The following is a 72,089-nucleotide window of genomic DNA, read 5'->3' as shown; positions in this document are numbered from 1 at the left end:
GAGGTCAGGGAGCGCCAAGGCCGGGGCCTCTAACATAGCTTTTTTTAGGGCCCGGAAGGCGTCTTTTATTTGCATAGTCCATTTTTATTTTTGGCCCATTTTATAGCCTTTATATAAGGGCCGAGCTTTTTCTGCAAAACCTGGGATCCAGAGACGGCAGTACCCTACTGACCCCAGGAATTTTTGCACTTTTTGACATGAAGTTGGGGTGGGAATCCCTAACACAGTCTGTTTTATTGCCTCAGTCAGCCATCGCTGACCTCTTTTTATTTTATATCCTAGATAAGTGACTTTTTTTTTGCAGATCTGGGCCTTTTTAGCATTGGCCCGATATCTCCGTTCACTTAGCACCCTAAGCAGGTCCTTAGTGCCTTTTAAGCAGGTCTGTGGGGTTGGGGCAGCTAGTAGCAGATCATCTATATACTGCAGCAAAGTCATTTTTGGGTGGTTGGCACAGTATTCACCCAAATCATCGTGAAGGGCCTCATTGAACAAGGTGGGTGAGTTCTTAAACCCTTGAGGCAGCCTTGTCCAGGTCAGTTGCCCCTGAATTCCCCTTTTTTTATCTTGCCATTCAAAGGCAAATATTTTTTGGCTGCGCGGGGCTATTGTCAAACTGAAGAAAGCGTCCTTTAAATCCAGGACAGTGTACCAGGTTTGTGTCGGGGGAAGGGTGCTTAGCAGGGTATAAGGGTTGGGAACCATAGGGTGGATGTCTAGGACCCGTGCGTTGACCTCCCTGAGGTCCTGCACAGGCCGATAATCTTTCCCACCCGGTTTCCTCACTGGCAACAACGGAGTGTTTTAAGCTGACTGGCACTTTCGGAGGATTTTAGCATCTAGAAGCCTTCGAATGTGGGGCATTATGCCCATCTTGGCCTCCTGGGGCATAGGATATTGCCTGACCCGGGCTGGTTTAGCTTTTGGTTTTAGTTCAATATAGAGAGGCGGCCGATGCTTTGTCTATCTTGCTCCCCCTATCTCAGCCCAGGCTTTAGGAAACTCATGAAGCCAGTAGCTCATTTTTCCTTCCTGATTGATCTTTATGGGCTGATACAGTCGGTACTCGTCTGCCTGAGCCAAGGTCAGGATTTGAGTAACCCGGGGGCTATTGATAAGATTGCCTTTATTATCAGTTATTATTATTCCTTCTTCTTCAAAGTAGATACGGGCCTTTAATTTTGTGAGTATGTCCCTTTCTAATAATGGGGTGGGGCATTCTGGAATGACCATAAAAGCATGACTTACTTGCCCCGAGCTCAAATCTAACTTTTGTTGAGTGGTCCATTGGTAGGGCTTAGTTCCAGTCGCCCCCTGTACCCAGCTAGTCTTATTGGATAGTTTTCCAGTAGTTTTGGTAATCACCGAGTATTCTGCCCCTGTGTCCACCAGGAAGCTAACTGGGTTCCCCTCTACTTGCAAAGTTACCCTGGGCTCGGGGAGGGGCACCGAACCCCGTCTTCCCTATTCACTATTTTTTTCTTGCCCTGCTAGTAAGACTCTTTTAGGTGATGCTCTCCTCCCTGGGGCCCCCTTTTTCTTGGGACATTTTCTAGCCCAATGTCCATGCTCCTTGCAGTGGGCGCACTGATCCTTGCCTAGTCTTTTCCTCCAGGGTGGTTTTTTGCCATCTGCCCCTGACTGTCCCCTTTCCATGGCTGCAAGTAGGATCTTAGCCATCTCCTTATTTGCCTTACGTGTCTCACCCGCCTTGAACTTTCTATCTTTTTGTCTCATTTTTTCTAACTTTTTTTCCGGTGTCTCCCTATAGTTATAGACTTTTTTCGCCACTTCCAGCAGGTCTTTCAAAGTTTTTTTACTTAGCCTTTTTATTTTTTGCACTTTACGCCTAATGTCCGGGGCTGCCTGGTTAACAAAAGCCATCATTACTGCTGCCTTGCTCTCTTCTGCAGTGGGATCTATGGGAGTATACTGTCTGAAAGCCTCCATAATCCTCTCTAGATAAGCCGCTGGACTCTCCTCGGGCCCCTGCCGAATATCCCCTGCCTTAGCCAAATTGGTCGGCTTCCGTGCCGCCGCCCGGAGACCGGCCATCAGAGTCTGGCGGTAGACCCGGAGACGCTCCCTACCTTCAGCCTCATTGTAGTCCCATGGCAGCCGTTCCAGGGGAAAAGTCTGGTTGATGACCCGAGGGTTGACAGTAGGCCTGCCGTCCTCTCCAGGAACTAACTTTCGAGCCTCCCCCTGGATTCGCTCCCTCTCCTCCGTGGTAAAGAGAACCTTAAGTAACTGTTGGCAGTCGTCCCATGTGGGCTGATGAGTGAAAAGGACAGAATCTAAAAGGTTAATTAGATCTCTCGGATTATCAGAGAAATTTGCATTTTGAGATTTCCAATTATAAAGATCACTGGTGGAGAAGGGCCAGTACTGATGTGCCTGCTCCCCATCCACTCCCGGGGGTCTCACAGCCCTCAAGGGAAGCGCCCTCACTGGTTCAGGATCTGGAGTTTGTCCAGTCCGTTGTCTAGTGCCGTACGCTGGCCCCCCCCGTCAGAGGCCCCATTTTCCCCTGGGCTGCGGGAGCCGCAGGAGCCGCCTGGGCCCCCCGGGCCACCCTGGGATCATAAGGTGGGGGTGTATGCCACTCTAGGTCTATTAAATCTGGATATAGATTAGAGTCTGGCAGCACAGGTGACCCTGTGGGCTGAGGATCCTGCACCCCACTCTTCTTTATCTCTTTGGTAACTAGGGCTTGTGTCTTTTTTTTTGATGCTGGCAGGAGGGCCCTTAGCCAAGGTGGCGGATCCTGGACCAAGTCTTGTCAGATTATAATATAGGGGGCTTGGTCCAGATGACCGTGATGACCAAAGACTATCCCTTTTATTTTTTTAATAAGCTCAGCATCAAATGTTCCTTCCTGTGGCCATCCTACCCTGAAGGCTGGCCACTCTGCCTCACACAAAGTGATAAATTTATTTTTCTTTATATCCAAGGAAAGACTGTGTGCCCTTTTTTTAACATTTTTGAAATGATCAATGAGGATAGATAGAGGCGTTGTCTGAGTCTGACCCATGCTCACAAGGGTATCAGGGGAGGGAGTTCTTTCAGGTGTCCACCTGGCTGCGTCCCTCGCGGGAACTTAGGCGCGTCTTGGCTAAGGTGTACCCGTATAGAGCCCGGGCCCGGTCACTCCTTTTTAGGGGAGTGAATCACCGTTATGCCGTACGACGTCGCCACAGAAACGCAGGTTAGGACCCACTCAGATTCCGTAGCCGTAGCCGTGGAACCTCATACAGTCACACTTCATTCACTCAGTCAGACAGACAGACTTTACCTCTTAGAAGGGAGGGTCGATCCGGAGCCACGCTGGGACTCCCACTACGACCCAGTAGAAGAATGTAAATGCACACTTCTGTGGAGTACTCCAAGCCTGGGGTGCTACAGTGTATAGACCGACACCAAACACCAGGGCTAGTGAACAGAGGAGGAAGAGCTGCACCCAGAACACTGCACCTTCCAAGACCAGGCGCATCATAGAAGCGAAAAACACAGACCAGACGACAAAGTAACGACAACGGGGGAACAAACAAAGACAGAATGACAAACAGCGGCCCCGGACTTATCCCCGCTTGGGGGGGCCTCCCGCAACACACAACTTAGCCGGCTACCGTTTGGATTCCTCGTCAAACGGATCCACCTGGTTTCGCCTTTCTAAACACCGTTTCCATCAAGTGGCCCCGGACTTATCTCCCCTCTCGGGAGCGCCTCCCACTGACTGGAAACCAAAAAAAAAAAGCAAAACCAACCGTGGGGGTGACAGACGTCTCCTGTCACTCCCGACTGGCGACCCACCAGCGCGTCCGCCTAAGTCTTCTGCCGGTCTCTGTCCAGGGCCCAATCACCTACACCGTACGGATTTCAAGAGTTCCAACTCCTCCTCGGATCCGGATTCTGTTCCGGGGGATTTGGGATCCCAGATGAGCCCCCAAAATGTTAGAGCCAGATTCTCTCGGCCCCGGGAACAGAATGACAGAGTCACTGAGGCTGTAAAAGGCAAAGGAGTTTATTGACTGAGTTCGAACTAGGGTCCAAGCCCCGAGCACCAACGCAGTGGTCTCTTTCCATGGGCAGGGACCCCGTGCAGCAGGAGTACATGTCTTTTATATTCTTTGCTGGAATTTGTTACAGCCAGTTACCTCTGATAAGGGTACATATGCCCCTCATAAGGTCATTCACGTATTGATCAGGCCTTGGCCCCCTTATCAGTGAGCTATTCGTGGTTGTTTTTCTCTAACTACATTGGAGCATTTTTTTTTTTTTTTTTTTAGCTCTCTATCGCAAGCAAGCGTTAAGCAAGCAAGCCTTGTATACAAAAGCAGACTTTGGCTGTTAGCTATAAGTTAAGCAAGCAAGCCTTGTATATAAAAGCAGACTTTGGCTGTTAGCTATAAGTTAAGCAAGCAAGCCTTGTATACAAAAGCGGACTTTGGCTATTAGCTATAAGCAAAACAAGTCATCACAGAATTAACTAAAATATTGTTTCAGTCCTGTTCTACATTTTCCCCCCTTTTCTTTGTCCCTACGAGCACTCTTGCTCGTGCGTGGGGTCTTGTATTTTATGAGCCTTTTATGTCTTTTATCTCTAAGCTCTTGTACTGCTGTCGCAAAACCATTAATTGTACAGTGTTAACCCGTTTTTTTTTTTACAAAGGCAACCAGCGTATTTAGGATACATGGTCCGAAAGTGAGAATGAGCAGGATTATAATTAGGGGTCTTAGTATAGTGGAAAGCAAAGTAGTCAGCCAAGGGGAGCTATTGAACCATGACTCAAACCATCCTTTGTTTTTGTTTATGCTCCCGTTTTTGCTTTGCCAGTCCTTCCCTGACTTTAGCCATGGTATCTCTAACTATCCCAGTATGGTCAGCGTAAAAACAGCACTCTTTTCCAGGGCCGCACATAACCTTCCCTGTTGGAGGAATATGAGGTCCAGTCCCCTCCAGTTCTGTAGCACCACCTCAGACAGTGAGCTTAGGGATTTTTTTTAAAAGGGAGATGGATTTTTTAATCCTGGCTATGTCTTTATCCATGGCGGCCCTCAGATGATTGAATCTTTTATGTTGCATGGCTAAGGATGAGATGCCTGTCCCTGTTCCTATTATACCCAGGCCAAAAAGGGTAGCCAGGGTTATTGTTGTAAAGGGCTCTCTCTTTTTTCTAGCTAACCTGGCTCTGTCTGTGTCCTTTGTCCATGCATCGTATATTATATCTTCTTGATGGTAAATAACCTTAGGGAATATTAGCACCTGAATACAGAATTTTTTTAGACTCATTAAACACAGACAGGCTGAGATATGGAGTCAGGCCTATCTTAGAACAAATCCATCACCCATTGAACGCCACTTTGTTCTTTTAGTCTGGTTTATAGATGGGTGGATTTTGGCACAGAATTGTGCATGACTAGGGGGCACTTTTTAATGCAGGTTTTGCTCTTGGCAATTAACTGAAGTGTTAGCCCTGTGCCCTTGCGGTCCCACATGTAGGACCCAGGGGTCTCTTTTCCCGAGTAATGGAAGGGAGCAGCCACTCCTATTGCTTTATAAAAAAGGGGGTCTAATATCATAGCATAACCAGCAGGCTTCCGTAGCACTGGGATCGGAGCGGTTTAATGCCTCATATGCTGCTGTCAGCATTTTTCATAAGTGATCTCTTGACTCTTTTGTTCCAGGGGTTACTTGTGCTCCCATCTCTGTCACTGGGGTCCCTAAAAGTGTGAGTGGGGTGACAGTCGGGCGTGGGCTATTTTGTTTTTCCCCTAGCACCCCCAGAATGTTAGAACCGGTTCCCCCCAGCACTGGACTGGGCCCTACAGCGCCCAAGATGGGAGAAACCCTCAGTTTAAATTGTATTACAGTGCCCTGCCCCCCCCCCCCCCGCGGCGGTCTGGTTGTCACGCGAGTCAGTCTGGTCTTTAGTGGATTTTCTGGATCTGCCAAGGCTCTCCACTGAACTTGCTGCTGCTCTCGCTAATCCTCGTTGGCAGGTCTCACGTGAGAGTGGGGTATCCAGGTCGCCACTCCATCAACCTTTAGGGTAGTGGGGGTGACAAGAATCATCTGAAAAGGTCCCTTCCACCTGGGCTCTAGGGTTTTGTTATTATGCCTTTTCACCCATACCCAATCTCCTGGCTGGTAGGGGTGCCCGGCAACCTCTTTTCCCTCCTGTCGGGCTGCCTGATAAAAGGCTCGGAGCGCAGGCCACATGTGGCCCTGAACTCGTTGCAGGGCCTGTACAGCCTGCAGCACTCCTTTAGGGTTTTCAGGCAGAGCCCCAGAGATCATTTTTGGTATTACAGGTGGGGGAGCATCGTATATAATCTTAAAGGGGGTTAGGCCTAAATGATAGGGGGTGTTCCAGGCTCGGAACAGGGCGAAGGGAAGGAGGGTCACCCAGTCTCCGCCAGTCTCCAGGACCAATTTAGTCAAAGTCTCCTTTAGGGTTTTGTTTATTCTTTTTATCTGCCCCAAGCTCTGGGGATTATATACACAATGTAATTTCCAATCTGTCCCCAGAGCCTGGGCTAGCTCCTGACTAACTTGACTTGTGAAGGCTGGCCTATTGTCAGACCCTATGCTCTCCAGCAGCCTGTATCTGGGAACTATTTCTTTTAATATTTTCTTTGCCACTATTAAAGCAGTTTCTCCTTTAGTAGGAAAAGCCTCTACCCACCCTGAGAAGGTGTCTATCATGACCAGTAAATATTTCTACCCATATTTCCCTGGTCTTATCTCTGTAAAATCTATTTTCCAAAATAATCCTGGTTGCCTCCCCCTTTCCCTGGTACCTGCATGGGTCCCTCTGATCCTCCCCGGCTGCATAACCTGGCAGACACGGCAGTTTTTGACAATGTCTTTTGCTGTCTTCTCTTGTGATTTGAATCTGAGTCGTGCCGTGGCCAGCAGCTGTAACATCTTCTTTTTGCCAAGATGCGTTGTCTGGTGCAAGTGCCCTAGTAGGTGGTTCCCAAAGGTCTCAGGGACTATCAGGCGATGTTCTCCATCTTGGAACCGGCCGTCCTTGTTCAGCGCCGTCTGCAGTTTTTCTGTAGCCCACTTTATGTCTGTGCTGGAATAGTCCAGTTGTGGGGGCATCTTCCCCATCCCAGGGGGCGCGGCAAGCTCAGATGCAGAACATCGGTTAGTAGAACATCGGTCCCTCCGCAGCCCTTCTTGCCTCAGTGTCCATGGCGTGGTTGCCCCTGGCCTCAAGGGAGTCCCCCCTCTGGTGCCCCGGGGTATGGACTACAGCCACTGCCTTGGGTAGCAGGATGGCTTCTAGTAGTTGGAGTATCTCTGGCTTGTGCTTAATCTCTTTGTCTTCAGCTGTAACGAAGCCCCTTTCTCTGTAGAGGGCTCCGTGTATATGTACTGTCCCGAAGGCATAGCGGCTGTCAGTATACACCGTCAGCCTCTTCCCCTGGCCCGGTGAAGGGCTTCTGTCAATGCGACCAGTTCAGCCTTCTGGGCTGAAGTCCCCTGTGGAAGGCGCGTGGCCCAGATAAGCCTGCCTTGCTCATCTACTATAGCCGCCCCTGCGTACCTGTGTCCGTCCCGGGCGAAGCTGCTCCCATCCGTGAACCAGGTCAGGTCGCTGTTCGCGAGGGGGCGGTCTCGCAGATCACTCCGGGCCATCTGGGTCTCGGCCAGGATCTCAAGGCAGCTATGTTCAGGCGTTGCCGGCTCAGGATCTGGCAGAAGCATGGCTGGGTTCAGGATGGCAGGAGTCCAGAACTCGATACGAGGAGCGTCCAACAGGAGTCCCTGGTAGTGAGTCAACCTTGCATTTGTAATCCATCGCCCTGGTGGCTGTCTCAGGATCCCCTCTATGGCGTGAGGGGTGGTAATTTGCAGATGCTGTCCCAGGGTGAGCTTGTTGGCGTCTTTGACCAGCAAAGCAGTAGCTGCGATGATCCGCAGGCATGCCGGCCATCCTGCCACCACTGGATCCAGCTTTTTTTTGGACAGGTACGCCATCGGCTGCCTCCAAGATCTCAGTGTCTGCCTGAGCACCCCCTGTGTCTATCAGGAAACTGACTGGGCTCCCCTCTATATTTAAGGTTACCCTGGGCTCGGGGAGGGGGTCCAAACCCCGTCTTCCCTATTTACTATCTTCTTCTTGCCCCACTAGTAAGACTCTCTTAGGCGATGTTCTCCTTGGGCCCCCCTTTTTCTTGGGACATTCTCTAGCCCAATGTCCATGCTCCTTGCAGTGGGCGCACTGATCCTTGTCCAGTCTTTCCCTCTGGGGTCATTTTCAGCCATTTGCCCTTAACTGATGCCCCCCCATGGCTGCAGGTAGGATCTTTGCCATCTCCTTATTTGTCTTACGTGCCTTGCCCGCCTGGAATTTTTTATCTTTTTGTTTTATTTTTTTTTCTAACTTCTCCTCCTGCGTCTCCCTATTGTTGTAAACTTTTTCTGCCACTTTCAACATGTCTCGCAGAGTTTTCTCACTTAACCTCTCTATTTTCTGCACCTTACGCCTAATGTCAGGGGCTGCCTGGTTAACAAAAGCCATCATTACTGCTGCTTTGCTCTCTTCTGCAGTGGGATCTATGGGAGTGTACTGTCTGAAAGTCTCCATAATCCTCTCTAGATATGCTGCCGGACTCTCCTCGGGCCCCTGCCAAACATCCCCTACCTTAGCCAAATTGGTCGGCTTCCATGCCGCCGCCCGGAGACCGGCCATTAGAGTCTGGCGGTAGACCCGGAGACGCTCCCTACCTTCAGCCTCATTGTAGTCCCAGGGGGGTCGTTCGAGTGGAAATGCTTGGTCTCTGATCCCTGGGTTAGCGGTGGGTCTGCCATCACCTCCTAGAACCAGTTTTTGTGCTTCCCCCTCTATTCTTTCCCTCTCTTCAGTGGTGAAGAGAGGTTTTAGTAGTTGCTGACAATCGTCCCAGGTGGGCTCTTTGGTAACTAGGGCTTGTGTCTTTTTCCTCGATGCTGGCAGGAGGGTCTTTAGCCAAGGTGGCGGATCCTGGACCAAGCCCTGCCAGATTATAATATAGGGGGCTTGGTCTGGATGGCTGTGATGACCAAAGACTATCCCTTTTATTTTTTCAATAAGCTCAGTATCAAATGTTCCTTCCTGTGGCCATCCTACTCCGAAGGTCGGCCACTCCGCCTCGCACAGGGTGATGAATTTCTTTTTCTTTACTTTTAGGGAAAGACTGTGCGCCCTTTCCTTAACATCCTTAAAATGGCCCACAATAATGGACAGGGGAGTCGATGGTGTCTGTCCCATATCTGCGCAGCACTCCTGCAAGGAAACAGACACCGTTAGTTGGTCTGCTTTGGTGCCACCAGCTGCTCTGGCATCACCGGCGAGTTCCTGCTGCCCGCTCTTGTTGCCCGCTGGTTTTTCTGGTTTCTTGCACAAAATGGGCAGCAGGTCTTGAGGTTGATCAGAACCTGTTTTAGTTTTATTTCTTTCCGTGGTGGGGCCTCAGGGAACGCCCCGTCCTCTTGAGTCATGTGAGGAGAAAAAGGGTTATTAGTTACAAAGAGGGAATGAAAACATTTAAAAGACGTCGAACGACACAAAGCCACTAGAAAGGGGGGACAGTTTGCAGCCACACAAGGAGTCCCACCAAGAGTCAGTAGAGAAGTGTGAAGGCAGCCTTCTTGAGAGGTCCCCAAGATTGAGGGGTCACAGCATACAAGCCAATACCAAGCAGTAGCGCCAACAGGGAAGGGAGCCCCCAAAGAACAACCTGTAACAAGGAGATTGTAAATCCAGAGATTGAGAGGGCCATAGACAAAGGAGAAGCTGTTGGGCTGCTCCACTCAGCAGCACCTCGGCTCAGCAGACTCACCCACAAATCTCATTCACCATTAGTTGCACTTGCAGACACTCACACAGTAAGCATTAATTCCAATCACACGCCTGACCTAAGAGTCCGGACTCGTTTCTTGGTCTTTCTCTCACAAATTGGCCAATATCACTCAAAAGAAATCCACAAAGGCACAAACAGACAATACTAGACCAGTCCTGTGCTAACCATCTAAAACTCAGACAAATAGAAGCAGAATTTCCCCTGAGCGGCCCCGGACTTATCCCCTTGGGGTGCCTCCGGCCCGTTGGAAAACAAAAGACAAACAAAGAAGCAACAAACAACAGAGATTTTAGCTGGCAACCGTTTGGATTCCTCGTCAAACGGCTCCACTTGGTTTCGTTTCCGCCCAGTGGCCAATGACTTACCCCCCACTGGGGAGTGCCTCCCACCATTTGGAAAAACAAAAGAGAAGCGGAACCAACCGCGGGGGTGACGGACGTCTCCTGTCACTCCTGACCGGCGACCCACCAGCGCGTCCGCCTAAGTCTTCTGCCGGTCACTTCCCAGGGCCCAGTTACCTACACTGTACGGATTTTCAGCACTCCAGCTCCTCCTCGGATCCGGATTCTGTTCCGAGTGTTTTGGAATCCCAGTCGAGCCCCCAAAAATGTTAGAGCCAGTTCCCCTCGGCCCCAGGAACAGAAAGACAGAGTCACTGAGGCTGCAAAAAGGCAAAGGAGTTTTATTGACTAGCTCGAGCTAGGGTCCAAGCCCCAAGCACCAACGCAGTGGTCTCTTTCCATGGGCAGGGACCCCGCGCAGTGGGGGCGCATGTCTTTTATACCTTTTTTTTAGCAGAGTACATGCAGGGGGCGATGGATCCCCCCTCCCTCCCTTAATTCATTTGCTCTTTTAAAAGTGGCTGATTGTCTTGGCTCCTGATTGGTTGGTTTTTTTTTTAAGTTGCGGGACAGGCTTCTGATTATGCCTTGCCCTTCTTATCTGGTTAATTGGCTGGAGGGCCCCTGGACTCTCCAGCCCTTTATCAGCAAGGCCTGTTACCACCATCGGGGCCTGTTACGGCCGTCTCAGCTCCACTTAAGCTAGGTCAGCAAACCATATTTACAGAAGCAATTAGCATCCGTTAGAATCAAAGAGAGCACACTTTTTTTTTTTTTTAAACAATTCCCGTTCTTCAGACAAAGCATGAGGCAGGATGTCACCTTGTACCACCTCAGCTGGGAGTGTGAGCAGCAGGTGAATCCGATTTTTCACAGCTCTGTGTATTTCCATCCATGAATGGCCGTGAAAGCACCATGAGTACAGACTTCAGGGTCACAAGTAAATTTTAGTGAGCAAATGAATTTGCAAATACAAAATCCACAAACAATTGACCCCATTCCCAATCACCAGCCCTATTAATTTTACGTCCTTTTTTTTTTTTTTCAAGATGAGGTCTCACTCTGTCATCCAGGCTGGAGTGCAGTGGTGTGATCAGAGTTCACTGTATCCTGGAGCTGCTGGGCTCAAGCGATCCTCTGGCCTCAGTCTCCCGAGTAGCTGGGACTGTAGTCCTGCGCCACCATGCCCGGCTACATCCTTTAAGTCTTTGGGATCTGTCCACTTCTTTTTATCCGCACCTTCCCTGCCTCGGGCCATCCCAGCAAACCATCCCTGCTGGATCAACAGGTTGCGGTTGCTCTGGAACCAGCCAGCCAACATCAGCTCCTGTACTTCCTTAGTCTGTTTTTCACTGCTGGGAAAAGGGGAGGTTGGAGAAGAGGGCTGTGGAAACAGATGTAGCCATTGTCAGGAAGAGAGAAATTTAGATTAAAGAGGATTTTAAGAAAGTAGCCTCCTCTTGTCTTAACATGTGTGTGTTTTCTTTGTCTGTGACAACCTGTTGAGACTGGTCAGAAGGAGAAGATGAGAATAGACCCACGTGTCTCGGCCAGCTCAGGCTGCTGCTGCTCATGACCATGAACTGATGGCTCCAACAGCAAACATTTATGGCTCACAGCTCTGGAGGCTGCAAGTCCAAGATCAAGGCCCGGCAGAGTCAGTGTCTGGTGAAGGCCTGCTTCCTGGTTCACAGGCAGCTGTCTAGAGCTCCGTTTGAGATTGTGTCCAACCCAGAGAAAAGCAGTCGAGCAGAACCCCGCGTCACAAGAGTTGCGCTGGGTGGAGTGAGCCAACGCCCTCGGACAGTAAGGGAGTCAGGGATTCCCTGTCTCTCCTGTACAATAAAAGAAAACTTCAGATTTGATTCAACAAAGGACATCAGTTTCCTTATACCCAACTTGCGAATCATTCTCAAAATGTAACATTTTGTTTACTTATAGGAATAAATATTCTATCTGCTGATGAAACATGAACCTTATTTCAGGAGGGGAAACGGCTGTCGCACACTCTCACGTCCACCTACCAGCCTCTGGGCCTCAGGCTGAGGTGGGAGCAGCTGCCCTTAAGGGACAATCGTGAGCCGCTTGACCAGTTTATCCCCCGATAGGGTTTTGTGCCTCTGGCTTTGAAGTGTAATAAACACCTCCCATCAGACATGGAACCAGAAAGCCAAGGGGCAGGCCTCGCCTCCTCAGAGGATCAGTGGATGGAGAAGCACAGCTCTGCTTCTTGCCGGGAGAATCCCGTCCAGAAACTGCTCTGAAGCCTTTTTCCTCTGTCAGAGCTCGAGACTTTGGCACACGGGGTTATCACCCCAGCAGCAGCCAAGACAGCTCCCTTCATCCCTGGCCCTCACGTCCACACAGCAAAGAATACTTTGAACTGTGTTTTCTGCACGTCCGTGAGTGCCCAGATCCTCTGGGGTCCCCTGATTTCGGAGCTGGGCCACGCCCTGGTAAGGACAGAGGCCTTGGCTCCCCACTCCCACCAAACGCGGCTTTCCTTTGCCGAGTTAGAGTAAACACAAGGCGCTTAAAACTACATCTTGATTTATACTCTCTTGGGAGGAATGAAAGAGATGAAGTGATTACTTTCTGGAGAGGAGAAGCGATGTGTATTTTGATCCTGCACCTCCTTCCATCCTCCAGCTCTGCTCTCGTGCTCTCCACAAAGCTGGGCCCCAAGGGCCAGGCCCCGGCTGGGGGGGACCCTGCATGGCAGAGGGTACCCCCCTCCTGGCGGTCTGGCTGCGGCTGCTGGAGCTGGCGTTACAAGACGGTGACTGAACACACCACACCTGACCCATCCACGGCACGTCTTTTCTTTCACAGCTTGTCCTTAGACACAGCGATCTTCAGAACTTGGGTCCTTTCCAAAAACAGAACCGTGTGTGTTGACACAGGAAAACTGCAAAGTCCTTAATGAACCGGAAGAAGGCGGCTTTCTCACGCCACTTCCTTGGTCCGATTCGGTGTCTCTTCCCCGGAAACGCCCGCCCTGTGGATGAGCGTAGTGAGACTCGTCTGCCTCAGCGCCTCCTCTGATATTTCACACATGCATTTTGGGTGGAGGGTTAAAAACTTAGCATGTGAGAGTTGTACATATTTTGGGGATTCATGGGATATTTTGATACATGTATACAGTGCATAATAATCAAATCAGGGTAATTGGGATAGCCATCACTTCACACATTTATTTTTATTTGTGTTGGGAACATTATAATTCTCTCTTCCAGCTATTTTGAAACACACAATACATCATTTTAAACTGTAATTCCCCTCCGGTGCTGTCGAATCCCGCTAGAACTCGCTCCTTCTACCCAGCTGCGTTTCGCAGCCCCTGGCCGCCCTCCCTCCCCGCCCCTCCCCTGCCGGGTCTGCACCGCCCCCTCCTCGCCGTCTCCACGGCCGTGCTTCCCGCTCCCAGGACAGGTGGGAACCTGCCCTTTGTCGTTCTGCGCCTGGCTCATTCCACCTGACCTGACGCCCTCCCGACCCGCCCACGCTGCTGCAAATGACAGGATTTCACTCCCTTTTATGGCTGAATAGCATTCCATTGTGTGTGTGTACACACACTATTTATAACAATACTGGCGTAAATGCGAAGTAAGCTACTGTGCAGCTAATCGCCCCATTCTGGGGCTGAAGCGCGGCAGGGCAGGGAGGGTGAGGAGAGACGGGGCGGTGGACAGCGCGGAGGCGGAGGCGCTTCCCCCGCAGCTGGGGCTGCCTCGCTCCTCGTCCCCTCGCTCCTAGGCTCCTGCACGGTCCTACCCAGAGGGTGCAAGGCCACGGTGGCCTCTTCTCCTCCTCGTCCCCCTTACCGTCCTTCACCTCAGTGCCCACTGTGGGTGCTCACGTCCCACCGGGTCCCCCTGAGCCCCGCTGTCTTGACCTCAGATGGGCCAGACCCACTGCAGAGGTCAGTTTTCCCGGTCTTGGTGGAGGGAGGAAAGAGGGAGGAAGGCACCGAGCCAGGAGCTGGATGCCGGGCTGCCGCCTCATCTTCCTCTTCCTCCGCCTGTCCCGGTGAGCCAGGGGCCTTGTCACTGAGAAGACGGCGACCCTCCGAGTCTCTCGCACCGCGGGCTGGCTCGGCGCGGAGGCCCTAGGGAGCTGACTGCCCCCAACCAGCAGCTCCGCTGGTGACGAGGTGACGAGGTAACAAGGCTGCTTCCTGCAAGGCGCAGAGTGGGCAGGTCAGGACTCAGGACCTCTCGGGTCCCCTCTGTGCACTTTCCTGGAACACTCGGGCCCGGAGCGTTCCCGAAACAATCAAGAGACACTTTGTCTCCCTCTGTCTTCACTGGCCCTGTCATCCCCTCCCAGGGCGCCCAGAGCCCTTCCTCTGCCAGCTCGCCTGTGCTCAGGCCGCCTCTCCCTCGCCGCTTCCCTTTCCTTTCGGTGACACTTTCAGCGTCATTTCAGTGCCTATAACTAAACTGGGCCCCGCACTGTAATTCTGAATTTCACTGTTAATACACATCGGTCGTGTCCGCCAATGGGACAAAGCGATCTTAAAGCCCAATTAAGCCTGAGATTTTGCTTTCAAGCCGGTTTTAAAGAAGGCATTCGTGCACGGATGTCTGCGTGTGCCGGGCACCATGCGGACAGGGGAGGCACAGACGTGGCTGCGAAGTGGGGTTCACCCTTCAGGCATTCACAGGCTTTCTGGGGAGACGGATTTCACGACAGCAATCCAACCATGATCAACGACTATCAGTGATGAGCAAATGACTTAACGATGACAATCCATGTGACAAACCCCATAGCAATGTATAACAACACGCCAGGCCAGCAAAGAGGAGGGAGGAACATGGGCTAGAACTGCACAGATGAGGCAATGTTTGCACCCGGCCTTAGAGGATGAGGAATTTCAGCAGGGCAAGAAGGCAGAGAAGGACTTCCAGGAAGAAGAAAGAGCATCCCTTCATTCACTGCACAAATTGTCGCGCCCGCCTCGCCAGCAAGGATGACGCGGCAACAGGAGTTCTTCTAACAGTGCTTTATTGGGGATCCCTCTAAGCTTCAAGATGCGGAAGACCCTGAGCACAAGCTCTCACACAGTAATATACCCTCAGGGAAACAGGAAGTAACAGAGATAGGTCAAAGTCAATCACAAGCGGTCACCAATAGGCCAAGCCAGAAAACCTCATATGCATACTTATATAACAGATCTACAGACGTACTACGCATGCGCCACACTTGTTTACCTCAGCCAGGCCACCGGAAATCGGCGCCATCTTGCAATGGCGTCCGCGCTCCCCACATCTCCCCCTGCTTTATTAATTAAGAAGGCCTGCCAGACTTGAAACCACCTCGCCTCGTGCAATGAGCGAACTCGGAGGCGTGCAGAGGCTGGTTATAAAGGCGGCCGTGGGTAAGGCCTCTGTCTTAGGCTACGTGGGCTGCTCCCCGGCCTGGCACCAACCGGTGTGCCTCCAGGCTCGGGACCCACGCATTCCCGTCATGGAGGTACCTTACAGCCGAGAAAGGGGGAGAGTGTGCAAGTCGCGGAGCGCCTACAACCTGGCCATCCACACGTGGGGGTCCTGGCCGAGTTGCAGTGCAGCAAAGGCTTGTTGCAGCAACATTTGGTTGCGCCGATTGCGGCGCGCCATACGGGTAAGGGCTACAAATCCTATCAGGGCCATAGTCGCGAGCAAGGCTAACAAACAGCCCATTCCCGCCCACTCTTTCACATGGTTGGCCACTTGCCACACCCAATCCGACAGCCCCTGGGCAAAGTTCACGTCGACTCGCGTAGAGTTGATGTGAACTATACTAGCCTGCAGCTGTTCCAGCAGAGTCTCAAACTCATTGGACCATGCACCCAACAACTGCTGTGACAGGGTTCGTGATAGGTTAGCTGCCCGGGAAGCGTTCTGAAAAGGGATAGAGGTGACACACATGCCAGGCAGGCGCCACTCGCATCCGAGCTGCATGACCTGCATCAACAAGTCCACTTGTTCTTGAACCAAGTCCACTCTTTGATTGAGGATCATGATGCCCCCTTTCAGCTGAGCGTTGACGTTGGATTGGGTCGCCAGGGCGGTCGCCACCCCCGACGATAAGTTGTTCAAGGTGGTGGCCGTATGCACCGAAGTGGTGAGCGCAACTGCAGCCGTCGCCGCGGCAGCCACCGCGGCCGCTATGGCGGCAACTATGGCTGCGGTGACGCCAAAGTCGCGTCGCTGCCGATACAGCGCCGCGGCCGAGGGCGCCTCCACGGGGACTGGAACAAAGCGGGGTAAGCGGGTTACAATAGCAGTGGTATGCCGGCTAGCGTTCCAGCAGGTGGTGTACAGGCAAGAACTGGCCATTAGCACCACACAGAAGCCATAAGGCAAAGGGGTTGGCGGTGCCCTCTATGTAGGGGCTCTGCCCGGTGAAATTGACTGCTGGGTCAGTCTCATTACAAAAGACACTCATACGGGGAGAAAATGTAAAGAGGCCCTGCACTGCGTAACTGGCGTATCTGCTCTGGCAACCCGTCCAAGGGAGCAAGCCGTCACGCTTCCCTCGGCACCGAGGTGCCCACTTAGGTTGCGTGACAATACTCCCGTCCGCTGCAGCGGGCCAGAAGGCCACCACGCCAGTGCCATTGGAGGAGTTAGTAGATCCCTGGGGCTTATCTAGCCAAACCCCGGCATGCTTGCGCAGGCGGATGCATTCGGGCACCTGCGTCATGTTACAAGTCCGGTTAACCTCAGATACATGCAGAAGGGTGAAACACAAGGTACCCAAGACAGTGATATTGGCCACATGTGAAAAATTGGCCTCCTCACTATCAAACGGGAGGAAAGGTAAGTCTAGAGACGCATTGGTGGTGAAGAAGCGAGGGAAAACTGTAGCGTCATGCCGGACGGGCATCGGCAGAGGGAAGACATCCATCAGGGCCCAGCGTGCTTCCGGTACCACCGTCGCCGTCGTCAGGGCTCCCGCCAGCATCAGCATTTGCAGTAGCGCCATCTTGGTCCGCAGGACGTTCGTCCTCCTCAGCCGTGGGGTGCACCGAGCGGGTCAATCGCGCCGGAACCCAAATAGGGTCCTCACGATCCTGCGGGAAAACACAAACAGCTCCCCTGGATCTGGCTATAACCGGATCCGGGCCTCTCCACTGGCTCGTCAAGACGTCCTTCCATTTTACCACCTCGCGGCGAGCCACCGGGGGGGACGTGTGTCTCTCTGCCGCAGAGCGGCCGGTCACGTCCAAAGTCAAAAAGTTTAAAGTAAAAAGGACAAGGGAAATGGTGCCTTTAGGGGACCTCTGTATGGCCTCCAGGGCATCTCCCCCTTTCTGTTTTTGTAAATAAACCTTGAGTGTGCCATGAGCACGCTCCACAATGCCTTGTGCCTGAGGATTGTAGGGGAGGCCAGTGAGATGCTTGACTCCGAGGCGAGCACAAAATTGTTGGAAAACTCTGGAGGTATAAGCGGGGCCATTGTCTGTTTTAATAGTACGTGGCTTGCCCCAGGCAGCCCAAGCCTCCAAGCAATGGATGATGACATGACTGGCCTTTTCCCCCGCCAGTGGCGTGGCATGGAGGATACCAGAACAGGTGTCTATGGACACATGAACAAAGGAAGTTTTTCCTAGAGAGGGAATATGAGTGACATCCATTTGCCACAATTGCAATGGTCGCAGACCCCTGGGATTTACTCCCGTATGTGCGACATTGCGAAACGGAGCACAAGTGTGGCACTGCAACACAACCTCACGCGCCTCGGCGCGCGAGATGTGAAATCAGAGACGCAAGGTCTCAGCTGGGACATGGTAGAGTGTATGAAAATCTCTGGCGGCAGCAAGATTATCGGCCACCCAAAGAGCGCGGGTGGCCCGGTCTGCCATTGCATTTCCTGCCGCCATGGGTCCAGGCAAGAGAGAGTGTGCTCTGATGTGTTGAATAGAGAATGGGCTGGTCCTACTCAGGATGATGTTCCTGAGGTCCGTGAATAAGGAGAAAACTGTACTTCTAGGGAGGATACAAGGGGAAGTTTCCAAAACCTTCACCGCGTTAACCACATAATGAGAGTCTGAGATGATATTAATGGGACCGGTGATGGTGCTAAGGACCAGACCAACTATAGCACACTCCACCAGCTGAGGGGAAGTGTAAGGAAATTGCTTAGCAAACACCTGGTCCTGGATAACATAACTCCCAATGCCTGTTTTAGAGCCATCAGTATAGACATCCAGGGCATTTGGCAGCGGGTGTGCCGAAGTCATCTTCGGGAAAATGAGGTCATTCCTCATAGCAAATTGCAATAGGGGATGTTTGGGGTAGTGATTATCAATGCCTCCTGGGAAAGCGCACCGCAGCACCGCCCATGCATCAAGAGTGGCACATAAAGTATCTACCTGGTTGGCAGTGTATGGACAGATGAGGCTCTCTGGGTAGCGCCCGAAGTGGGAGAGAGCCAAGTGAAGGCCCTTTCAATGCGAGGTCAGCTACACAAGTCGGGTAGTGACCAATCACCTTTCCCGGAGAGGCTTGAGGATGTACCCAGAGAAGGGGACCATCCTGCCAGAGCACTGCTGTAGGAAGGGTAGGAGAGGGGAGCAGACATAGAAGAAAAGGGTCCTGGTGACGAATGCGTACTAGGTGCGCATTCTTAATGGCTTCTTCAACCCTATGTAAGACCTCTAGGGCTTCCGGAGTCAAGGTTCTAGGGGATGTGATATGAGGGTCTCCCTCAAGAATCTGAAATAAAGGTTTTAGTTCAGAAGTGGTAAGGCCCAAAAAAGGCCGAAGCCAATTGATGTCTCCTAATAACCGCTGGAAATCATTTAAAGTTTTCAAAGCATCCCTTCGAATGGATAGCCTCTGAGGCACAATTTTATCAGGAAGGATGCTACTGCCAAGAAATGAGCCCACTTCCCCTTCCTGCACTTTATCGGGAGCTATAGACAGCCCCCTTTCCTTTAACTGAACATGAAGGAAGGCGAAGACCTGAAGCAACAATTGGGCGTCCCGATGGCAGAGCAGAATGTCATCCATGTAATGGATGATTCTTACCTTAGGATACTTCTGTCGAACAGGCTGGACAGCCGCGCTCACGTAAAGTTGACATAGAGTGGGGCTGTTAGCCATGCCCTGAGGTAGGACCCGCCAGTGATACCTTTCATCAGGCTGCTCGTGGTTCGTGGAAGGGAGTGTAAATGCAAATCTAACTTTGTCAGACGAATGAAGGGGAATAGAAAAGAAACAGTCTTTGATATCCAAAATGATCAGGTTCCAATGCTTGGGCAAGGCAGAAAGAAGAGGCAACCCTCGCTGGACAGGCCCCATAAGGCGCATCTGGGCGTTGACCGCCCTTAAGTCCTGCAGTAAGCGCCATTTTCCTGACCTTTTCTTAATCACAAAAATAGGGGTATTCCAAGGCGAATGAGAGGGTTCAAGGTGCCCAAGAGTGAGCTGCTCCTGCACCAACTCACGGGCTGCAAGCAATTTGTCGGAGGGCAATGGCCACTGAGACACCCACACCGGGTCCTCCGAAACCCAGGGAATGGGCAAGGCAGCCTCAGCGGCCCCTAGGAAAAACCCAGTCCCTGTCTACCGGGATTGTGACTAGGCCTAAGTGGTGTTGTCCTGCCTTGCAAATTCTTTCCTAATCCTTTACCTGGGACCCATCCCATGTTACTCATCATGCCTTGGCTCTGAGCAGAATACTCATTTGTCAGCTTAAGGTCTAACTGTCTCAGGACGTCTCTGCCCCAGAGATTCACTGGCAAGGGGAGAGCAAAAGGCTTAAAACTACCCCTACTGCCTTCGGGATCACTCCAAGATAGAGTTCGGGCACTCACGGCTGGGGCCGAAGCGTAGCCCAGGCCTTGTAAAGTAGTCTCTGAGCGGGTGAGCGGCCAGCCTTTAGGCCACCATCGCTCAGATATGATGCTAGTGTCCGCTCCCGTATCCAGCAAACCCTCAAATTTTATTCCCTGAACAGTCAATACAAGGGTCGGACGGGTGTTTAAATCCAAAGACAAAAATGTACAAGTGCCTCCGGACGACCCGAACGCCTTACTACCACGTGGCTCCTGCTTGCTGGGGAACCAAGCGTGAAGGCTAGGGAGAAGCAGGAGCTGAGCAAATCGGTCCCCGGGGTGAATGGAGATAACTCCCCGAGGTGATGAGCACATGACCTTTATTGGCCCCTGGAAGTCTGAGTCTATAACCCCCGGGTGGACAATCAGCCCTTTTAAGGTAGCTGATGACCTCCCAAGCACTAATCCCACAGTATGACTGGGCAGGGGTCCTGTAAAGTCCGAAGGGACAGGTTGACATCCTAATCCGGGTGTCAAAACTGTGATGGTGGTGGCACGGAGGTCCAATCCTGCGGAACCGGGGGTGGCCCTCCTAGGTTCCCCCCCGGTAGCGCCGGGATCAAGGAGGGACGAGTCCCCGGGGTCAGCAGAGATGTGCCCGGGGGCCCCTGGGGGGTGTCCTGTGCCAGCATTGCCCCATATGTTTGCGGGCCCTGGGGTCGTGGGCCCCGCCTCCCGTTTTTTGGTGGTGCAGCCGCGCTGCCGCTAGGCCCACGGGAGATGGGCCGGCCGTCCTTATCTTTAACGGATCGGCACTCTGCGGCCCAGTGCCGGCCTTTCTGGCACACGGGGCAAATCCCCGGCTGTGAAGATGATTGCTTCACCTTACTTGGCGCTCGGCACTGTCTTTTTAAGTGACCGGGCTTGCCGCAGTTGTAGCAATTGCGTTGTTGTTGGGCTTGTGCTGCTATGACCGCGGCCGCCAGGCCTTGGTTAGTCAGAGGACCCCCAATCTCCCTGCAAGCCCTCAGCCATGCATTTAAGCCTTTACTTTTCCATGGCGTAATGGCATTCCGACATTCTGAAGTGGCCTGCTCATAAACTAGTTGCTCAACCAACGGCAAGGCCGAGTCTAGGTCCTCAAAAATCTTTCCCGCGGCATCCATCATGCGAGCCACAAAATCCGAAAACGGCTCTGCCGGAGCCTGGACAATTTTTGTCAGATTGCCACGCACCTCCCCCCGTTTGGGCAAACACTTCCAAGCCTTAATGGCTATCTGATTTACCTGGCGATACACCTCCTCCGGGTAAGCTGTTTGATTATTGGCCCACTGCCCCTGTCCAGTGAGCATGTCAAAAGTCCACGCTGCCCTGCCTCCTCCCTGGGCTGCATTCGCACGGGCCTGCGCGGCACACCCGTCATGATACATGGACTTCCAGTCTAGATATTGGCCCGTGGATAGCGCCGCGCGCACCACCTGCTGCCAATCCGTGGGCGTTAGGGCACTAGCGGCAAGCCTCTCCAGCAGTACTAAAGTGTAGGCTGCGCTATGCCCCCAGTTGCAGACCGCCTCTGCAAATTCCTTTAATTGCTTATGGTCCACAGGTTGCCAATATCTCTGCTGATTATTGTCCACATACACAGGGAAAGCAAATCCTAGCTCTCTCCGTGCTTCTGGGGGGAGGAGAGATGCTCCACCTCCCGGTGTGGGCCCATCGAGGGGCGCTGTAGGTGGGGGCAGGGAATACGGGGGAGGCCAGGTCTCTATATCGAGCCTGGGCGGGGCCTGCCTTCTCGGCTGGGCCACATCCTGTTTTTTGAGTTCCCGTACTTCTTTTCTCAACTGCTGAAAAGAAAGGGTGGCTTCTTCCCCTTCCGAGGCGGACGATTCATCTTCCGCCTCGGACACATGCAAATTCTCAAATTCTGGCAACAGCGGGTCGTCACCTGTTCGCCGGTTCTCTACCTGACATGACTGATCGTCCTTAACCGTTGCAACTCCTCCCCCTCTCCCTCCTTCTGAGAGCTGAGACTGCACTTCCGCAAGCTGTTCTGCCGCGCTCCGCGAACCCTGCGGATCGCACTTTAGGCAATCCATAACTAACCTATGAAGTATCAAGACGCCAGGCCTTAAATCTGACGCCTCGCTTAGATCATGACCCACCTTCCTCCAAGATGGTATGGTGAGCGAGCCGGAGGCTAGGAACCAAGGGGACACCCGGTCCACCTCCCTCAACAATCTCTTTAAGTCATGATCGTCAACATGAATCTTATTTTCAGCAAGCAGGGTTTTCAGAGGCCACAGGAACCTGCGTAGTGGTATGTTGCCCATGTCTCTCTTGGGGGCGGGGAAATTGGCCGTCCCACACTGTAGTTCTGAACTCACCTCACAAGAGGTCGTCTCCGCTGGTGCCCTGGTGGTACAGTTCCCGGGTTTCGGCACCACTTGTCGCGCCCGCCTTGCCAGCAAGGATGACGCGGCAACAGGAGTTCTTCTAACAGTGCTTTATTGGGGATCCCTCTAAGCTTCAAGATGCGGAAGACCCTGAGCACAATCTCTCACACAGTAATATACCCTCAGGGAAACAGGAAGTAACAGAGATAGGTCAAAGTCAATCACAAGCGGTCACCAATAGGCCAAGCCAGAAAACCTCATATGCATACTTATATAACAGATCTACAGACGTACTACGCATGTGCCACACTTGTTTACCTCAGCCAGGCCACCGGAAATCGGCGCCATCTTGCAATGGCGTCCGCGCTCCCCACAACAAATATCTATGGTAAAAGGGGAGCAAAAACAGATGGGAACTTGGTTCTATATAGCATAGGAGTTTGCAGTGTTGTGGAGCCTGAATAAAAGTAAGAAAACTTGGCAGGTGTGTGATTTTGAAAAAACTCCTTATTAGGGAAAATTTCAAACATATACAGAATAGGGAGAAGTAAGATAAGGCCCCATGATACGCGTGGATCATGATTCTTGTGGCTTCTGTGCACTCGTCAGCTACAACCAGGCTCAGCTGTTTATTTTGAAGCAAATCTCTGGCATCGTAATTTCACCCTTAGTATTTCACTAACAGGATGGTTCAAGTTGTGGAAATGTAAGTTAGTACAGTGGGCCCAGGAGACAGGATGGGTTGGGTCAGAGAGGACGGAGAAAAGTACAACCAAGACTGCAACCTGCTCCCCAATATCCATGCCACAACTCCCGCATCACTCAGGTGGCAATATACCCAGCCTGCCTCCCAGCTAGTTGTAGACATGTGACTAAGTTCTGGCCAACCCCGTATAAGTAAAGTTGTTGAGAAGGACTTCTAGGAAGCCTTCTTCAAAGGGGAGCAGCAATTTAGAGAAGACTCCCATAGGAGTCTCCCTCTTATATTTCATTTTTTCAAAGGTTGATTTCATGGCAGGAGCCCCAGCAGCCACCCTGGACCTTGCAGGAACGCTGAAGATGGAAGTTAAGTGCTGAGGATGATGAGAAAGAAAGTAGCTGATGAGTTCATGAAACCACTGTACCAGCTTTGGGCTCCCTTGTCCAGAATTCTGCATGGCAGAATATATCACTGTGTGTTAAAGTCACTATTATTTTTGGCTTTCTATTATACACAGCTAACCTAACTAACAAAAGATAAGTGAGCCTTTTCTAGACAAGGATGTCTCCTGAATTGGACAGTTTCTAAGAAGTGGACAGAAGACTCCCACAGTTTCTAGCCAATTGACAAGCAGGAAATGAAATAATCAGTTAATAACTCTGCTTGTTTGTTATTCCTAACTGGACTAGGATCAGGTATCACCATTTAATTGGTGGCAGTTCCCATGCTGGTGGCAGCTGAGCTGGAATCCTATCCTAGAATAGTTCAAGTTTTTTTTTTTCCTTTTTTCTCTCCAGCTCCTTCTACTCATCAAATTTCACATTGTCATTTACTAATTTATTGAAAGGGAACCAGGTACTGCCTCACTAGAAGCTAAAAAAACATGGTGTGATTGTGCCCACGGATTCTGGAGTGGTTTGCTGATCGGTAGACAAGGTAAGTCTGAGCCAGATGTGGTTCCTCAAATCACAAAGTTACCGGCTGACCTGTGAGAGCTCCCGGCCCCAGCTGTGTGTGCCGGCTGGAGGGAGAGACAGCTTGATTTGTGCCAAGGTTCCTCTCACGTAGGTGGCGAGGTGGTGCCAGGGCTCTCTTGGGAAAGAGTCTCTTATTGGAAATAACTAGCAAGAGACTCCAGCAAAAAAAGTATAAAAGCTTTGTTTTTACCCCAGGGTGGGGTCCTGGTTCGTACAGAGACCACTGTGTTGGTGCTCAGGGACTTGGACCCTAGCTCGAGCTAGTAAATAAAACTTCTTTGCCTTTGCAGCCTCAGTGACTCTGTCTTTCTGTTCCTGGGGCCGATTTCTGTTCCCGGGGCCGAGGGAAACCGGCTCTAACATGATCACTACACATTGTATGTATAGCAACACCACTGTGTACCCCATAAATATGTATAATTATTAGGTATCTATTAAAAAATGTTTTAAATAAAGTAAATTATCAAACATTAAAAAAGATGGCACATATAAAGTACCTGATCCATAGTGGTTATTAGTTGTTTATCGTTGACAGTTTTTGCCTATGGTCTATTCTGCTTTCCCTGAACTAAAGAAAGGATCAAAATTTGACTTGAAATATGTATTTTTACCTCTCTTCAATCTAAGTCTGATTCTTCAAAAACTGTCCTTCAAATTTACAATACATAATTCTGCAAATATATGGTGATGAACTTGAGGCATAATCCCTTTGTTAGCAGAATTTCTGATTAGGCTATATATTACACCTAATAGCTTATGTGTGTCCCAGTATGCCAGATTAACAAAACTATTAATAACTACACATCCAGGGATGGAATCCTATTAACTTCTAATTAGTAAAAATTGAAAGATAATTTTTATGCTAGAAATGCCTTTTAGAACTTGTAGATCACCAAACCATTTTGAAAACAGGAGAGAGAAGTGGGAGAGAGCTGTGAAAAGAAGCTATGAAATAATAGTGTGAATGGACCATAGCGATGCCTTGAAGAATCTATCCCACACTGAGAACTATTGAGTTCCAGCCATCTCATAATCTCTTATTAGCCTAGACTATTTGCCCTTGTTCTGTTTTCTTTAGATGTGAAGATTGAAAATTATGACTGTCATAGACCTTTCAAATCCAAACCATTTCTTCAATTTTTCCTCAAAATTTTAACTACAGTACTTTGTCCCCGAAATTATAATTTTTTATTTTCTACCCTTTATTTTCACTTTCCTCTTGGCTTTTTCAAATATTTGTTGATGTTCATAAAATACAGAAAATGTAAGCATTAACATTTCACTGGAAATATGACTTCATTACTTGTCTGAGATGTGAACAAGCAATATTGAGGGATTCCCCCGGCACCATGCAAAAAGGATTCTATTTTTCCAGGCTTAATCCTGAGACCAGGCAGTACTGGCTGTTATTTGTTTCAAAAGTTTTAGTCCTTTCTTCCTTTCATTTTTGATACCATATCCTGTATTTGGCAGAACACAAGACATCTTTCTCTCTGTTTTCTTTGGCAAGTTATTTTCTTATCTCAAAATTCTTTTTACCCAGTTTGAGAGATTGCATTTGATCCAGGAAATAAGCACTCTATTTCCTTTCAACTGAACATCTTGACGTTTGTAAGCTAGGTTACAAAGACTGTAGGGATTTTATCTTCATATACATGTAAAATGCATGTGCTATATTAAAGGTATATGAATATATGATAACTAAGAAAGAGGCAATTCTTATGTTTAATTTCTTCCATTTGACTTTCCTTTTTTCAAGTAGAATATATTCTAGTACTTTTATTTTCTTCTCTCCTCCTTTGCTATGATCCTTTAAGGTAAAGCCTTCACTTTAACAGAAAACATTAGGGTAGCTTATTTATGGAAATGAGGGCATATTTTCAGATGCATTCCTGCTGTTACGTTATGTATACTTTGCAAATTCCTTTTGTTCTGGTTCTTTGTTATCCATTTTTTGTCTTTACAAATGTCATTGTTTATGTACTATTACAAGTCCTCTGAAGCATCCTATCCCCCTTGCTACTGTTGATAATTTAAAACCTAGTGACACCCTTCAAGGTGGGGGAATGTAGAGGTAACTGCACACAGGGATCAATGGCATTCAGCAGGCATTGTAGCCATAATTGCTGGTACTGAGGAGCTGCTTGACCGTGGCAGAACTGAATTTTAGAGACAGAACAACAGCAAATCTGGATTCAGCATGGGCAATGAACACCACTAGCTTCATGCAACCTTCAGTGTCATGTGTTTATAAATATTCATGTTGCAAAATATCTCTGCACATTTTTATGTAGATGTTGCATATAGCAGTGCTTAAGGGAATTTGTCCTGGTACATGTTCTCCCAAGTTAAATGTTAAATGTTTTATTTTTCATCAACTAAAATCTTGAAGAGTAACTATTTAATAGCAAACTGTTTTTTCTCCTCCCCTTTTAAAATTCATTTCAGTATAAGCCTGTTTGGGGCTTACTTTTATAGGAATAGGTAGTTTATTTACAAACCATTCTAATTTCTTATTGATGTTGGTGGAAAATTGGATTCTTATTCACACTAGTAAATTACCAGAGAGAGTTACTACTACTATATGGCCTAGCCTCCAGATACTTGATACATACCTTACTCAAGAAATGATTTGAAGAGCTAAATATATTATAGTTCCCAGGATGCTGCTTACTGGTTTTCTGACTGCTGCTCCTTAACTTTAATGAATATTCAATGATCTTCATTTAATTATTCCAAATGAGAGAGGAACAACATTGGCTGCTTTACTGTGATGCGCTCAAGGTCAATCTCCACTACAGATGAGTAGGCAGCTTGGATACTTGGGATAATTTATAGATGTCATATGCCCCACTACCTCACTGAAAGTATTGGGGTAAAGAATATGGTCTTTACCATTTAACTTTTTTAAAATCAATTTTTATTTTTATAAAAGTGATGAATACACATAATTTTAAAAAACAAATAATACTATAAAACACAGAAGCTCCATGCTCCCCTCTCTATCCCCATTTGCTCACCTTGAACTCTTTGAACTGTTTCTTCTGGTATTTTCATATGTATTTTCTTAATAGTATGATAGTTGCTATTTATTGATTGATCAATTTAAAGCATTATCTATTAACTTCCTATTATAAATGGTGACGATTTCTTTCAAACTACTGCTTCCCTGTTTCTTCTCCCCCAATAAATTGATAGTTATAGCACAATTTGTGTTTAAATTATTATCAAAAAGAATAATGTGTGTTATTCTGTAATGAGTCATGCATTGCACTATGATTATATTTACATTCTTGTACTGATTTAATTGTGCTGAGATTGTTTTCCCCTTCATTAATTTCCTTAAATTTTCTTTTAATTTTTTTCGTTTCCCCTTTATTTTTAACTATAAAATCTCTCCTCATCTTATGTTCCACATAATCAAATATATCAGGAATCTGTTAGATGCACTAAGTTTATTTTTTTAATAGGAGACCTCACTCCTAAAGCCCTCCATCATCTCATATTAGTCTGGACTGTTGCTACATGGCTATTGTCTGGAATTTTCTTCAGTTAGCATACTGGGATTTCCTTTCACCTCCTTTCTGTATTGAACCTTTCTGTATTGAACCCTTTGTTTGTTGTATCCCATGTTAACTATCTTGGTTTACCGCTTTGTTTTGGTAGGGTACATCCTTTAGTGACTTCCTAAGAAAAAGTGCCTAGAAAGTAAAATTTTGAGAACTTACATATCTGATAGTTTTATTCTGATTTCACCCTTGGCTGATAATTTAACAGGGTAGAGAATTTTAGGTTGAATATCAGTTTTCTACAGAATTTGAAGGTGTTATTTCACTGATTTTTAAGTTGCAACATTGCTGTTGAAATATGATGTTATTCTGATTCTGATGCTTTGTATGTGACTCTGTATTACCTCTAAAAGTTTTTAGAATCTTCTCTTTGTTCATGGAATACTGAAATTTGATGATGCACCATAGTGGGATATTTTTATATTCATTGTACTGGGTATTCCAAAGGCCCTTTTTATCTAAATACTTATGTCCTTCAGTTCCGGAAATTTTTCTTGTGTTATTTTCATATCATTTTCTTCCCTCAATTTTTTCCTGTTCTCTTTCTGGAATGCCTGTTGGTCAAATGCCAGACCTCCTGATTCATCCTCTGCCCGGCTACTAATTACATCCAAGTTTCATTGCGGAACTCCTCCAGTAAGTTTTTGACTGTTGTCATCTCTAGGCACAGACACCATAAATCCACCACTAAAGCTGGGGATTAGAAACTATAATCTCTCCTGAGTTTCTAAAAGCTGGATGTACCACTGTTACCCTTGCCAGAAAGGATTCCCTGTGCCACCTGCTTCTTCACTTTATGTGCTTTCAAATCACAGTTGCCCACGGGTGTGTCTGATTTGGAAAGGCTACATGCCTGTGCCCCAGCTGCAAGGAAGCCTAAGATTTCAGCTTCAACTTTAGGGATCTGCAGATTCATAAGGTCAGGAATTCTCTGAACACAGAAAAGGTGTTCAAAAGGTACTCAGCAGCTAGTTAATTCAATTAGGGATAGTTGGAACTTCAGGACATTCAATGACTAAGGAAGGGGTCTTTTTAAAGACAAAGCAATAATATAAAATTTTAAACATAATGGTTGCTTTCCAATTTTATCAAGACGATAGCATTTTTTATGTACTATATTACAAGGATAATAAAATTGTAAAACAGTAAGCAATTTTTAAATATTTCATCTTCTGTCCTCATACAAAGTCTTTAAGAAGAGCTAGCAATGTTTTCCCCCTACATTAACCAGTTTATTTATCCTTGGAAAGTTACTAATGGTTGAATGGACTGATACTATAGATTCATAAACTTTGACATCATTTATCTATAAATAGCTTTTGGTTGATTCATTAAGGAAAATCTAAGTCAGTTATTTTAATATATCATATTGTCAAAGTCAGTGATATACAGATTTTCCGTTTGCAAATTATAATTACTTTTTAAATGTCTGTCTCCTTTATTAGCCTGAAGGTTCTCTGAAAGCTGTTATCATGTCTTATTCATCTTTACATTTTCTTATTCTTAACATTGAGAAATGGGTGGTATATTGTTAGGGATTTCCAATAATAATTAGCTTGATGTGATTGCCAGAATAGGACTTGGGCTTAGAAAGCAACTCTGGAAGCAAGTTCAGTACCAAGGAGTATTGGAAACTGAAGTGAAAACAAGAACCAGGACAAAAAGTCAGTAAGTCAGCATCACTAGGGTCTGAGGGACATATACCAGTAGTTGTAAAAATGTGGTTCCTCAGCTAGCAGCATTAGCATCACCTGAGAACTTGTTAGAAATGCAGATTCTCAGGCCCCACCTAGATCTGCTGAATCAGAAACTCTAGGGATAGGAGTCATCAATCTATGTTTTAACAAGCTCTCCTGCTGATTCTGATGGACTGACCTTCAAGACAACATGCAGGAGATTAAATTTACCACCACCACCACCAACCAACCACCTTCCTGCCTCTCCCCAAGCACATAAGGCAGACAGCATTACACAAACTATGTCTGCATCACATTCCTTTTGCGGGGGAGGGAACTGGTAATGGACCACTGGGATTTATTCTTGTCAGTTTAAGACTTAGATAGGGTGGAGTCTGTAGGTGGAATGTCTTCATTGTTCACATCTGGCAATATAGCCACTTGGGCAAGCAGGGATTAGCTATTCTAATTTGACTTCTGATAGTAACTAGTCATATAATCTTAGTGAAGTCACTCAACTTTTGTATGCTTCTATTTACTCATTTGTGAAATGAAAGGAATGAATTAATGATTGCTAAGATCCTTTTCAGCTAAAAATTATATAATCCATCCCATGTCTTTTGGTTTTAAAAAACATCCAGTATTTTAGAAAGCAATGAGTAAAAGTGCATAAGAGAATATAAACAATTATATATTTTTTTCACTATTACAAATATGTTTTTGGTGGTATGAAAATGAACATATTCATTATAAGCCCAACTCTATTAGAAAAGAGAATGGTAAGAATTACAATCCTCTGAACATAAAAATCCTACTTTTAATACAGACCTCAGTGCAGTACCACCTTCATGGTACAAATTTTAGAATCACTTCAGATTTCAAGTTCAGAATTGCCTAAGGTTTCTACAAACAACAGAATCTGACCCAGGCTAACTAAAGCAAATGGGAATTAATTGGAAGGATATTGTGAGCCTCACAGGTCAGCTCATTTCTCATGCAGATGTCTGTTCTCCTAGACCATTTTCCCATTCCACTTGCTATCATGCTAGGTCCCTGCATAAGATAACATCTCACACCTTATTCCCTCTGTTTGGAATGTCCCCTCTCCTGTTTCTGCAAGTTTGTCTGTCAGGTGAGTTTTCCTTCAATAATTAGGTCAAGTATTTACCGCTTTTGTGAGCCCTTCTCTGAATTTCCCAGGTGAGTCACCTCTTGTTCCTCTGTGCCTACATCACAACTTGCATGCAATTCCATCCTAGCTTAAAATAAATTAAACTTATTTGTTTTCTCATCTGATCCTCATTCCCCTATGCCTAAAAATGGAAAAGGCAAAAAAGTGAAAAAGCATATGTGGATATATTTGGTTTATTACATAGCATCAGCTGTTGATTAAATGTCTATAAAAATTCATCGAGAGACAGCATAATATAATGAAAATAATGCAAACATTATACTCAGACCTGAGTTGAAGACCAGCCCTACAGAAGTCAAATTACTTGGCTTCACTGTCCCTCAGTTCTCTTATCTGTACAATGGAGATAATACCTGTCTCACTGCCTTGCAGGAAGGAAGCTGAAATAATGTATGAAACGGCACCTGCTACAAAGCCTGTGCATTTTTCATGAATATGATCCTCCACTGCCCAGCACAGATTGAGAATAGTCAATAAGGATCTGTTGACTAATGATTAAAAGCACGTAAGAGGAGGGAGAGAAAGAAAGGGAGGGAGCACAAAGGGAAGATTGTTCAGAGTGCTAAGGAACTACTGCAAGTTTCTTACAGCTCTCAATCTCCTTTTTCTGCTAAATCATCTCAGATCTCCTAATGCCAAATATTTGAATTGTGGCTAAGACTTCTCTTCAAACCTATTTGTCAAAGTCATCCTCTGCAGCCAGGTAAGTTCCTTCAAAATTCTCCTACCTTCATTGGAAGACCTTTTGCCAGCTACTAGCTTCCTCTTCAATCTTATTTCCTTTTCACAGACACTCTTAATACATAACAATCTCATAAGCAAAGAAAACAAAATTTTCTTTTGAAAGTGGCAATGTCTCTTAATGATAGAAATACATTTAATTATAGTGCCAGACTACTCAGAAATAACATGTTATGTTTATACAGTTTGACTAAAGATACTTCTATTGTAAAAAAATGCAACATCGAATACTTAGAAGCTACTTATTTTGAACATTTGATTCATCATTCAAAATATGTATTAATCAAAAAACTGGCCAATTTCTCAAGGAAAAATAAATATATTTCTGACAGTTATTGCATTTTAATTCTTCTAAATTAACAAAGCTATAAGTGACAAATACAACAATAAATTGTTACTCCGAGGATAAAGAAAGATGATAACCAAGAGATGATTTGTCTATATAGAAGAATTTTCTTCTTTTCTGAACAGATTGGGGCAGGGCTAAGGAAGAGGGGTCATGTCCATATAGATAAAAATAGTCATGATACAATGAACTATATATTAGGGGGTTTTGCAACTATATATTTTGTTTTAAATACAATCATAAATTAAGTAGGGAAATTACTGCTCCTCACAGTATTGGATATCTGTTAGTTCTATGGGGAATGTGGTAAGAAAAGGATTTAGGATTTGTTACTTTAATAGTTTGTCCATAATTCCCTTCTTAGTTTCCATAATTTTTTCAGAAGTAATATCTGCTAATGAAATAGTTTGTCCTTTTAAAATTAATCCATTAGAAGTCAAATATTTATGGAATAAAAAATATAAACTCTTAAAATTTATCCAAAACTTAAAGGAACAACTGCTTTTGTAGTCCACCTTTCTGAACTCAGCATTTCTTCAACTAATTCACTATCAAAACAGTGCAGTTCTTCATCTTAGTCTTCATATTTATTTAAACCAAGGCTATGGTTGAAACTACTTTATCCCTAAAAATAGCAAACGATGTACTCTTCCTGCTTCCTTAGTAAGGCAGACCATTGTTCCAAGGACGTCTATTTTATGGATATGTTTATTCTCTGGATATGTACTATCACTCTCTCTTGTTAGATTAGGCTTCATTTATTATCATCTTACTCTTCCTGAAGCTATTTTACTTTCCTTTCCATGATATGCTTTACAAGGCCAACTGCTGGTCTTTCCCTCATTTGCCTCTTAGTGTTCTTCCATTATATTACTTGTTCTTTCTTCAACAACTAGATTCTTGATTTCCCACTCTGCAACCTCCATTCCTATAATTCCTAATTGAAAAGGCTTGAAAAGACTACACTTGGATTTCTAACAACTTATATTCTGTTCTGAAGGACATTATGCTGATCTCTTACCTATTATGAAAGGTCCCTAACTGTAGTTGCTACAGAAATCTTTGAATTATAAAAAGCCTTTTTCTTTTTGTCTTAAATAATAGTTATCTTTTGTCCTCTAGATTTTCAAAGCATATGAATCTGTTAGCAATATATAACCCAAAGTATTCTAAAAGTACCTCAGACAGCATAAACCATAATTGTTTGCTATTCAGCTATTTTCAAAACCCAGTAAGAGATGTGGGATTTATGAAAGTTTTCAATGGAAATGCACTTCACTGAAACTCCTAGGTAACCTAAACTTTTTTGTTGTTATTATAATTCAATCCCTGGAAGGCTGTTAATGGTTGTACCATATTAACTTAAGTCTCTCATGGAACCAAATGCACTAAGTTCTATTTTTAAAACTCTTGACTTTAATAGAAGATTGTTATGAGAAAAAACATTATGATTTTAAAACCATCACCGAGGATATTTTTCTTCAGTAATAAAAATTAATACTCTTTCTATAAATGTAGTAAATGAGAAGTTTCTTTTGGAATTTAGCTGCGGAGAATGAATAGATTTTCCAGAAACACTGGCATAATTTTTCTTTTCTGATAATAGTTATAAAATAATGTACTTCTCCCCCATTGCCTGCCCGACCCCTGGCTACTAGGATACTCAGACAAAATTTGATGCATAATCACATTAATTATGTCAATGTTTCCAAAATTTGGGGACATTTGCATAACACTTCATGATGTTTGCCATATCCTCATACTTCCAGAAGAATGATTTATATTCCAATTTTAATAAAATTATTTCATTACTTTAACAAATATATTTTAAAAGAACACTTGGGTGTGATGTGCTAGCTATATATTTAATTCACATTAAAATAATATTAAACTGTTAAAATAAAAAATTATTTGTGTGCTATTTAAAATCATTTCATGTACTATCAGCAGTACACATATACACTGGAAAATATTAAACTATGTTAACCTTTAAGATTGGCTCATTTTTGTCCTCCTATATTAGGTTCTGATTTTCTATTTAATAACTTTATTGTATATGCCTTTTGTTACTTCACAATATCTTTTCTAGAAAGAACTTTCAACTGCAGGTGGCAGAAATTTATGTGTAATTAGCTTATGTTTATAAAAATGAATTGGATGTATCCATTCTCATAACTGAAAAGTCCAAGATATACCTCTTCAGGCTTAGCTGGATCCAGGGCTCAATGACTTCAGTAGGTCTCTTGGCTTTTCATTCTTCATCCTTCAGCTTTATCCTATTTTGCCACAATTCTTGGGCAGGCTCTGTCCATGTGCTGGCTTCCTGCAGTTCCAGGACATACCACCAACCAGCTTAGCAATAATGTCAGGAAAAACAAGGAAAGAAAACAAAACAAAACAAAAAACTCCTCTTTTCCACAAGTAGAGCAAAAGTCTTAGCTCTTACAGGTCTGACCAAACCAATCACTGTGGCATGGCCTCGCAGTTTGATTGATAAAGCTTGGATGACATACTTAGAGGAGATGGGTCAGTTCCATCTACACCACGTATGTTAATAGTGAGATACCTAGTTTTCTAAGGAAATGAAGAGTGTGGGTACCAGTGGTAGGATAAATGAGTGCCAAAAACATCAAACACATTGAATATATATCACAAAGTAGGGTTGCTGGATTTAAGGGGGAAAAAGCAGGACATCAAGGTACATTTGAATTTCAAATAAACACTGAATAATTTCAGCATAAGTATGTCCTATAAAATACTTGGGATTACTTATATGAAAAAATTATTTGCTGTTTATCTGAAATTCAAATTTAACTGGGCATTCTGTATTTTGTCTGACAATCCTACCACAAAGATATGTAAATAAATTAAAAAAGAACCAAACATGTAAGATTAAGGTTAACTTTAAAGGAATAAGAAAATAAGTGATCTCATACTGGGCAGCCACTTAATATATCCAAAATTATAGGTGCTGTGAAATTATACTGCTACAGCAAAAATAAATAACATTTATGATCAGACTTCCATTTTTTAAAAACTTCAAATAATTTAAGCAATCTGTCTTCACTTTATTTTCATAGGTTTGGTTTATATAATTTAAGTATCTATATTTTCTACTTTCTGGTTTGTCTGTCTATTTTATTAAGATATTTCCACTTATTTAGTGCTCCTGAATATGTAAAACTAAAGGGCATTTTTGTTACACTTAGCAATGGCTGTTACACTATTACCTTGATTCATCCTGAGACCATGAGTCTCAGGATGTTTTTTGCTTATGTCACCTGATAGACTTGTGTGAGGCAGGCAGATTCATCAGCGTGTACTGTACATCTGCACCACCCTTATGATAGCACTTGAGTTGCCATTTCAGGAGCTACCTCTTCTCCTGTTATATGTAGTCTCGGTAGGATTGTCGATCCAGATGTCCTGTCTTTGCATAGTTGCGCATGTGCTCCAAGTCAGGCCGAGCAAACAATTCCCTCCCTGAAATTTTAGTGTTAGGAGGCGTTACTCTGGAACCGACAATGGGGCTGATCCACTGTGGCGGCTGGCTGAGGAGACTGTCCGCCAGCTCCTTTTCTGATGAAACCAGGCAAATGAGGTTGCCTTCTCCTCTGTCCCATGTAAGATGTGTACAGGCCTCCTCTTCCTTCTAATAATTTCCTGTTTGTATGCTAGTGTGTTTGTTTGTAGAGACATATGAGTCTTGCTAAGTGTATGTCATATTATTTTGAAATTTTAAATTTTATATCTCATGTCAGCTTATAAATCCAACATGAGAATCTACCAATACTGACGTAGAATTTTTGTGATATAGTCACAGTGAGAGAAACAGAAATAATGACTTTAACTCTGTCTGTTTAGTCATCTTTTTTTTCTTTTTCCTAAGAAGAATTATACATTCAAGCAAAAGGGTCTACCTTAATTAACTTCTCTTATTTCATCAAGTATCTACCATGATCAAGATACAGTGTAAAGTGTTTAGGAGGATATGAAGATTAAAAACATACTTTTGGCTTTCAAAGAATTAATAAAGCAGGTTGGGTTTCATGGGAAGCCAACTCTGAGATGGAGTTAGTAGATTGTGTATGGGAGACTCCATGGGATCTACACCTGAGGAAGGGAGGGGAAGGAAGCAGGAGTAGGTGGAAAGAAAAGTTGAATAATTGTGGAGCAGACCAGGCAGCAGTTCTACCCCGTCCAGGAAAACCTTTGGAGTTATAATGGCCCTTCTGAGCATTTTCAAGATGATGTCAATGAGTCACTGGGTGTGAGCTGCCAAGACAAGGGCATGACTTTGACTGAGGTGGCTCTCTGAAATTGGAGCAATCCTGAAGCACCTGGCAGCTGAAGGCTCTGCCGACAGTTCTCTCAGCAGCTGGGGTAACAAGTCCTCCCGGAAGGAGGATCTGGGTGATGCACCGGAGTGTGCACTGCATAGTTAACAATCCAGTACAAGAGATTATGCATGCAAACATCTCTCTACTTTGCAGTTTACATAGTCCTTTTGCAAATAATTTGCTAGATAATAGCAACTTCAAATCCATAAGGGAAAGAGATTTGAAAAACAAAAAAACAAAAAAACTTGACCATTTACTAAAACTTGACCATTTGCCCCCAGGGAGATATTTTTGTTGTCATAATAGGTGGTGCTACTGGCATCCAGTGAGTAGAGGCCAGAGATGTTGCCAAACATCCTATAATGTACAGGACAGCCCCTCAAAAAAAAAAAGAATTATAAGTAAAGTGTGATATGCAGACTTTTGGATTTCACAGACCAGTGAAATTTCCTTGAAAAACTGAGATGACAAACGTGTAGTTATAAGCTTTTATTTTTGCCAAGTAAGGCTTTTTTTTTTTTTAGCTTAATCATTAAAGAGAGAGGGTATTTTAATACGAAAATAGACATAATGTCAGAATAAAGGACAACTTTTTAAACCGAATAAATATACCTTTATTTAAAAATCCACTACATTGATCTTATTTATCTCATTTTATCATGGACATGAAAAAGATTTGTCATTGATAGTTTGTGGACTGGCCTTTGAAAATCATTGCCTTAAGTGGGATATTAACTAAAAAATGTAGCATGGAAGGTCTAGTGAAAACTTCGTAGAAAAGGTAAATTAAAGCTAGACAGTTCTAGAAAAATAGGTAGCGATATGAGTCAGGGAACAGGTTTCTAGCTAGGTGAACAGTGTGAGCGAAGGCCCAGAGATTGGGAAGAGCAGGGTGTAATCACATAAGGAAGTGTGTAATCCTGCTCAGGAGGGACCTTTGTCATGTAGAGGAGTGTTGAGGAATGAAACTAGAATACATTGGGGTTGGAATCTTCTGTAGACAGTGGAGAGGTAATAGAACTTTTTAAACAAAGTATTTATATGATCAGGGTTGTGCTTTAAGGAAAGTAATTTATTAGTAAATAGGTTTCATTTATTACATAGGCTTAAAATGGATAAAGCATATCCATTTAAGCATATGCTTAAAAAGAGGTTCTGTGCCTCATTATGAAGTTATTGTTGTAGTCTGTGAAAGGTAAAAGGAAGATATGGATTAGGGATGTGGTGTTAAGAATATGAAGGAGGAGATGGATGCGGTAAATATAGTAGGAATAGAATCACCAGGTCTTGGTAATTTATTGGGGGGCTTGAGGAGAAAGAAGAGAAAAAGATAGTGGTAGTTCCATTGATAAGGAAAATCTCCATCAGCCACCTGAGACCCCCACCCCTCACGGAAGACCCGCATCAGCATAATACTAATCTATTACCTGGCACATCAACTAATCTATTACCTTAGTTACCTGAGACCCAATGCCTAGGACCACCCCAACTTAATAAAAGTGGGAAAAATCGGGTAGACAGGGCTCAGAATTTGGAGGTGAGACCCCTCTGAGCCCACCGGCAAATAAACCTTGATTCTCCGACTCTCCATGTGCTGCTTGGTTTGTCCTCAGCACCGCCCGCTGTAACACTTGCTGTAACACCATTAATAGAAAAAGATAGTGAAGAAGAGAGATCTTAGAAAGAAAATGAGAAGTCCAGTTGCAGACATCATGAATTTAAATATTTTGCCTTGGGAAGAGCGGGCTGAAGAGATCTATTTTTAAAAATGCTTTTTCTTTCTTGCCATAATACAATGGATAGTGCAGCTTCAACTGACAACTAAATAAAGGTAGGCCTTGCTTTGCACGGTACCATGTTAAGTGGATCTCATGCCTATTGAAACTGTTTCCACACTCTTTGCACAGAGATCGAATCTCAGGCGACATGGCACCGTGCAAGGTGAGGTCTGCCTGTGTACAGATCTCAGTAACTCACACCAGTGCTGCTGTGCCTGAGCACTGATGGTATTTTGACTGTATAATCCTCTGCTGTGAGGGACTGTCTTTGCATTAGAGGATGTTTGGCAACATCTCTGGCCTCCACCCACTAGATGCCAGTAGCACCACCGATTGTGACAACAAAAAATGTTCATCTAGGAACATTTTTTTCTATCTCCCCAGCCTAGAACTATGGTAATACATGTACACGTGGATGTAGATGCACAAGTATAAATTGACATTAATAGTGAGAGCTAAGGCATCTTATTGTTGATCCTGTCTGTGACTGATGGTGAAATGCCCAGCTGATTGCCCGTGACCTCTCTCCATGACCAACATTTCTCTCCTTATTACATTTACATAAAGATTATCCTTATTGTATGGCCACTGGTGAAATTTAGAAATATATTGCTTGTACTTCTTTATCTGTAACTCACGGACTCATAGTTAATTTTCTCTAAAAAAGAAAGAAATCATCCTTACTGAATATCAGGGAAATCTGTCAGCTGCTGCTCTCCTGCATAATTCCATAGCTATTACTTATACTTGAACTTGTATTTGATTTCAGTTACCCAGCTTGTTATTCTCTTCTGCTTATCAGTGGTGGAACCATGCTGTATTGTGTCACCTCCCTGACAGGATTAATACATTGGTTGCAATTTAGAACGTTTTGGTTGTTATCATATCCTGGCATTTTTGTTATGGATACTTTGTACCAATTACTTGTTTGTTGGTTAGTTTTATGTGGCAACTTGACTGGCCACAGGGTGCGCAGGTGAAACATTATTTCTGAGGGTGTCTGTGAGGACGTTTCTGGGTGAGATTAGCATTTGAATTAATAGACTCAGTACAGTAGATTGCTCTATCCAGTGTGGGCGGGCATCATTCCATCTGTTGCAAATAGAACAAAAGGCAGAGGAAGGAGGCATTCACCACTTTTGCTTCCTTCCTGTCTGCTTGAGCTGGGACGTCTCAACTCATCTTCTCTAGCCCTCACACCAGGATTAACACTACTGGCTCCCCTAGTTCTCAGGCCTTCTAACTCAGACTGAGTTACATCGGCTTTCTTGCGTCTCCAGTTTGCAGAGGGCAGATCATGGGACTTCTGAGCCTCCCCAGTTATGAGCCAATTCGTCATAATAAATCTGCTTTTTACATATAAAAAGCCAGTGACCCAGGAAAGCTGGTGTAATTCAGGACAAGTTTGAAGGCTGGATATATATACCTGTCTCCTACTGGTTCTGTTTCTCTGGAGAACCTTGACAATACAATTGGATTTGGAGAGAAGTGACTAAGACTGGAAGCAGAGTGTTTGGTGGATAGAACCCGGCTATGGTTCAGCCAACACTGGGCACGAGGGCTCCAGATTTTAAAAGTGGGGCATCTTGATGGGTAGAAAGAACATAATCATGGGTACCTGGGACACCTGATACTCTGATATCTAGATACAGTTCTCATCTGAGAGGCTGATGCACAAATAATAGGATTTCCAACCATAAAAAACAATGCTTTTGGTACAAAATTTCAAACCCAGAGACTAAAGATTTTTTCTTTTTCTTTTTTTTTTTAAAGTCCTTCATCTTAGTGGTGGGAATGAATGACTAGACAAAAAACTGAGACTGAAACTAAGAATTAGGGACAAAGCAGTCCATTTATTTGATCTGTGTGGTGAAGAAATTGTGACTTGTGGCATAGTCAATGAAACCAGTGGAAAATGAGGGATCTTTGGAAGGGAATTATAGAAAATTATCTTTAAGCCAAGCTCTGGCTGATGAAAGCTACATGGGAAGTTTCTTCCTCGAGTGAGAAGGAAGTGGGACGGGGTGGACAGATCAAAGGGCGCAGAGGGCTATCTGCCAAGTGACGGACGATGAAGCTGACAGCTGATGTTAGAGTGAAAAGACTGAATTCGATGGCAGGCCAGGCCACACCCGTGGAAAGAACTGATAGTGCCAACTATTCATGACACACTACAGTGTCTCCTAAGAATCATTAGCTCTCTTAATTTGGTTTTCTTTTTTTTTTTGCCTAAGTCATAGGAACCAGTATTCCATTATTATATGTTTATGATGGTTTAAATCTATTCTTGCCCATGGAAGCTACTGGAAGTCTTCAGTTTTTTTCCTGATTCTTGCTCAGATTTATTCTTTGCTTCTTTAGATTTTATAGTCCATTAAGAAGTTTTTGCCATTAATGCCACACATAGTCCATGTGCTCTTCTTGTGTGAGTTTCTATCTGTGTACTTAAATAGGAAAGTATCATACAAACTGGGGTTCATCAGATTTAAGCCTAGTCCTACATTTTTTAAAAAATAAATATTTACTATCTCAGTTATTTAATACTTACCTATTTAGGAATAATGTTTTCTTTGTTATTCTGTTTAATTATTTCCTTTTCTATGGAAGCTTGAGATAAGTATAAATTGATCACTATCTGAATTTACATTATTGATTTTAAAATTTTGTATTAATTTATACTTGCTCAATTTATAGTAGTTCAAAAAAGAATAACTTCAGTGAACCTATATTTTTTTGGATAAATTTTACCACATAGAATGTTTTTACTTAATATACATTTCCTAGATGATATTTCAACAATTCCAGTTTACATTAGGGTGTGTGTGTGCACACATGTGTTTCTTATGGCAACCGAGTCATTGTTTGAGTCAACAATTACTGTTTGCTTTACTTAAATCCTGTAAGCTCATGGTTCAGATATCAAAGAAATCTCCACCTAGATGGGAATTTTTAATTGTTCATACTGAGCTTTCTTCTTAAGCAATGGTCATTTTTGCAGAGAACCTGCAAGTTCTCTGATTTCTTAATTAATGATTTCATTTAGTCAGCCAATCAATAAATCCACATTCATCTATCCATGAAACATTTCTTTCACATTCTGTCCCGAGTGGTGGTCTGCTCTGCAGAGGGGAATCAAGGGTGAATACGACATTGCCTCACATGCTTAATTCTTGCCCCTGTGCTTTGCTCACTCAGTATGGTATGCTCCCCTCCCCCTGCTTTGACCTATGATTGGCCACCAAATCCTGTCAATTCTGCCTTTTCTTGCCATTAAATCTGTCCTTTGCTGTTCTCAGCAGTCCTTCTCTGTTACCATCACCCTAGATCCCATGGCTACCTTTTATCACCCGGATAGCTGCAACTGCTAATTAATGAATATCTCTTTTTCCTCTGATTCATAGTCAATGCTGCAGCAGAGGATCTTCCTGAAATGCAAATCAGACTTGTCACAAGTTACTCAACAACTCTTCAGTGTTTTCCATTCCCCCAGGATGAGGTCTAGATCATTAGCATTCTTCAAGGCTTTTTCTGATCTGACTCACATATATCTCACCTGCCTCATCTCTTGCCATTCTCAACCCTGAAACTCTTTAGTTCCTTGAACATGTGTTCTCTCACCTCTGGGTCTTCTGAGACACTCCCTTCTGACTCTTCACCTCAATGTTCTTTATCTCCCACCTCCTTTACCATCCTTTTTCTTGCTAATTCCAACTCATACTTAGTATCTTGGCTTAGATCTTCCTACTTCCAGGAAGTTTTCTCTAGGTTAGGTATCTCATCTTTGAGCATCTTTCCCATAGACAATATTGAAATTGCTTGCCTTCTCGTTTTTTATGTCCCTCTACAAGCAACTTGAGTGCAAGGAAAAGGTCTTTTCTACTTTGTATACCTGAAACCTAGCTTAGTTCTTGTTTCACTGTAGGTGCAAAATAAGCACTTGAAAGCATGAATGATTGAATGGGAGAACAACTCAAATATTTTAAGAAAATAGTTATACATTTTTTAAATGCCATGAGAATCTATGTTTTATATTCCATACCAGAACTATAAATAGAAAATAACCAATGACTTTGTTGTATCTGGAATAAGACCAAAAATACACCAAAGTCACTGTGCTTTGTGCCATGTATAATATAAAATGCTGTGTGCAGCCCATTTGTGACAGAAACTTAGATTTAGCCGTCTTGATTCTAATCTCTGGATTTTGTTTTGTCTTTTTTCTCCTTGTTAAATGACACTCCAAAAGTTCTGATCACTTTCCAGATGAATCTTTAAAATAGCAAACTTCCCTAGGCAACTGGCGTAATGGAAAACCCCTTAACCCAGAAGCTGGAAGACCTGCAGCTGTATGGAAAAACAGAGGAAATACCATGTACCTCCAGTTCGCAAGCTCAAACTGGCCAGGCCACTTTACTCATCTGCAAAACGAGAGGAATCGGATTCAAAGAGGTTCTCACAGGCACACCCAACACTTAACCATTCTCTAATCCATTTTAAAATAAAATTAATTTACACATTTTCAATTTATATAAAAGTTTCAAGACAATGTTTACTATACAAAGCAAGATATATTTCTATATGTCTCTGCATTTGAGTTCTCTTAACTTGCCTGTAAATCCTTACATGGCAGAGATCTCAGTTTCAAACTGGATTGGGCCTACTGCGGGTACTCAGGCACGCTTGGGAATCTTTTGGAAACTGGTGGGACAAACCTAAGAAGAGCCCGATTTCCATGGGTTAATTGTCAGGAGGACTTTTGTTTGGGGTTGCAGGAAGTCTGAGGAAATTTTATGCATGGGAGCCTGGGAACTAGAAACAAATGCAATGGAGGGCAACATGTCTCTTTCTTGATCTTGTTTTAAATCAGAACCCCTTGGAGAGAGGTGGAAGCTGAAGGTGCTGTTTTCATGAGTGAAGATGAGGTTTGGAGAGAGATATTTTCTACCTTTTGGAGCAGCACACGTTTCAGCACCAGCACGATGAGTTGGGAGTGAAATGTCGTGCCCTTTCTGATTTTTAAACTGCAGATGTGGGAGGTACCGGGGAACATATCTTTCCACAGCAACGATGCATCCCTTCCGATGATCTCTCAACTAAAGTTGGTGAAAGGATTGGTTGTGACCACACACAGGATATTCCTGGAGACTCTGCAAAAATAATTACAGTGAAGGAATTTTGAAACAGACCATTGTCCTATGAAATACATAGGAGAATAACAAGCTAACCAAATTTGAGTAATTACTATTAACAAAAACTCATTTGCATCCTCAGGATGATGAGACTATTTCTAAGCCATACACTGTCATTGTGTCACTTTTATGGGAGAAATTCTCCCACCATGGTTTATACCTGCTCTGTGCAGAATAGTAGTCACCGACCACATGTGTCTGCTGAATACTTGAAATGTAGCTGGTGTGAATAGAGATATGCTGTAAGTGTAAAGTACACACTGGATTTCTGAGACAATATAAAAATAATGTAAAAAATTAATCATTTTTATATTGATTATATGTTGAAATAATATTTTTGATATATTGGGTTAAATAAAACATATTACTATAATGAACTTCCTGTTTCTTTTTACTTTTCTAATGTAGCTACCAGAAAATTAAAAATTACACGTGTGGCTTGCATGATACTTCTCTTGGACAGGGCTCACTGAGACATAGCATTTGAGAACTAAATTATATGCCACTTATTTTACTTTTTAATTCACACATGCAAAAGTTTTTGGCTTGATGCAATTATGAACTCCTTGAGGATAGGTTCTGTGTTTCTATTTTGCATTTTTCCAGGTGCTTAATGTATTGTTAGCACTTGATTTCACTATATACTTGTTGATTTGAATTAATTTAAAAAGATTATTTATTTCCATAAAACTGTGAGCCTCTTTTGGATTCTGTCCTAGATAAGTGCATTTTGATTATAAAAAGAACTTTGTATTGATAAACAAAGCATTCAGTTTAGAAAATGTGCTAAGGAATAACAGAATTATTTTAATTCCATCATGAACTCATTTTTTTCCATCTCCTTATTTTATATTTCAGAAATGGAAAATTTCAGAAAAGGATCAGGGCAAATTTCTTCATTAATGTTTTTGTTTGTTTCTATAAGTCATTGTTAACTTATACCAGGAGAAATATTAGCTGAATTTCTAAAATTCTAAATTATTATTTTCATTTTTAATTACTTATTTCAAAATAATTTTCCCACAGAAGTCTTGTAACAATAGCACAAGAAACCCCTATAGACCTTTCAAGCAGATTTATCAATTGTGGGTTTTTTTGCCACATTTGCTTTGTCACTCCATATCTATCTACTACCTATTGGTATCAACTTTTTCAGGAATCATTTGAGAGACAGTTGCAGACATTACATTTCTTTATTCCAAAACACATCAGTATTTCCTAAGAATAAAGATATTCTCTTATAAAATCGTAAAACAATGATTAACCTGTGAAAAGTAATATGCAGATACCTCAAAAAGCTACAAGTAGAACTATCATTTGATCCATCAATCCCATTACTAGGCATCTACCCAAAAGAACAACAGATTTTCTATAAAAGAGACTTCTACACTAGAATGTTTATAGCAGCACAATTCACAATTGCAAAGATGTGGAAACAACCCAAGTGCTCATCAATATATGAGTGGATTAATAAAATGTTGTATAGGTATACCATGGAGTACTACTCAGCCACAAAAAACAATGGTGGTTTAGCACATCTTGTATTATCTTGGATAGAGCTGGAGCCCAGTCTACTAAGTGAAGTATTCCAAGAATAGAAAAACAAGTACCATATGTACGCACCATCAAATTGGTATTACCTGATTAACACTTAAGTGCACATATAGTAATAACATTCATCAGGTGTCGGGCAGATGGAAAGGGGGCAAAGGGGATGGGTATATTCACACCTAATGGGTGCAGTATGCACCCTCTGGGGGATGGACACACTTGTAGCTCTGACTTGGGTGAGGCAAAGGCAATATATGTAACCTAAACATTTGTATCCCTGTAATATGCTGAAATAAAAAAATTAAAAAAAAACCGATTAAATTCATAAAATTTAACACTAATTTGATGCAATTATCTATTATACAATATATATTTAAATTTTGCCAATTGACTGGGATCCAATTCATGATCATGCATTCCACTTAACTGACATGTCTTTCTTAGTTTCTTTTAATTGAGTTTTAATTGAGCATTTTTTTTCTTTCATCTTTCATGACAGTGATATTTTTAAGAGTCTGGGGCAACTGCTTTGTACAGGGTGTTTTGATGTAAGCTTCCCAGTGATGAGATGCAGACTATGAATCTTCTGGCAGGAGCACAGGTGAGTGATATTGTGATCTCAGGCATCCCATCAGCAAGCAGCACATGATGTCAGTTTGCAATTTGGTGATGTCAGCTTGGTTAAGATGGTGTCCACAGGTTTTTCTACTGTAAAATTACAAGTTTTGTTTTTGTAACTCGTAAGCAATCAGTAGGGAGATAACTTTCACAATCCAAATATCCTATTCTTCTTTAAACTTCGGATTGTCAATCTCCAAACTTTCACCTATATTATTAGTTTATATCAAGGACTCTTACCCGAATTAATTATACTTATTCAAATTCTTTAACCAATATATTGCAATAAATTAAATGCAGAAGTAGAGTATGAGTAACCAAATGAATTCAAATAAGCAGACATTAAAGAGATTTGTGAAACTGTAAAACAATGCCACTCTTCTCACTAGTTTATTTTTGTTTGGCAAAATAGGGCTATTTAAATACAAATATGTTATCCATACTAATATGTAACAGGCTTATATAAGGTTCCAGAGTCCACATTTCAACTAAACTTTATTGTTATTTTAAAATGAATTTTTTTTCTTTTTTTTTTTTTGAGATGGATGTCTGACTATGTTGCCTAGGCTGGTCTCAAACTCCTGGCCTCAAGCTATCCTTCTGCTTTGGACCCCCAAAGTGCTAGGATTACAGGCATGGGCCGTACCACACCCAGAATATTTTAAAATGAATTAATAAATATTTTAAAAAATTTCTCAGCATTAATTTCTAATACAGTAAACATCAATAGATATAACCCACATAAACCAAAGCCCTATGAGGTCCCCAATAACTTTGAGAATACAAAGGGGTCTTAAGAAGAAAAAGTTTGAGAACTGTTGTCCAAGATCAAATTGAATTCTGATACTGGTGCTACTCCTGGAAATGTCTTGGGACAGTGACAATGAGGAAGAATTGAAACAGATTCTCAGATTAAGTCTGTCCTTTGGACAATAGCATCTTCAGCATAGGCCTGAGATTTTTCCCTAGAGCATCCTTATCTTTTGGGAGTATATAATGTAATGTTAAAAGGTGAAATAATATGACATCTGAAATTTGCTTTAAAATAATACAATGGAGATAATGGTGGTGGTGAGGGTATTAAAGAAATCAAATGGTGCTGTTAATTGTTGAAGCTGCATAATTGGTTCATGGGAATTCATTATAAAATTTTCTCTGTTGTGAGTATGTTTGAACATTTTCAAAATAAAATTTTTTAAAGGCTCCATCTCGAGATAAACTGTTTAATGGTGTAGATTCAGGAGACAATCGAGCTTAATTGCCTGAAATGTCATAATTATTTAAAACTTGCGTTAGTTGTAGTTTGTTGGATTTACATAATGTCTTTCTTCTAAAGAGTTTGAACTGATTCACCTTGGCTCATTTTTAAAACATGAGTACTTATTATCTATTTCTTTGGCCTTTTAAAACATCTTTGGGAAGTTTGCAAAGTAAAAACAAACGTATCAAATACACATCAAAAACTACCATACAATGACCAGTAAAATTATTGCATTTTTTTGGAATTAGCTGTAATACAGTATATGTTGCTTGGATGCAAATTATGTAATTTTCACTAAAAGTGTAGGCCCTAAGATCAGACAGAGTTTGATTCCTGGCTCTGCCTCTTTATAACAACATTAACAATAATAGAAATACCGACATAGCCAATATTTATTGAGCTTGATATGTGACAGGTTTTGTGTTAAATCCTTACATAGTAGCTGATTACTTTTACTCAGTAAATAGGCTGCCCAAATCATATTGCTGAGGATTTCATCTGGAATTTGAAACTAGGGTACAAGATCACCATCCTTGCTCTTATAGACTGTGCTACATTGCCCTATCTTACTAGCCAACTTCCTTGGGCAAGTTATTTCTTCTTCCTCAGCCTTAGTTTCCTATTTTATAAAATAGTGATAAAAATAGTAAGTACCACATAGGCCCAAGGATTACATCAGATAATATACATCAAACACTTGACACTGGCTGGGACATAAGAATATAAGAAATACCAGCTACTATTTTCATTGTTCATTTTTCTTCAGTAAGGTGTATAGCCTTCTTAGAATTGTCACCTAAGAATATATGAAATTATCTGAACAGCCAAATATAAAATGTCTAAGAGTAGTTTTAGAGCTCTCTCTCCAATATGGTAGGCACTGGCCACATGGGCACTTGAAATGTGGCTAGTCAGAATTGTGATTTTCAAAGATTTAGTAATGAAAAAATAAAAGTAAAACATCCTATTAATATTTTATATTAATTGTATATTTAAATAACACTGTATATATTGAGTTAAAATGTTATTAAAATTAACTCTACCTGTTATTTAAAATTTTTTTAAGGGGGCTGTTGGAACCTGCAAAATTAAATTGTGACTTTTATTGTGTTTTTATGGACACTGATAGTCTAGAACTTGAGTTACTTCATAAATGGTGATTCCTGTATGAAGCTTTTTCCCCCTTGCATCAAAGCCTGAGATACTGCTGCCTTTTCCTACTTTAAATCATTTACAGTGTGGTCAGTACCCATAATATAAAAGAAAGAAGAGATTGTTGACCTATACAATCCAACTATTTTGAGTGGAGTGGCCTCCAGGCTAGAAGCCAGTATTCTTCCACCATCTTTCTAACTGCTGAGGGTATTGTGTATTATTCCTCCCCAACAGTATAACCCTGTCTTTCAAATTACATAGTTTCAGGAAAAGAGGTATAAAAATAGCGAGAATCCCTGAGCTAGAAAAGCAAAATATATCATTATGTTTAATGAGCTATGATCTTCCTGTTGGTATTTTCAATACAAATACTAAGATGTGTATTAACATAAAATAGGCTTATAATTGGCCATATTAATTTAGTTTTTTCCCAAAGTGAATTCCAAAGAAAACAAATCCCCTATGACTAGATTCACCATACATCCTGGTTTGCCTGGCACAATTCCAGTTTGCACCTGTTGGCCTGGCATAATTATCAACTAGCTCTCACTTTCACCCTCAAGTGTCCCAGTTTGGGCAATGAATTACATGGTGACCCTTCATATAATCCTCCTTGATAAAAGGATTCGTTGGTCAAATAAATTTGGAAAATGAATCATAGACCATCCCCCCTTTCAGAAATTTACAACACATACTGGGATTCTGAGAAGTCTTATGATGAAACATGTTTTAACTTGGTGTAACTTAATGTTTCTTAAATTTATTTCATCATGAAACTCCTGTTTTCCCATGACACATATTAATATCCCATAGAACATAGTTAAGAATAGTCTAACTACATTCAGAATTTTTCAAGGCCAGGTTCTTGACTAACAGATTTCTACTATAGGAGGAGTTACAATGTTTTAATCATTATGTAAATAAATGTATAATCTTTATATATAATAACCTCTTTGACTTTTTCCAGAGCATAGCAGTAACATGAGCAGATACCTGCTTAAGGAAATGTTTTTCTTTTATTCATGATCAGGAAATCTGAGTTTCAGCTCTGAAATTCTGATTCAATTCAGTTAATTTCAATAAATATTCATCCTATGTCTCCTATACATCAAGCCCTGGGCTAGAACAAATGCAAAGATGACTCAGACATGATCCCGTAACCTCAAGTTGCATATAAATATCGGGCTTGGTTTGCCTCCTCTTTGCAGGGACTTATTTTTTTCCTATTTTTTGTTGACTGTTTTTTCATAATCTCATTTTTACTTCTTGTCACATCATCAGCATTCTATAAATATTAGTGGAATCAGTCTAGTGGTAGAGCATACACGATTGTGTTAAGTGATAGAACAAGGTATAAACAAAGTGTTATTAAAGTGTATAGACAGAACTGCTCAATTCTCAGAATGACTGAAAAGGATTTCGCTGTGGAGCTGCTTTGTAAGTAAAGCTTTGAAGAAAATTAAAATGCTGACAGACACAGAAGGAGTGTAAGTATTTCTAGGCCCAGAGAGTTGTTTGTACAAAGAAGGAATGACAAGAAAGTCTATGTAAGTCCATATTCCTTCCGTGTTGCTGGGAATAGGTTGGGATGATGTGGGGCAAATATAAGGTTAAAAAGATAATTGGAACCCCAACATAAGGGCTCTTTAAATATTATTTAAGGAGACTGAAGAAATGACCCATGATTTTAACTACTAGATTTTATGTCATGGGTGAGTACCCTTTAGCACTGGACAGCCAAATAACTCTTTAAGAGCCTGAAGAGAAACTTTCATAGGTGTGTTAAACCTCTACCAAAGAAAGGTATGCTGAATCATCACCAGGCACACTAGCTTTTGGTCACTCCTTTTCAATAAAATAACTGTCACAAACTGTGTTTATAATGTAGTCTAACTATTTTAGCAAGAACTTCCTCCAGAGAGTACCTGGACAGTGTGTGTGTGTGTATGTGTGTGTGTGTGTGTGTGTGTGTGTGTGTGTGTCTTCATGTAACAGCAACATAGCACATTTGTAAAAAGGAGTTTAATTTTGTGGTTTGAATATCTTTTAGTTTTCCATCTGTATAATAAATAATTTCCCTGGTATTTTAAAGTATGTTTGGTCTTGATTTTTAAAATAAGATATCCAAGAAATGAGTTCAAACTATGTCTAACCTACATATTTCAGAAAATTTGCACAGACTTTTTGCATAGTACATAATAGCAAAATCATAATTGGTTTTTGAAACTCTTGGGATGTTGGTAATCCAGAACCTTACATTTTTTTTTACCAGTTGAGAAGCTGATTAATTCAACTAGAAAATGTGACATAAGCCCCACACTGACCTCACTTAATGACTAGCCAAAGGAAAACAGAAGTTTAGAGGTTTCACAGCTGCCGACAGAGAGTCCTTGGAAAGGATTATTTTGGACTATTCTTACTGTTGCTAACGAAGGGAATTAGAGAGGTCGGAAATAGGAAGCCAGGAAGAAAACAATCTTGTCAGCATTTGAAACTGATTACTAGGGAATTACTTTGTGGTTAAAAATCCACAGTGTTTCAGCAGTGTTATTTAGTAAGTTTTATCCCAAAGGACTTTCATTGTCCATGTTTTGCTACAAATAAATTTGCTTACCTTAACTCTATAAAGAGCTTTACAAACCACATCTGCTTTGATTTGAATTTGCCAGTTTTCACAACGGCTACGAAGTCCATTGAAAACAAGGAGCCTTCCAGGATGTGGGAAAGACCTTGGCAGTCACAGGTTGGATTATGTGGTTATTGCTCTTGTTACTGTACGTATCTTAGAATAAGTCAGATTCTGAGCCGTGTGACCTCCACCCTTAACAACTGGAATCCTGTTAATTGTGTTGGGGCTGCTTCTATAGAGTGTAACAAAGGGAGAAATGGTGTTTCTCTAATCTAAACTAGTTGGATAATACACTTTTATTCTTCCATTTGCTTTAATACTTGTGCCATAAACAATTATTGAAAAATTAAATATATTTATTTCTCTGAATAAACAAAAAAAATCTCTCACTGGGATTTTTGGGAGAAATGGTGTTTTTCTAATCTAAACTAGTTGGATAATTCACTTTTATTCTTCCATTTGCTTTAATACTTGTGCCATAAACAATTATTGAAAAATTAAATATATGTATTTCTTTGAATAAACAAAAAAAGATCTCTCCCAATCTCCCACTGTGCCGTATGTGCGGAGTAGTGAGCAGCACATGGGTTGTAATTCAGAGGACCTACACTCAATTTTCTACTTACTTACTATTTGATTAACCTTGTCTAAGGCAAGTTAACTTCCTCAGTCTCAGTTTCACTATCTTTAAAATGGGGGTAATGATATCTATATCGTAATGATGTGATCAAAAGAGATTGTGTATGTCAGGTATTTAATTAAAACAATAATGTGCTATACTCCTTCATTTCCCATTCCTCCCACAAACACATCTTTACTTCCTTCCCCTTTGTTTCTTGAAGTTCCTTGAACTCAGAGCTGGATGAAGGCATGGGACACATGGACAGCCTCACTGTGTGCCAACCTTTAAAAGTGCTACCAGGCTTGGGTTATGTTGAAAATACATTGCCAGATGATGTAGGCTTTGATCTGCTATTCTAGGCAAAATGTAAATTTTTGGTCCCATTCCAGTCAAAAGAGGCAAGCCCTTGAGCAAAAATAAAAATACAAAACAATCAGGTGGGGCACGGTGGCTCACGCCTGTAATCCTAGCACTTTGGGAGGCTGAGGCAGGAGGATCCCTTGAGTCCAGGAGTTTGAGGTTGCAGTGAGCTATGATTGCACCCCTGTACTCTAAGCCAGGCCACAGATTGAAACCCTGTCTCAAAAAAATCCCCCAAACCCAAAACTCTCCTTGCTAGAGTTACCCTACCTTTTCTGAGCTTTCTTACACATAAGCAGTTATAAATAGCCAGAATCCCAAGGTTCAAAGTGTAGGCCATAACACTTTTTAATGGAAACAGGATTCATCTTTTTATTTAAAAGTTTAATCTCTGAATGTGCTTCTAACTAAGTGGTCACATTTTTTCAAAACATTGACTACGCTTTAACTACTAGAAATCAATCAGTAAAGCAATTTATTTCTACATAAAATTTTTTATTAACATAATTTTTCGTACCCTCTAAATAAGTACTCAACAGTGCTTTTGGTTCAAAGAGGTGCCAAATTGTTTGCTTGCCAATGATGCTCCAGTTTTCTTGTACTCACTGTGATTTTTCCACATATTTCTGCTTCCACACATGCTGTCCTTACTCGACTTTGTTCACTACTCATCTTTCAAGTCAACTAAAAAATCAGTTCCTCTATGATATCTTTCTTTCCCTCTTATTTCCATACAGGGAATTATGATACTTCCTTAATTCTAAAATATCAGCTTATTTTTTGTAAATCAAAGGAAAACAAATAGAATATTAAAAATATGCATCAGTTTTAAGATATGTTCCAATGGAGAAACACTAAAGTGATCAAACAAGCTTTAAAATGTAGGAGATGTGGTAGTTATTTTCTCCTATGAGCCATTCTAGCACACAGTACGTTCTCTATTTTGATACTTAGCACATTTATATCTATATCTATATCTATTTTAACTGTATCTATTTTGTCTATAAGACTTGCATGAAGCAAAAGCCATATTACTTTATTTTAAAAAATCAAAATGTATTTCACTTTGAACTCTCTTGTCAACATGCCTAATACTAATTACTAAAAGGCCCTTCCTTAGCATTACTCAAGATTCCCAGGGGCATTACATAGCTCATCCTATATCATGTGGAGGAGAGGATTCTTGACTTGAGTTCGTTCTAGTTGCCTAATTGTCAGGCCCATTGCTCAAGCCCATGAAGGTGGGCTGCTCTGTTGCTTGTGGAGTACCCTTCCTCCATGCTCAGCTCAGCCCTACAACTCTTCTCCAAGACTCGCAAGGCCACAGCAATATTAAGTCTCCAGCTACCTACATGGATTTCTTATCAAAAGTTCTGCCACCTATTGGGATTCTGAGTGGGAATAATACCCAAGTCCCTACCCACCTTAGCAAATCATCTCTAGGGCCCAACCACTCGTCTCTTCAATTTCAAACAATGACGTCTATGCACTCCCCTTCTGAGATGGGGAAGTACAATTTTCCTCAATGGGCCTGAACAGTTTAACGTCCTCTGTTCATGTTTGTTGAGTGGGGGAGGGGCAATTGCAATTTAAAGAGAGAGCAAACTTCACCTTTTCAGGTGCAAGACAGGAAAAGCCATAATTTATTTTACCATGGTGAGTCAACAGCAGGAAAAACCAAAAGTAGCATTAAGCAACAATCAAGACTTAACCAGTTGACTTGGTATGTGTGTCCACCCCCTCCCAATACACATTGGTCTTCTTGAGGACAGGAGCTTTGCTCCCCAGCACTCAACATAGTACATGTTATCAGCCCATAAACATGGGCTTAGTGAACTGAATGCATTGTGGGTTACTATTCTTGTCTTCTAGAGTAATTCTGGTCTTAGGGACTTTTAGATGCATTAAAATAGGAAGCTAGTTGAATAGAACTCAGGAACCAATCTCTGTTCTCTAACCATACCATTTTGATTAATTTTTCCCAGATGTACACGGAATATTGGTTGTCAAACATGCTAAATTGGAATTTTAAAATTCTGATATCTAAAATAGATCTCAGCTCTACTTTTAACCCCTGAAAAATCGTTCTCTTTGTGCCACTGTGTCCATTCACATATTGTGAAGTTACTAAAATGTTCTGAATTTAGATGAAAAGTACACACTGTTCATGGAAGGCACATAAATATTTTTGAAAGTAAAATATTTGATGGGTACACAGATACTTGTACTTTGCTTTTGTTACATATTTAGCAGTCAGTTTATATCACTGACAAATGTCAAGAACATTTGGTGTGAGAACAAGGAAGTACCTTGGTTACTGTGCAGTCACCAGTGAACACTTCAAAGCCTGTGCTATTTTACTACCTTTGTTCATACAATTCCTTCATTGCAAATGCATTTTAAGCCAATTTTCAAGCTCATTCTTTAGATAGCTAAAGCCTCATGCTACTGCTTTTCATCCTTTCACTACCTAATAAATATTCACAACCAGACCATTACCATACATAAAAGATTACAGTTACTCTGATACAAATTACTTATAGGACTTTTTATAGCACAAATTAAAGAGAAGGGCTTGAACTCCAGAGACTGAAATGGCCTGTGAAGTTTTATTTATCTAGCACATATTTATCAAAACATCTTCAGCAAGAAGCTATAGTGGGCTCTGATAAAAACTATGATTTATCAGTAAATGCTACCCTCAAGAAGATTATTTCTAGAGGTGGAAACAGCACAAACACATAAATAGCTATAATTCAGTACATGAAGTGATGGATAGTATAAGAGGAATAGAGTTCAGAAAAGGTAGTGACCACTTTCAGTTAGAAGAATTGAGCATTTCAGCTTGGAAGGGTCATTTAATTGTGCCTCAGAGAATGGGCGATAGCCCATCTGGATAAGGGGTGGAAGATATTCCAATGCAAAGAATACCTTGAGCAATGACACACACACAGACCACAGCAGGCAAATCAGCTGCCCCAAACAACAGTGAGTAGTCTTGTGTCATCATATTTCCTCCTTTGGCATATAATGTGCATATTTCATTGAAATAATGCAAGTTATTATTATAAAACATATGCTCTATTATTGCCTACTTCATAAATATTCAAAACTTGACCAACAGAAAATATATGGAAAGTAAAATAGTACTTTCTGAAGTTCTTTTCATTGTTTTCCACATTTCTCTTGTCAAAGTAAGCTGTTAGTTCAGCCTTTGTATTAGTCAGGGTTCTCCCGAGAAATAGAAGCAATATACAATAGGATGTATATATGAATACTTATATGTATGTGCATATACACATATACATACATGTACATACACATATATGTTTGTGCGTGTATATACATCCTATTGGTCGGAGAGAGAAAGATCGAGAGCAAGAGCAAGTGAGCTAGAGAGAGAGAGAACGGGAGACAGATTTTAAGGATTTGGGATCACATGATTACGGGGGCTGGAGAGTCTTAAATTTGGAGGGCTGGTGAGTAGGCTGAAAATTCTGGCAGGATTTTATTTCACTGTCTTGAGTCTGACACAGTCTGGAGATAGAATTCCTTCTCTGAGGGAGAACTTCAGTCTTTTCCCTTAAGGCTTCAAGTGACTGGGTAAGACCCATCCACTTTAGTCTATTCTACTATTCTAGCTGGTGTATAAAATTGACCATCATAGCTATCATGACTCATGAAGACATAACACTAAAGCAATATGAGAAACAACAAAGTCTTTCATTTGTTTACATAGCTTATTAAGTTTTGTAAACATTTTTGCACATATAATGTTAAATATCCTGTGAGGAAAGAAGGGAACATCTTACTATCAACAGGTTCAAACTGATGAATCTGAGGCACACAAAAAATTAAAATCTTGACATTTAAGGAGCTGAAAATAGCACAGCTGATGTCAGAATTAGAACTGATGTCGTCTTACTGATTATCTAGTGATGTTTTTGTTGTACTATCTGCTAGGTCCCACCCAAATTCCCATAGCATTTATTATCTGTAACCCTCTCTTGAAATTAAGTGTAAGGTACCTTTACTGATATATGTTTTATCTATACAACTAAATTCTAAGACATGCCTATTTCTGAACAACCCTATTATGTCCTACATATCACTGAATATCAATAAACATTTTTTAAAGAATGAATTCTGCTATATATCCTATTTATGCTGGGTAACAATTTGTTTATGTAGTTTGTGGTGACAGACTCCTTGAATTAGTTTTCAAGGCACGGGGATGAACTGCACTGCAGTACTTTCCATAAAGTTGGCAAGTTTGAGAGGCCACAATTCTTTGTACTATGAAAGCCTTATCAGTTGTGTGGGCAAGTTGCTGAACTTTAAGGTTTAATTTCTTTTTTTTTTTATTTTTTTTTTTATTTTTTTATTTATTTATTTATTATTTTTTTTGAGACAGAGTGTCACTTTGTTGCCTGGGCTAGAGTGAGTGCCGTGGCATCAGCCTAGCTCACAGCAACCTCAAACTCCTGGGCTTAAGCAATCCTACTGCCTCAGCCTCCCTAGTAGCTGGGACTACAGGCATGAGCCACCATGCCCGGCTAATTTTTTTGTATATATATTTTTTAGTTGGCCAGATAATTTCTTTCTAGTTTTAGTAGAGACAGGGTCTCACTCTTGCTCAGGCTGGTCTCGAACTCCTGACCTCGAGCGATCCACCCGCCTCGGCCTCCCAGAGCTAGGATTACAGGCGTGAGCCACCGCGCCCGGCCCAGGTTTAATTTCTTTATCTGTAAAAAGAGAATGATAATAGACCTTTAGTAATATGCTATGTGAATAGAAAACGAGCTACTCTCTGTGTAAAGGTATGAATAGCTCTTTGTCACTCGAGATGCAAGAAATGTTACATTTCTTTACTTTCTAAATAAAGCCATTTCCAAATCACAACTTATCAGACTCAATGATAAGTCCAATACCAGTTACTAACTGTGGTTGTCTTCATTGGAGCTTCTGAAATCCCTGGGGCTTACATATTCCTAGGAGAATGGGGGAGGGCGTGGTTCTTGGTCTGCAGGGATGGCCACTTCCCCCTTGGCTCCATTTGGTTGCTATATACAGAGCCACTTTGCACACCACCGTCACAGGCATGGGTGACAGCTCAGTCTTCCAAATGCACAATGGTAGTTGAGCACTGTTTGTTTGTTATACACCAGAGACAGCCTCCTTGGGTGGGCTGACATGATACCCCTTCAAAATGTTCCTCTCTGCTGACTGCACAAAGATCTTACACAAGGTGCTCAAGACACAACATCAATGGCCAATTCTCATTTGTATTCAAACATCTGTTTCCATACAAGGACTTGTTACCTCTAGAGTGCTGAGTCCAAGCACTAGGAGAAATTCACAATCCTCTTGACATTTCCATTGGTGGAAACAACTTCAGCGTTGGGCCACTCTCCCAAAGCCTCATTTTCATCCCCTTTGGGACAGTCTAGTTTAACTCTTTCATTGGCTGAGGGCTTTGAGATGAGTACTATTAACTCTCGCTCTGGGCATAAGAGAAATATAGACCTCAAGGGCACAGAGCCTTGACATTATTCTTTCACTGATGAAAACACAGTAGGAAATAAAAAATCAAGATACTGATCAATTTCTCAGTAAATCACACTATTGCCCAGGCATACCACACAGCATGTAGTAATTGCTCAGTTTATGTTGCTTTTTATCATTATTATTTGGAACTCTATAAATGTTTATTGGTTATTCTCCACTGAATTTTTCATATCCTGAAAAGCTTTAAGGTGTGGGAAGAAAGATCCTAGCTTTTGCAGTCAGACAGCTCTGGTTTTGATTCTTGGCTCTGCCTCTTATTATCTCTGCACACTTAGGTAAATGGCCTTACCTGGCCTCAGTTTTTTTCCTGCAAAATTGATTGTGAGGGTTAAACGTACATAAACACATATAGCCTTGGGCTTTCCCTGCCAGGACATATAGATATCATATATATAATTATTAATATATCCTAAATCTATAAGGTTTGAGCCCACACCTGCTTGACTAGCACAAAATTCAGTCTTTTGATAGAAGCCCCTCCTGTTAATTTACTCTGTCTGGGAGGTCCTGTGGGTGAGGTTTGCCCACAGTCCCTTTGTTCTCATGTCCTGTCTCACCTCTAGACTGCTGGTCCCTTGCTTTTCTCCCTCTCTGGCCAGTAGGAAAACTCCTCTAGATTCAGAGATATTTCTTTAAAAAGAATAGTTAGGCCCCTACAAACAGATCTCTTACATCCCAGCCTTTTCCTTCCATAGCACATTGGTACTCAGGGGGAAATGACCAATATCAGGGACGTTCCAGAGCAGTCTCCTGCTACCATGATCCACTGCTCCCTCTGACATTCGGGGACCTATCAGCTCAGGCCTGTTCTTCCAGACCTTTTCTGATTGGCTCTGAGGTCCCTTCAGGCCAGCCTCCTTCAGGGGATCCCACTCCCCTAGACAGGTCTGTGGATGCCTGGACATAATAGCTGAACCCAATTTGAGTTCTCTTTTGCAGACAGCCTAGGGCCATGCAAAACAAGCTGTGTGTCTGGGCATCTGTTCTGGTGTTTCAGAACATTCTATAATGGTCAAGAAACTCCTGGAATATTCTATAACAGGAAGTTTTGCTATACAGACATATAGAGGACCTCACACTGTGCTCGAAACTTGACCTGGTCCAAAATATTCCTTAAGGCAACTAGTACCTGCCATGCAATAAACTCTCAGTGAATATAGTTCCTCTCTGTCTTCTTTGCTTAAGAACAATTTGATGTATTTTCTAGGCAGTTGACTTTAAATATATTTTGTCTTTATGCCAAGCTAACTGATGAAATCTAACACCTAAACTTGCTTGGGTGATGTTGTTACATAGAGCATCTCAGGACATGGGAGTATACTATCAATGTGGCCTACATGCTATAAGCATGACTGCAGTAATCAGAAATGCTACAAGTGGAATGTTTAATAGTTACCTGGAAGAGTCATGGGACCGCATCATGGTGGGCTCTCTGCAGCTTGGACCCAACATGCTAGAGATTCTTACCAGAATGTAGCAGAATAAAACCAGTTCCTTGAGTGCTGAGTTACAGAGATGCATAGGATAGGATGCTTGGATTAAGAGTATAGGGCCAAGAAAATAAATAAAAACCTTCCCCAGGCCTTATGAGAAAACAGGAAGCCAACTATTTGCAAACTATATTGCAAGGAAACAAAGCCTCTGGAAAGTTATATTTAGATGAACTCTGAATTTTGCCAATGCAAAGAATAAGGACAATTTATAAATCCCTAAAAGGCACTGAAGGCACCAAGTGGCAATTCAAACACAGAACAGTGTAGGGTTAGACTTCGTGGGAAACAGAAAATCACTAGTGGAGCTAGGATGGTGCAGCAAGAGTCAGGCAGACCTGGCCAAACCTGACACAATTCCTTCTGTCACTTTGGCTTAAAGATTCTCACAAAATTTTTAAGAAAGTCTGTAAATTGAATTTTTTTTAAAAAGGAGCACTTATATGGTGGGTTTTTTTGTTTTGTTGCTTTTTAAATCTTTTTTATTTTTTATTTAAATCTTTTTCAGCTTTGTCGAAGTACAATTGAGAAATAAAACAGTGAGTCGGGGAGAGCATTTGCTAACATCACTTACTTGTTTTGTTTTAATAAACTCTTTCAGGACAAGATTTCCATTCCTACCACTGATCATATCATTAAAAAAATTATTCTGTGCACTAATTTTTTTTCTCCTTAAAGTGTCAACACCCAAACCTTTGAGTGTGTGTCGTATTTATTTAGCTCTTTTGTAGATCTTTGGGACTCGAGTTTCTTTATGTCACTGAGAAGCGAGTGTAAGCCGAAGGTTACAGCGAATGATCGTAGGAGTGTCTGGGTGCTTACCAACACCGATGAGCCGGATTACTAGCCTGGCAGCTACACCGTGGTTGACAAAGGAACACTAGAGCTCCCCTCCTGCTCTGACTTGGTGCCTGTGGGCTTCCGGGCTTCACACCGGTCTCTCCTTCCTGGGTTCCCTCACCTGCCTCATCCTCAGCTTTCTACACCCTCGTCTCCGCACGCACCACCCCCCACTTCTGCAGAGAAGGAGCAGACTCAGCCCGCAGCCCCTTTCCGCCTGAGAGCGAGGGATGAGCCCGTCTCCAACTCTCTGTTCCCGCATCTATAAAACGGGGGTGATGTCTCCCAGTGTTGTCTGAAGGTTAAATGAGGAAGCGCGTGTAAAAGGGCCTGGTGCAGCACTGGATGACTAGCAGGCTACCTTGAAAGCATTTGTTTCTTCCCCCCCATTCCTGCCCTCTGCCCTCATTCCCAGCCCTGCCCACCTCCCTTGCCTGCATCAGGACCCCTTCCCACCTGTTCTCACAGCCTCAGGGTGATGTGGAATTAAATGTCCTGAACACCGTGATGGCTATTTTAAGAAGAAATCTACACATTTATAGGATGATCCTGTTTTCCGGAGATCCCTCTGCCCTACGTCTCCGCAGAGCTGTGAACCCTCACCTAGCCAAGGGCACTGTGGTGGGACGAGGACTTCCGACTCATGGAACATAAACAATACTAGCTGAGCGTGGGGCTTCTCGGCGGAGACAGGTAACCGACTGACACTGTGATCGCCTCGCGGGCAGCCCTGCAGCCTGCTGGCCCCGCTCCCCGCTGCCGGCCTGGAGAAGCGTCACCTTCTGAAACGCATGTGATACAGGCCTCGACCTGTGAGTCATGCCTTCTGGGATTTTCACAGGATCTGCAGCTAAGGCTCAGCGAGTGGTGTTTTTCTTGTGAAAATAAAAACATGTGATAAGAGGCGGGGGTGTGCATTGTTAGTATCTTAGGATTGTCCTGCTCTGGAGACCCGAGGCCAGCTCTATGTGGTGCGTGGGTCCTGGCACTGTCCCGTAGCCCCAGCTTCACAGCTGCTCCAGTGAGCACCTGAATTCCCCCTGCTCCCTGGGCATCTCCTCAACTCAACCTGAGGGCCTGGTGGGAACCCAAACAAAACCTCCGTGTCTGCTATGGCATGAAACTGAAACAAATTATGCCAGAAATTTCCCCAACCCTTGATTGCTGAGTCCAGGGTGTGGTTTTTAGACACAGGGAGGATCAGTCCCCTGGCTCACGGAGCATGTGCTTTGACTTTTAACCCATGGCCCTCTCTGCTCACTGCCTGACTCTAGAATCACCTTCGGAGGTTGAAAACTAAGGACATCTGGGCCCCACCACCCAGCAGTTAAACCAGAAACCCTGGGGGGGGTGGCCGACCTTGAATAGCTCCCCACAGAGCTCTGCGCTGTGACCGGGGTGAGAACCACTGGCCTGACCACGAGACACGGGGGTGGGCAGCCCCAGACAGCTCTGTGCCTCCTTCCCTGTCCCGACACCAGAGGGGAGGAGGAAAGGGTCCCCAGGCCACAGACTGGAGTTAGGGTGGCCATTCTTCCCGCCTCTGTAGGGTGGGGAGGTCGGGATGGCAGAGAATGCCAGGACGCCAGGAGGGAGGCAGGGAGAGGGCGGGAGGAGAGCCTGGGCCTTGGAGGTGTGTGGGCACCTCGGGCTGTCCCAGAGTCAGCCATCCTGGCCTCTCCTTTGGGGGCTTCTTCCAGACTCCCCTGCCCGGGCACAGGCAAGCCCCAGCTCCACTGAAAGACAGTTTCCAGCCTCTGAATTGAAACTACTGTCTTGCCCCACTTTCAGCCGGCATATTTAAGGCCTATAGAATTTGATGTTTCAAACAAAAAGGTGCCGTTTTCCAGAGAACCCCAGGTTTCAAAAAGGGATTTCCTAACGAAACTTGCCCAAAGGGCCTCACACATTGCACAGAGGAAAGGAAGTGCACAAAACATTTTGGCTGATGTGGACATACCACCACTTCCCTTGAAGTCCAGCGTTTTGGGGCTCCATGCTCACCTGCAGGCAAGCTGCGTTTATAACCTGCGTGTAAAAGCCTGGAAGGCAACCGCATTGCAGTAACAGGCTCCGAAGGGTCAGCAATGGATGCTGAAACCACTGGGGAAAACCAACCGGAGAACAGAGTGTGTACAATGTCTCCAAGTTATCCCCGGCAGGGGCCCCTCCAGCACGGAAATAAAGAAAACTGCTGAGTTCCTTCAGGGGAAGTTCTGGGCACCTGGCAAGCCTTGAAAAGTGAAGGGGCAACCTGATGAGGAAAATAGCCCTCCCAGAAACCGCCCCGCCGGACACTGCAGACAGGGGAGACTGAGGGACTGAGCGCTCACTTCCATTCTTTGTTTTGAGTTTCCCCAGGGGGCCTGTCACACTCATCTCCACATTCCTTTCCTCCCCTTCAGGATACCAGCCTTTTTTTTTTTTTTTATTTCAGCTCTTCGTGGGGGTACAAAAGCTCAGGTTATATACATTGTCCGTGTCCCACCCATCCCCCTGAGTCAGAGCCTCAGGCGTGTCCGTTCTCCAGACAGTGCGCCTGGCACTCACCATGTAGTCATACCTCCATCCCCTCCCCCCACCCCCACCTCCCCCAGTCAGCACCTTCAAGCATGACCATTCCCCAGATGGTGCGCAATGCACTCATCATGTAGGCATACACCCGTCCCTTCCACCCCCCCACCCCATCTCAGTCTGATATCTAGTTGGTTTCCTTCTCCCATGTGCATTTAGGTGATGATCAGGGAAACCAATTTTCTGGTGAGTACATGTGATGCTTGTTTTTCCATTCTTTGGATACTTCTCTTAATATAATGGGTTCCAGCTCTCTCCAGGAAAACCAAAGAGATGTTGTATCATTGTTATTTCTTATAGCTGAGCAATACTCCATGGTATACATATACCACAATTTACTAATCCATTCGTGGATTGATGGGCATCTGGGTTGTTTCCACATCTTTGTAATTGCAAATTGTGCTGCTATAAACATTCGGGTACAGGTGTCTTTGTTGTAGAATGACTTTTGTTCTTCTGGGTATATGCCCAATAATGGGATTGCTGGATCGAATGGTAGGTCTACTTGAATCTGTTTAAGGTATCTCCATAATGCTTTCCACAGGGGTTGCGCTAGTTTGCATTCCCACCAGCAGTGTATGAGTGTTCCTGTCTCTCCGCATCCACGCCAACATGTGTTGTTTTGGGATTTTTTGATAAAGGCCATTCTCACCGGAGTTAAGTGGTATCTCACTGTGGTTTTGATTTGCATTTCCCTGATGATTAGGGATGTTGAGCATTTTTTCATACGTTTGTTAGCCATTCTTGTATCTTCTTTTGAAAAATTTCTATTCATGTCATTTGCCCATTTTTTGATAGGATTGTTTGATTTTTTCTTGCTGATTTTCCTGAGTTCTAAATAGATTCCTGTTATCAGTCTTTTATCTGATGTGTAGTATGTGAAAATTTTTTCCCACTCTGTAGGCTGTCTGTTTATTTTCGTGACTGTTTCTTTGGCTGTGCAGAAGCTTTTTAATTTAATCAGGTCCCATTCATTTATTTTTGTTGTTGCTGTGATTGCCTTAGGGGTTTTCTTCATAAATTCTTTGCCTAGACCAATGTCTGTAAGAGTCTTTCCTACATTTTCTTCTAGAATTCTAATCATTTCCCATTTAAGGTTTAAATCTGTTATCCACCATGATTTGATTTTTGTGAGAGGTGAAATATATATAACAAAAGCAATTTTAAGCAATAAAAACAAAATGGGAGGTATTGATTTGCCAGACTTCAAACTATACTACAAGGCTGTGGTTCTTAAAACTGTCTGGTATTGGCACAAGGGCAGGGACACAGACCAGTGGAACAGAACAGAAAATCCAAATATAAAACCATCCTCATATAGCCATCTAATCTTTGACAAAATAGACAAAAACATACTCTGGGGACAAGGATCCCTATTCAACAAATGGTGCTGGGAAAACTGGATAGCCACATGTAGAAGACTGAAACAGGACCCACAGATACCCACCTTTTTGAAGCTACTGTCCACAGTCACAGTTTCTTCCTCTGCAGGGAAACTCAGTTCTGCTCCTAAGAGTCAAAATGGCTGTTCTGTGTTTGTTCCTCTTCCACCCTGGGCACTGCCGTGAGTGTTTTATGCTCAGGCCCATGGGCACAGCTGTCCAGCTGTAAGCACGCAGATGTCACACCGTTGTGGCCAAGGATGCTTGGGCCTCACTTATGACCTCCACAGGCAAAGACTCAGGATCTGGGAGGGGACTCAGGCTAACACACATTCTTTTTTGCAAAAAAAAAAAAAAAAGCCCTTTTTGGATAAATTAGACATAAATCAATAATTGCCTGCCTGACCTTGGAAATGACCAGTGCTACTTCCACTTCCACTGGAACTCCATTTCCCTATTCCTGTCACCTTCTCTCCTGAGGGTCATTTGCCTGCAGCCTTCAACCTTCAACTTTGGGCTGAATAAGAGTAGCTTGAGGAGAAGCAGCCTTATTCTAGTGAAGTTCCTCAGGTCCAGAAAACATGCTTCTGCGGAGGCAGCGTGAGAACTAGAGAAGAGTGGAGTTACCTCTCTTAATTGCTGGCACTTTAATTGCCGACTGTTTCCAAACAAGCGCCTTCAGACTGTGACTTACCCCAGTGACTGGGCCCCTCAGTCCTATAAACTCAGTCTCTGTAGGTTTCATTTCCTATAATTTCTGAGATATTAAAAGCAGATGCTAAAATGTATTGTTGTTTTCCATTTTACTTCTTTTTTTGCTCATTTCCCTTGGGGATTCCCCCTTCCCTCTTTTAATGAAGGAAATTAACTCTAATTCCATAAGACCCCAGCCATAATGGGAGGAAATGTTGACATCGTTTCCTCAAAAACAAACAAAATGACCTTAAGCTTAAGAGCACTAACACAGTTCATTCATCCATTCAGAAAATACTGGTATTTGTTATAGACCAAGCACTGGGAATAGTGGTGAACAGAACACACAAAAATATCAAGCTTATATTTTAGTGGGTAGAGACAGAAAATAAGAAAAATATACATATAGAAAATCAGAAGGTAGAATAAGAATGGAGGATGGGAGAGTGCGAAAGGGGCATCTATTAGCACTTTAAATAGTGAGGTCAGGGAAGGGCTCACTGAGAGGCAGAGCTTTCTGCAAAGATTTGAAGGAGGTGAGGGAGAGAGCACAGGTCTGCAGGAGCGGGGAATCGGCTGGTGCAAAGGCCCTGAGGCAGGAGTGTGCTTAGCCTCTTCCAGGAGCGGCAAGGAGAACAGTGGGAGAGGAGGTCAGAGGATAGCAGGCAGATCTTGCAGGGCTTTGTGGGCCACTGCAGGGTCTTTAGGTCTCTTTAAAGTCAGAATCTCACATCATATTGTAAGGCTGGTGGCAGGCACCCCTCCCCTCCCTAATGGAAGAAGAAGCCCACGAGACCTGCCAAGGACAGTGCCTGCAAGGCCCAGCTAAGTTAAAGGACGACCACACCTGGATGGTTACCCTGATAAGAGTCTCAGTTCCTAGAGTCCACACATACCACCAGCCCCTCCTATTTCTCAATACCTGCCCTAAAACTGCAACAGAAAATTCCTTGCTCTCCCCCACCATAAATCTTCCTGCCAAAGAAACCCCTACCCCCATCCCTAAAAACATATATAACCCCACTCAGATTTCCGGGCGATGCGACTTTTCAGGTCTCTCTCTCTCTCTCTCTCTCTCTCTCTCCTGGGACCCGAAAATCTCGCCCGGGTCCCTCTCTTGGGACTCGTTACCCTAACCCAGGAGCGCCCCAATAAAGCCTCTTTACTTATCCCTTTCAACTCTGCTCATCTTTCTTTCTCTGGCGCCGGCCAATCCAAAAAACCTTACACATATGTGTTTGATGAATATTTATTAAGCTGATACATGAAATAATCAATAGCACAGACTTGGAATCAGTAAGGCTGTTTGTGAAGAATCAGTAAGTACTAGATAGGTCTACCAGGATGGGATTCAAGTATAAAGGACTAATAGGATGATTCAACGCACTAGGTGGCAACCCCCAGGGTCTCAGGCCCAGCAAGACAATCGCGCTCACAAATATTCACACATAAAGTACAAAACGCTGCTTTTGACCATGAAGACTTTCTCTTGGCTGGTTGGACCTGGTTGAGTCAGGTATGTGCTCTGACGAACTATTTGGCAACCTGTTATCAAGACACTTAAAAAAGAAAATCTTTGTAGTCTCTGACCCAAAAATTTCAATTCTAGGAAAAAAAAAACAGTCTAAAATATGCACCAAGATTCTATTCTACAATAGTGTGTTTTGCCGCAGTATTATTCATTCCAGGAAAAAAAACCCAAAAAACAAAAAATTAATAACAGCCTTAAAGTCTAGCATTAGAGAAAAAATTAAACTATGGAATACCCAGAATAGGAAACGAAACAGAGCTTTCAGAGACTAACATGATTTTGCTCATGACATAATGACAGTCATGACCAAAAAACACAACATGAAATTGTAATCATCACATGACCTCAGTATGGTAAAAAACACACACGTGTACATGTGAAGGCACGTGCAGATAAACACACACAAGTTCACGTGCACGTGCATAATTTATCTTCTTGATACATTTTTTATTGTCTTATTTGTTTTTATAATGAACATGTAGTAATTTGAGTTTTAAAAAGCAAGAACTTTTATTTTCAAATAAGGGAAGATTTGGAAAAATCTATTCTCTGTCTCATAAAATCAGGTCTTGCTCCATTGATGGTGGCACCCATTTTGCCCTTCTAGATTTTGCTTGGAGCAAAAAGTAATACTAACCTCAGGAGAGGGAGAGAGAGATGAAAAAGGGGGAACAGGCAGGGCAGGGGGAGGGAGGGGAGGGAAGTTGATTCACGTTAAAAAGAAGGAAGAAGCAGCAGCAGCAGCAGCAGCAAAGATTCCGAGTCATCAGGAGCTGCCCTCCTCGTTTGGCAAATGCTGTCAGAAATCCGGCCTGAGACATCCCAGAGTCTCTGCAAGGAGACTCGCGTGTGGCAATCAAAGACTGATAAATAAATATACAACTTAACATGGATAAATCTCAGAAACATCATGCTGAGTGAAAAAGCCAAACGTAAAAGTCTACGTACCATAGAATTGCATTTACGCACACTTCTAGAATGGACACGACTCATCTATAGTGACTATAGTGCAGTGGCTGCCTCGGGGGGAAGGCTCCAAATTGACTGGAAAGGGGGAACAGGGCTCTTTCTGGGGTGTTGGTCATGCTCTGTGTCTGATGGGGTGTGGGTTACACAGGGGTGGGCCTTGGTTAAAACTCAGTGAATGCACATGTTTGATTTGTGCATTTCACTATGGGTGGATTTGACAACAAATGAAAAAGCTGTAAATAAGTATTGAGCACTAGTTACCCCACAGGCGTGCTTAAGCGTCTAGGGTTGGCTATACTGATGTTTGCAACCTACTTTAAAATGCATCAGAAAAGATGGATTGAGGAGAGATAGAAAGGGACAGATGAGTAGACAGGTAAGAAAGTAAGTGTAGTATTAATGATAGAATCCAGGTGGTGGGTAGATAGGAGTTTGCTATAAAATTGCTCTAACTTTGCTGTAGGTTTGAAATTTTTCATAATAAACTGTCAGGGGAAAATGCAACTCCCCACCCCCCAATTCTCCCAGGCCCCTTGATTCCTACTTGGTAATAGGATTGTCACCATGTTCCAGGCAAAACGTGGGGTAGGGCAGAGTACTGGCCTGAATGGCTTCTATTAAAGAAATATTTGGACACTTGTTAAAACAGTAAGGAAGACTTGATTCAAGACCATCGCAATAGGGGCCAACACAATTGTAAGAGGAGAGAGTCTGAGCTCAACTCCAAATCCAACAGGGACAAGAAGGAATTTATAGTCAAGGAACAGGGTGGGCTTGGTGGATGGAAAATTACTAAGCAGACATCAAGCATAAGGGGTGCTGGCTAAACTGACCTGACAGGATTCTTGCTAAAGGCAGGATAGGGACACAGGCATCAAAGGTGGAGAATGAGGAACTTGACGAGACAAAGAGCGTGATGTACTATCAAGGGTGGGCAGAGTCCGGCTACACTGACTTAGCAGGATTTTCTCCTAAAACTGGGCAACTCAGCAGCCCTGGCAAGGACAGGACAGGGGCCAAGGCTGTGGCCTGGTGCAGTAAAGGGCTCAGAGGAGTCCGACTAAGGTTCAGTCAAGGACAGGATTTGCCACTGGATCCTGCTTCTCTGGGCCTGGAAGGGGGGCGAGGCAGGGCCACATGAGAAGGCAGGGCTGTCCCGATGGCCTCGGGCTCCAGCTCCTGCATTCAGTGAATCAGTTTAGTGTGGTCCCAGGCAGGAGCAGGAATCACTCTCCCAGTCCCTGCACTTTGCTAAAGGAACTGAAATCAAGGTTGCACAAATACTGAAAGGGAAGCCACAGCAGTGACCACAACATGCACTTGGAAAGGAAAGTCTGACCACCCAGAGATGCCAAGGGCATTGCTCAACCCCAGTCAGAGCCACCTGATTCCTCGTGGCCAGGGCTCCTACAGCTGAGGCCCAGGGAGACAGGCAGCCGGCCATGTCCCTGGAAGGCCTCTCCCTGTCCCTTCCACTAGGCTGTGCTTGTTTTGTCAGTGGCCCTGCTCTGCTAAATGTACTGTTTGAGAAAATAAATGGTAACTTGCAATACAGACCAATGAGGGCTGTTTTCATGGTGGACCCTGAGCGGAAACTTCCAAAAGGGTTCTCATTCCCCCCATGAAGTGCAGAACAATCAGATCTCAGATACTGGGTGCTGCATTCTCTTGACCCTTCCTACATGGGCTGCCAACAGGTTTCATTGCAAGGATCACAGCGAAACCATGATGATATGGCCCCAACCCCTACCAGAGCCCAAATGCTTTACCAACATTGGCACATGGTCCAGAATCACCCCCGTGTTCCCATGGTGGGGGGTAGGGAGTGGGGAGAAGTGGAGAAGGTGGGAGGGCGTGTGTAAGGGACTGCAGAGTTCCCCAGGGAACTCCAGGCATTCCATAAAAGGAGGCACTTTTCCCTTTTCAGATGCCACCAAGACCCAAGACTTGCTCAGTCTAAGTTACTACTATAGGACACCCCAAGTATTAATTGCTCAAAACCAGAATGCTCAGAATCTTAACATGATCTGTCCATTTTCACCTTCAAGTGATGTTTTCTGTGCTTGGTCATGTATTTATTATGGTATTGTTTAGTATTCACTTATTACTGCTTGTTTATTTTAGAGAGCTTCTGTCACTCCCTCACCTAATTTCTCACTACTATTTTAGATCACGAGACCGATAGTCACACACACAGCCCAGAGAACATGGTTTTCTCTGTCTTTACGTACCAGAAGGGAAACATGCTCCCCTCCTGGGCAGCAGCGTCCTCCAGGGTGCATGGGTGTTAGAGGTCCCAGACTCTGTTCTGGGTTCACTGTTGCTCTCTGGGTCCCTGCCATCTTGTCCTTGAAGCTGCAGGCTACAGGACTCAGGGAACAGGCTGCTCCGTCATTTGTAACATTGCATGAACATCACTGCTGAAGCCCGCTCGTCTCTGCCGGTTGTGACCCCAGACACTGCTGTTCACCAAGCAGCCGCCTCTCCAGATGTGTTCCATGCAGAGAAACAAAACACTTGCCCAAAGCCACCCAAACAGCAGGAGCAGCTGTCCAGCCTATCCTAACCTTACACTTCTCATCATACCACAGTGGATGTGGCTCTGGTAGCTCCTGGGAGTGTCCTACACTGGTATTTATTCCACAGGGATTAGAGATGTTGCTATATCCAGAGAGATGATCCTTCCTGCAGCATGTGCCAGCATCCTAACGAATCATGATGACAGGCAGATTCGTCACACACAGAAGCATGTGTTAGCATGCCAGCCACCCCTCCCAGCACACTCACACACACCCTGTGCTCCAGCTATTTGGGTGACCTGCCTCTTCCTTCTTAATGACAAAACACAGGAGGACTCCTAGCATTTCAACTTGTCATCTGCACAACTTTCCTTCCTAAGACTAAAACGCCAAGAGCCCAAGGAAGGTGGGGCCACAGTGGAGAACCCCACTCTTAGGAGGTGACCTTTCTGCTGAGAAGCGTCCGGCCGGGGGCCACCCTCTCTTTCCCTGCTCTGTGGATCTCGATCTGTCTGCTAACTAGGAAGGCACCGGGTGCAGCCTGTGTGAAGGCCTCCTCTCCCTCAGGGAGCAGCAAACGCCATCCCTGGACTCCTGGTGTATCCAGTGGGGCTCCCGACTCACAGTGAGTTAGATGGTCCCCAGGCCTTGGACCACAGGGTCCCCTCTCCTAATGCTGAACATGAACAGACATCAGTAAAGTGGCTCCCGCCTGCCGGATTCCTGCTGTTCGAGCCCCACTCGTCCCCTGACCCCACGACCACAGCAGGGCTGGGCACACACTGCCCGGCCATCGCTCCCTCCACCCCCAGGGGAGTCCTTCTGGCTGCTGTTCACGGGCCCAGTGTTTCCGGCAACGTCTGCTGCCTCCACCAGGTGGTCACTGCCACAGGGTCACCTCCATGTGGGATTGAGGCACCAAAGGAGCCAGCTCTCTGCTCACAACACCCTTCCACCCTCTCCACTCCTGGGGCCACATTCAAACCCAACTGCACCATCCTGAGCTGGGGGCTTTGTTAGCCCACAGGGTGCCCAGCTGAGCAGGTCCTCTCAGTCTGGGGAGAGAGGACCAGCGAACATGTTCATGGAACCACCGGGGGAAGCTCAAAAGCCACGCTGAGCAGCGGAGGCCAGACCCACCCGCGCTCACACTGTAGGATTCCACTCATGGAAGTCCAGGACAGGCAGGGAAACAGGTCTACAGGGCGGCATGGGTGGGTTGCCAGGGCCGGGGTGGGCATGAGGCTCGACTGCAGGGGCAGGCGAACACTGTCTGGGGCAACGCACAGGTTCTAGATCTTGGCAGAGTGGTAACACCGGTGTACGCATTTACTAAAATTCCCCAGTCTGGACACATAACATGAGGCCTTTTATTGTACATAAATCTTACCTAATACAAGGTGATTTTTTAAATACAGGTGAGTTTCCCAAGCAGTGCACAGAGGACCAGGGCTGGCAGCCTGGCACCCAGAGGGGAGAAGCGAGAGCGGCCCGTGTGCTCATCCCTGGGCTGCGGGCTCCCTTCACTGCCCCCCACTGCCTGCTGGGGGAGGTCTCCCTGCAGCCTTCCAGCCCAGCCTCCACCCACAGTGTTCTGTGAGGTTCCAGGACATGCCCGCCTTCCAGAAGAGGCCTTTGCACTGGCTGTTCCCTCTGCCTGGAGCTCTGTTTCCCTGGTCCAGGCAGGACTCTTGTCCTTCCAGGTCTTCTCTCCCTGGCCAGTGTCCAGTGGCCCCATGTCTCTCTGCCCCTTCTATTTCACTTCCAACAGAGCATCTATAACTCTCTGATCTTAAGAATTACTCATTGTCCCCATCCCCCCACCCCCACCCTAAGGTTGGGCTGAGCAATACCACAGCCACTGCAAACATGTCACCGTGGGGTGCTTGAACCGGGGCCAGTCCAAATTGACACATGCTCTAACTGTAAAAAATATACACGAAATTCCAAAGACATAGTGCAGACGCCCAGAAGAATGTTAATTATCTTAGTAGCAATTGTTCCTGTAATTGGAAATAATATTTTGGATATCTTAGGTTAAATAAAGATATTAGCAAATTACTTTCACCTGTTCTTTTCACTTTCTGACTGCGTCTACTAGAGAATTGAAAACCATTCCTGGGCTCGTGTCACCTCTCTACTGGGCAGCAGCTCTGCAGTGTCAAGTCCGTGGCTCAGTAAGCCAGGCTCAGTCTCCAGATCCTGGACCGTCTGGACCGACAAGAAGCTGGTAAAAGGTGTGTTTGTTGAATAATAACGGGCTTGAAAGATGAACCCAGAGACCTTTTCCCAAAGGTTACTTTCCTTATGTTTGGCAAACAAGTTCAGAGCAGGGTGTGGACTGGGTGTCCCGGGAGCCTCTGAAATCACACGTTGCCCTTAGGACTCCCACGCCTTGACCAAGTGCTCAGAGATAACCCTGACCTTGGACAACTCCGGGAGGCCAAGACTTCTCTTTCACCCTTTTCTGGGGAAACAGTGAGAAGGTCATGTTGCTTTCACTGTCACCTCTCTGCAGACCAGGGTGCCACTAGCTTGGGAGCACTGGGGAGGAGCGGCAGGACTGGGGGAGTGGCAGGAGTGGGGGCAGGAGCAGGAAGGGAGATGGAGGAGGAAGAGGAGGAGCGAGTCAGGTCCCAGCTGGGGTGGGGAGGCCCCGGCAGGGTAGAAGCACTGCAGCCTGCAGGAAGGCGCTGAGGCCTCAGGATCACACCGGCAGCTCCTCTGCAGCCCCGGCTCCTCACTGTGCATCTGAGCAGACCATGGCCAGCCCTCTGTGTGCCCCACTGCTCCTGCTGGCCATCCTGGCCGTGACCCTGGTCGTGACCCTGGCCAAGACCGTGGCCAAGAGCTCCAAACGTTCGGGCGGCATCGAGGAAGCAGATGTCAGTGATGAGGAAGTGCAGCAGGCGCTGGACTCGCCATCAGCAAAGACAACGAGGAGAGCAATGACGTGTACTACAGCCGAGTGCGGCAGGTGTGCGTGCCCGCCAGCAGGAGTGTGCTGCCCCCTCCCCTCGGGGTCCTGAGTCCCGGCTGGCTTTGCCCCCACAGAGAGCATTACCAGCAAGTCAGCACAGGCACATTCAACTATCTCATGCTCAGACTCATTCAGACTTCCCTGACTGTCCCACTGATGGCCTTTATACCCGGGGACACACCCAGGCTCTCATCACAGCCCCTGCCCTGTCTCCTCAGCCTCCTCTAACCTGCAGCCGCCCTCACGTTTCAGCAGCCAGTCTGTTTCCTGTCCTTGGCATTTTCCTGGCGTCCGGCCACTTGTGGTCTAGAGACAGTAGCCGAACCTGCTGCCGCCTCAAGGTTAGATTCAGGTCACAATGTGCGCACAGAGGAGGCACGTCCTCCTCCCTGAGTGCCCGCAGCAGGTGCCACTCGGGGAGCCTGGCCTCCTGGTCCTGAAGGTACATGCTCCCTCCAAAAGTCATGGCCTTGGG

Source organism: Lemur catta, chromosome 19, assembly GCF_020740605.2.
Source record: "Lemur catta isolate mLemCat1 chromosome 19, mLemCat1.pri, whole genome shotgun sequence".
Classification (NCBI taxonomy): domain Eukaryota; kingdom Metazoa; phylum Chordata; class Mammalia; order Primates; family Lemuridae; genus Lemur; species Lemur catta.
Note: the sequence above shows the minus strand (reverse complement) of the source record.